This window comes from Nomascus leucogenys, chromosome 21 (genome assembly GCF_006542625.1).
Source record: "Nomascus leucogenys isolate Asia chromosome 21, Asia_NLE_v1, whole genome shotgun sequence".
Classification (NCBI taxonomy): domain Eukaryota; kingdom Metazoa; phylum Chordata; class Mammalia; order Primates; family Hylobatidae; genus Nomascus; species Nomascus leucogenys.
Genome location: NC_044401.1, coordinates 27,822,868 through 27,894,956, shown reverse-complemented (window position 1 = coordinate 27,894,956; position 72,089 = coordinate 27,822,868). Strand labels below are relative to the sequence as shown.

General features: G+C 38.0%; 1 pseudogene; it reads right to left on the bottom strand.

Moving 5' to 3' along the window:
* Nucleotides 1-19,466: 19,466 nt before the first annotated feature.
* On the bottom strand, nucleotides 19,467-59,557 carry LOC115832181 (annotated as a pseudogene).
* Between the last annotated feature and the right edge of the window lie 12,532 nt (nucleotides 59,558-72,089).

The window sequence follows — 72,089 nt, the reverse complement described above, 5'->3', positions numbered from 1 at the left end:
GAGAATACTATAAACACCTCTAGGCAAATAAACTAGAAAATCTAGAAGAAATGGATAAATTCCTCAACAAATACACCCTCCCAAGACTAAACCAAGAAGAAGTTGAATCTCTGAATAGACCAATAACAGGCTCTGAAATTGTGGCAATAATCAATAGCTTACCAACCAAAAAGAGTCCAGGACCTGATGGATTCACAGCCAAATTCTACCAGAGGTACAAAGAGGAATTGGTACCATTCCTTCTGAAACTATTCCAATCGATGGAAAAAGAGGGAATCCTCCCTAACACATTGTATGAGGCCAGGATCATCCTGATACCAAAGCCTGGCAGAGACACAACCAAAAAAGAGAATTTCAGACTAATATCCATGATGAACATTGATGCAAAAGTCCTCAATAAAATACAGGCAAACCGAATCCAGCAGCAGATCAAAAAGCTTATCCACCATGATCAAGTGGGCTTCATCCCTGGGATGCAAGGCTGGTTCAACATATGTAAATAAATCAATGTAATCCGACATATAAACAGAACCAAAGACAAAAACCACATGATTATCTCAATGGATGCAGAAAAGGCCTTTGACAAAATTCAACAACCCTTCATGCTAAAAACTCTCAATAAAGTAGGTATTGATGGGATGTATCTCAAAATAATAAGAGCTATCTATGACAAACCCACAGCCCAAACTGGAAGCATTCCCTTTGAAAACTGGCACAAGACAGGGATGCCCTCTCTCACCACTCCTATTCAACATAGTGTTGGAAGTTCTGGCCAGGGCAATCAGGCAGGAGAAGGAAATAAAGGGTATTCAATTAGGAAAAGAGGAAGTCAAATTGTCCCTGTTTGCTGATGACATGATTGTATATCTAGAAAACCCCATTGTCTCAGCCGAAAATCTCCTTAAGCTGATAAGCAACTTCAGCAAAGTCTCAGGATACAAAATCAGTGTACAAAAATCACAAGTATTTTTGTACACCAATCACAGACAAACAGAGAGCCAAATCATGAGTGAACTCCCGTTCGCAATTGCTTCAAAGAGAATAAAATACCTAGGAATCCAACTTACAAGGGACGTGAAGGACCTCTTCAAGGAGAACTACAGACCACTGCTCAATGAAATAAAAGAGGATACAAACAAATGGAAGAACATTCCATGCTCATGGGTTGGAAGAATCAATATTGTGAAAATGGCCATACTGCCCAAGGTAATTTATAGATTCAATGTCATCCCCATCAAGCTACCAACGACTTTCTTCACAGAATTGGAAAAAACTACTTTAAAGTTCATATGGAACCAAAATGAGCTCGCATCACCAAGTCAATCCTAAGCCAAAAGAACAAAGCTGGAGGCATCACGCTACCTGACTTCAAACTATACTACAAGGCTACAGTAACCAAAACAGCATGGTACTGGTACCACAATAGAGACATAGATCAATGGATCAGAACGGAGCCCTCAGAAATAATGCCACATATCTCCAACTATCTTATCTTTGACAAACCTGACAAAAACAAGCAGTGGGATAAGGATTCCCTATTTAATAAATGGTGCTGGGAAAACTGGCTAGCCATGTGTAGAAAGCTGAAACTGGATCCCTTCCTTGTACCTTATACAAAAATTAATTCAAGATGGATTAAAGACTTACATGTTAGACCTAAAGCCATAAAAATCCTAGAAGAAAACCTAGGCAATACCATTCAGGACATAGGCATGGGCAAGGACTTCATGTCTAAAACACCAAAAGCAATGGCAACAAAAGCCAAAATTGACAAATGAGATCTAATTAAACTAAAGAGCTTCTGCACAGCTGAAGAAACTACCATCAGAGTGAACAGGCAACCTACAAAATGTGAGAAAATTTTTGCAACCTACTCATCTGACAAAGGGCTAATATCCAGAATCTACAATGAATTCAAACAAATTTACAAGTAAAAAACAAACAACCCCATCAAAAAGTGGGTAAAGGACATGAACAGACACTTCTCAAAAGAAGACATTTATGCAGCCAAAAGACACATGCAAAAATGCTCATCATCACTGGCCATCAGAGAAATGCAAATCAAAACCACAATGAGATACCATCTCACACCAGTTAGAATGGCGATCATTAAAAAGTCAGGAAACAGCAGGTGCTGGAGAGGATGTGGAGAAATAGGAACACTTTTACACTGTTGGTGGGACTGTAAACTAGTTCAACCATTGTGGAAGTCAGTGTGGCGATTCCTCAGGGATCTAGAACTAGAAATACCATTTGACCCAGCCATCCCATTACTGGATATATACCCAAAGGACTATAAATCATGCTGCTATCAAGACACATGAACATGTATGTTTATTGTGGCAGTATTCACAATAGCAAAGACCTGGAACCAACCCAAATGTCCAACAATGATAGACTGGATTAAGAAAATGTGGCACATATACACCATGGAATACTATGCAGCCATAAAAAATGATGAATTCATGTCCTTTGTAGGGACATGGATGAAGCTGGAAACCATCATTCTCAGTAAACTATCGCAAGGACAAAAACCAAACACTGCATGTTCTCACTCATAGGTGGGAACTGAACAATGAGAACACATGGACACAGGAAGGGGAATATCACACGCCGGGGACTGTTGTGGGGTGGGGGGAGGGGCGAGAGACAGCATTAGGAAATATACCTAATGCTAAATGAGTTAATGGGTGCAGCACGCCAACATGGCACATGGATACTTATGTAACAAACCTGCACATTGTGCACATGTACCCTAAAACTTAAAGTATAATAATAATAATTATTATTATTATTAAGTTTCTAGGAAGAGGTTAAGGAAGTGGTTCTTATTGTTCATTGTAGATGCAGAAAATCTTCAGGAAGCAAAGATACAGAGGCAAATGGAAAATGATCACATGATGTGAAAACAGAGAAATTTTATAAACAGAAATGGCTAATATAAATTTGTACTTACTTTATTAGGTCCACTCAATTGACAGCAAACCTTTAGTCAGTTTGCTATGCCTACAAATTCATCGTGTCAGCTATGTTTGGGAAAACGGAAGAATCCATCTTCCACATCTAGAATGATAATATCCTGACAAGAATGGATGGTACTAAAAGACAGCAAAATAATATATAAAGTGAACTGTGTTAGAAGCAGGAACTGAAAATACGAGGTGAATAAGGGAAAGTTAAACTATACCCCTTCCATGTACACAACAAATCCCCAATTCCTGGAGCGACAGGGTGAGACCCACAGCATACGGGATGAGATTTAAGAAAAGAAAATCCCGAAGACAAACTACCTCAACTGATATCTTAGTTACACAGTAACACGTTCTTTTTAAAATTAAACAATGGTGGGTATAATATCAATTAGAATTTAAAATCTACCTGATTTAAGATAAAACTCAAGACCTCAAAGTAATTTTGTGCTGGGAGTGAAAAATATCAGGTTATGGTTCCAAATATTCATACCCAAAAGATACAAGTTCACTTCCCAATGCTTTCAATGGTGCTTTTTTAGTTTGCAAAGCAACTAAAACAGAAGATAAGAGATGCAATGAAAGATTATGAAACTAGCCATGGAAGTATATAAAGTAAACAGAAAGTCAAAGTTGAAGTCTGGAAAAACTCACATGTAAAGGATGATTTTCCCAGAGTTGTTCCACCCCGAACCCCAACCCCCCAAAATCCCAGAGGCTGGAAAGGAATCCTCAGAGAGGCAGGGCACAACAACCAAAGACTAAGGGTATTTCAGATCAGATAGGAGGCTTTGGTCAACATGTGTCAAATTTGGTTAAAAGGTCAATGAGAATTATAACTGAGGCCTTCAATTTAGCAAATGGGAAGTGAATGGTGACTTTTACAAGAGCAATTTTAATGGAAGAGCTGAATTGGGAGAAGGGTTAAGTAATAAATAAAATATTTTTTAAATGAGGCAGAGAATATGAATTACTCTTGAGAAGTTTAGCAGTGATGAAGGGAAGGAGAAAAATAGGTATCCGGAAAGAAATAAGAAGAATTGACCAAAGACTGTTTTCAGAATGGAGAAATCTTGGATAAATTTGTAGACCAGGCAAAATAGGCAGAAGAAAAAACTCATTAGGAATGAAAGGAAGGTGCCAAGAAAATTAAGAAAATGAGGTGGGAGAAGAAAGGAAAGGTTGTTCTGGACAGGAGAAAAACCTCTTCAATAAAGAAGGGGCTGAGAATGGTAGCCCACACCTGTAATCCCAGAACTTTGGGAGGCAGAGACGGACAGATCAACTGAGGTCAGGAGTTTGAGGCCAGCCTGGCCAACAGGTTGAAAGCCTACCTCTGCTAAAAATACAAAAATTAGCTGGGTGTGGTGGCACACACCTGTAATCCTAGCTACTCAGGAGGCTGAGGCACAAGAATTGCTTGAGCCTGGAGAGTGGAGGCTGGAGTGAGCCAAGATCACACCACTGTACTTGAGCCTTGGCGACAGAGCAAGACCCTGTCTCAAAAAAAAAAAAAAAAAAAAAAAAAGAGAGAGAGAAAGGAGAAGAGGTGAAAGAGAGTGAAAAGCTAGGTTGACAGGGAGACACGGAGAGATTGTGAGGCCTCAGTTTCTCTCAGGGAATTTTGACATCAGTTTATCTGCTGAGTTCTGAAGACACAGGGTTGAGCTCAGGCATAAAAAGACAATAAAAGTTTGTTACATTCACAGGAAAAGAAGTGTGATTAGCTTTCTGTGTCAATTTGACTGGACTAAGGGATGCCCAGATAGCTGGTAAAACATGATTCCTGCAAGTGTCTGAGGGAAAATGTTTCCAGAAAAGATAAACATTTGAATCAGCAGACTGAATAAACACGACGTGCCCTCACCAATGTGGGTTGGCCTCATCCAGTCCATTGTGGACCTGAATAGAACAAAAAAGCAGAGGAAGATCTGACTCTCTCCTGGAGCTGAGAAATCCTTCCTCTCCTGCCCTTGGACATCAGAACTTCAGGCACTCTGGGCTTCAAACTTCAGGACTTACACCAGTGCCCCTGCGTTCTCAGAGTGGGAGTTACATCATGGGCTGCCCTGATTCTCAGGCCTTCAGACATGAATGAAGTACACCACAGGCTTCCTTTGTTTTCCACTTTGCAGACAGCATATCATGAGAATTCTCAGCCTCCACGATCCTGTGAACCAGTTTTCAAAATAAATTCCTTTTTATGTATCTCTCTAAATATCCTATTGGCTCTGCTTCTCTGGAGAACACTAATATAAGGAATCAACCAGAGAGAAGTGAAAGAATTGGTGAGCACATTGTAAACACACTAAATGCTACTAGATGACTTCAAAATGACTACAATTATATATTATATAAATTTCACCTCAATTAAAAAAGGTAATGAGCAAAAACTAAAAAGCATGCAATCAAGGTTTGTGCAAGGAAATAGGAAAGAAGAAAATATTCACAATAAATTCACTATTCACAATAAAAAAGACATAGAATCAACCTAGATGCCCATCAATAGTGAGCTGAATAAAGAAAATGTGGTACAATACACCATGGAATACTATGCATCCATTAAAAATAATGAAATCATGTCCTTTGCAGCAACATGGATGCAGCTGGAAACCATTATCCTAAGTTAACTAATACAGGAACAGGAAACCAAATACCATATGTTCTCCCTTATAAGTGGGAGCTAAACATTGGGTACACATGGACACAGAGATAGGAACAATCGACACTGGGGCCCACTACAGCAGGGAAAGGAGAGGGGCTGTGGGCTGAAAAACTACCTAGTGGGTGCTATGCTCACTACCTCGGTAACAAGATCGTTTGTATCCCCAACCTCAGCATCATGCAATATGCCCATGTAACAAGCCTGCACATGTGCCCCCGAATCTAAAATAAACTGAAAACCTAAAATTATTTTTTAAAGATATTAGGCTTCTCAGTCTAGAGGAAGAAAACAGGTCTGTTAAATGTAAATAATTGTGTTTTTTCCTTTGCGATGAATAGAATTCATTTGAGTTATTCCGAAGGATGTCAAAGTAATGATGAAGCACTTCCTTTGTAAGAGTATTTGAAAAATAATGACATGTCCAGATAGACGTAAAAGTTGAAGATTTCCTTTGGGGCAGTTCTGGCATGATTTGTGGGTGTGGGATGTTCTACAGTAATAGGAGTCATCTGTTTTGCCTGGGACATGAAATTCCAACAATGAGAAGAAAAATAGGATGTATCTTTGCATGTTAATACATTCCATACGGGGTAATATCTCTTTAGGGTACAATATCTTTTACCCTTAATCATTCTGTTACGGTCTTGAGTAGGGGCAGTTCATTCCGGTTTCTTTATAGATGAAACACAAATACAGAAGCCTTTTATATTTCCTTTTATCTTCTGTTAATGCTCTGCTATAAACACTCAGTTCTGAAAAATTTCATTGTTGAAATATTCTACCTTCTAGAGGACATGATAGTGAAGCATATTATAGCTAATCTCAGCATGCTAAAAAAGTGCTTACTGAAACTCACATGATTCATCCTTTTTTACTTTATTCCTCGTTCTCCCGTTGGCCATCACTGATACCTCATGATTTTAATAAACCATGACTTTTTCAGTATCCGTGAAGTCATTGGTATTTCATGAGGCAGTGATATTGTCCAGAAGCAGCTATACTTAAATGTTCACAGCCTAGTTAGTAAGGAAGTCAAGCAAGTACTTATAGACAATAGAAATTATGTATTTATTCAACAGATATATTATCGCTTACTAAGTGCCAGGCACTGGGGTCCAGACAATGCCCATCCTTTCATAAAAATTATAATCTATGGAGGGAGACATATTATGAATAAACAGTATCCATGAAATTATATAGAAATATGCTAAAAGGAGAATGGATGGATCGATTAGGAAAAAGTCTGAATGGAAGTTGGGGAAGTCTGTATTAGTTGAATAAAAACCATAATAAGCAAAAGCTAAATGATGAAGACAAATGGATTAGATGGTACCTGTGAAGAACCACAAAGTAATGACCTGATAAAGTAGATGGCTGAGGACAGTAGGTAGGAAAAAGATCACGAAGGAACTTGGAAACCCCCCAGAGAGCTTGAATATAAAGCAAAGCAACTAGTGGCTAAAAAAGTAGCCTGCTTTTAAAATGGGCTTTACCACACGACTAGCTCCTTTTGTCGATAATGAGGATTTATTCTTAGTCTTTTAACTGAAGAGTTTTGCAGATGAGGAAAAATGTTGGAGTGAGGGAAAACAGAGGAAATGTAGCAACATCTCACATTTGTCTCTAATTATGGGTTCCATTGATGTACTAAACGAAAGGCATACATGGAGAGAAGGTGGATTCTAAATGCTACTTTAAAAATCTAAGTTGCTGTATTAGGGTTCTCTAGGGAGATAGAGCCAAAGGGGATATATATATATATATATATATATACACACACACATATGTAATATATTTATTTATATGTAAATATATAAAGGATATTTTATTTATATATATTATATATATATGGAGAGAGAGAGAGAGAGAGATGAGAGGGGATTTATTAGCGGAATTGACTCATGCAATTATAGAGGCTGGGAAGTCAGTCTCACAATGGACCATCTGCAAGCTGGAGAACCTGGAAAGCCACTAGCATGGCTCAGTCCAACTCTGGAGGCTCAGAACCAGGGAAAGCAATGGTGGAACTGTCAGTACAAGGCTGAAGGCCTGAGCACCTTGGGACCTGCTGGTGCCTGTCCCGGAGTCCAAAGGCTGGAGAGCCTGGAGTTCTGATGTTCAAGAGCAGGAAAGGAAGGTTTCCTCAGGTCCAGAAGTGAGAAGGAATTCGCCTTTCCTCTACCTTTATGTTTCATCCCAGACCTCAGCCCATTGGATGGTGCCTGCTCACACTGGGTGAGGATGGATCTTGCTTATTCAGGTCATTGATTCAAATGCCAGTCTCTTTTAGAAACACTCTCACAGATAGACCTCGAAATAGTCCTTTACCAGCTATCTGGGTATCCCTTAATCCAGTTAATTTGGGCACCTAAAATTAACCAATGCAGTTGTTAAACAAAAATAAAAAGTATCTTTTCAAATTAGTAAACTTGTACAACTCATAGGAAGTATTTTAAGCTTCTTTCCTCAGTCTAAAACATACTTTGCATATTCTATTATACAATTAGTACAGCTAAATAATTTAGTCCCTGGATACAGAATAATATACATCCCCAGAATAATTTTGAATGACACTTTTCCATGGTCATGGACTACTTTCTCAGGTCTAATAGCCTGACACCTTCTAGTTTCTAGTCAGTCAAACTAAATGTAAGTAATAGCAAAGGTGATAAAAGCTACTTTCAGAAACACAGCCTTATTAATTAAAACTATTTTTTCTTATTTAAAATTCGATTTATTTAATATCTCCCATTCTGCCCACTCCAAAGAAGCCTTATATTTGTTTTTAATGAAAGGGATTTAAAAAAAATTTAAAGCATTATATAACTACCATTAAATGAATAGATCATAAAATTAAATTTTTATTTGTATGAATCTACAGTCTACAAATCAAGGCCAAATTGAATAAGAGATTCTAGTATTTTTTTAACTTTCTAAACCACACAATCAGCTCTCTGAAAATCATATAAGAGAACCACAATATATCAGTGCTTTAAAGTAATTCTTTCAGGAAGCAACAATGACATTTTAATGCCTTCAGAGGAAATACATCTGAATGAATTATGCTAATTAATTATTTCCTAGGTTCCTCATCTTCCTCCTCACATAATTTACAAGCAACTCAGAATCTATTTCTTTTGTTAAACGACCATTAACATGAGTGCTTAGTGGATTAGCATTTCTGTTCATACACCATACTGATCTGAACATATGTTCTAATGGTGCCGATGAAAATTGTGATGCTGAAACGTACAGCATAAAAACACATTTTAAGGTTTTAAAATATTACTCTTTTTTTAAATCTGGCACTGTTAAACAAAGGGACAGATTTGAGCCATTTTGGATCAAATGGAAAGTACAGTCTCTCTTCTTCAGCACAAAATTGAAATGAGGCAAATAAAGCAGCCTGTTACCATTTTCAAGTCTGGCTTAAGACAAGACAGATTTGTTACGTGGATATATTTCATAATGCTGAGATTTGGACTCCTAATGATCCCATTGCACAAGTAGTAAGCATACAACTCAATAGGTAGTTTTTCAGCACTTGGCCCCTTCCTCTCTCCTCACTTAGAATATCCAGTGTTTATTGTTCCCATCTTTGTGTCTATGTGTACCCAATGTTTAGCTCCCGTTTATAAGTGAGAACATTTGGTGTTCGGTTTCTGTTTCTGCATTAATTCTCTTAGGATAATGGCCTCCAGCTGCATCCGTGTTGCTGCAAAGAACATGATTTCATTATGTTTTACAGCTATGTAGTATTCCATGATATACATGTACCACATTTTTAATGTTAATTTTATTTTTAAATTTATTCTTGGAGCCTATAAATTGGTAAATTACAATAGTAATAGTACAAATAGTAGCAATAGAGTATTTAGCAATATTGTAATATTTCTTTTTACTCAACAGTCCACCTTTGTGCTTCACTTTCCATAAACAAATACACTGGATTAAAGCAATAATACTTCTCTCGGAATTCTGGAACTGGGACTGAAACCTAGAAATGATTATTACTCTGCCATGTCTGAACTATATCTAACATGAACATATAAATGCAGAAGTGGTTGGCAGCCATGCCCCACAATGTAAACTGAAGAGTTGAGGAAACCAGCATGTATTGAGAGAGCAATGTGTAGTTTCTTGAAGAGAAACAGCAATGAGAAACAAAGTGAAGGAACTTCTTTATTTCACTACAGCAAATCCAAGCCCCAGGAATATTCTTTCAACCCTGGAATTCCATAAGTTAACTAAATACCTTTTCTAAAATTCTCCTTTTGCTTAAGCTAATTCAAATTGAGTTTCTACTACTTGCAACCAAGGGAGCTGTAAGCTCATTTACATTGACTCTCAGTAACAGAGGAGTATTTAGTGTTGAATATGAAGAGTCTGCTTTTGGTTTCATGAAAAGCATTGCTTTCTAATAGTCAGAGCTGACTGTAGCAGACATGAACGGGGTTCTGCCCAGACCACCTCCAAGAGAACCTTCTGCAAAATAGAGCTGACTGACAGACCACTTGTTATTCCTCTGGACCTACCCGGGCTGCTTCCCAACTAATGACTGAGCACAGTGAGGGTACTTATGCCAGGCCCTTCCTGCTTGATGCAGGACCCTTCTGATGGGCAACTTTTTTCAAGAACTCCTCATCAACATAGCTGAAACCTTCTTAGAACTGCACTCAGATCTGAGACTTCCTATCATCCTACCTCCTTCTCTCCTTCACAGGTGTCCAATTTACATGGCTACCTGAAGATTCTTCCCACCCATTCCTGTACCCTCCTTTTTCCTTCACAGATGTTTCTCCCAATAAATGTGTTGCCTGTTGTATTTGTTTGCTAGGGCTGCCATAATGAAATACTACAGATTAGGGGTCAATTGGATTTTTTGCAGTTCTCGAGCCTGAAAGTCTAAGACCAAGGCATGAGCAGGTTTGGTTTCTCTTGACGTCTCTCTCCTTCATTACAAATGGTCATGTTCTTACTGTGTCCTCACATGGCCTTTCCTCTGTGTCTGAGCATGCCTGGTGTCTCTCTCTTTTTAGAAAATGACACCAGTCACATTGAATTCTGGACCCACCCATATGACTCATTTAACCTTAATTACTTCCTTAAAGGCCCTATCTCCAAATATAGTCACTTTGGAGTTTAGGATTTCAATATTTCAACATATGAATTTTGGGAAGACACAATTCAGTCCTTAACACCTGTCTAATCTCTGTTGGAATCTGCTTTTTGAAAGTCCCAAACTGATGCAGTGAACAAAGGGAAAATGAGCTGCCTTTGGTTAATAGTGAGCTCTGCATCAGTGAAGATGGTCACACAGAGCCTGAGAGATGATTGTCCAGTGACATCAAATGGCCCACTTGATTAGATTTCTATCTAAATTCCACACTCACAGTTATTTATTTTTTATTGAACATTAACAGTTAAAAGTTACCTGGAGTCTGTCAGCTTGATACTAAGATAAAAGACTAAATTAGCATCTTTGAAAACATGATACAAGAAGAATCATAGAAGACATATTTGCTTTCTAGGTTAGTCATCTTTATGACCATATTTGTACAAAGGCACATAGATAGTTGTGTCTTGTTCATTCATCTATCCCAAATGCCCAGACAGCGTAGTGTTTGGCACATTTTTTGTGTTCCACAAATAGTTGTTGGATTAATGGATTGATTATTGCCTTCCCAACACCCCCACAGTTACCATACCAATAGGTTCTCAGGTTCTATGTGTTAGAAATAACTGGAGGACTGTGATGATTATGATGCAAATGAGAGATTTAAGATGAATGATTTTACTGATTTTTCTTTCTTTCTTGGGTATTTTGGAAAGTTCCACATGAGAGGTAGAAGAAAATGAGAAGTCTTCTCACAAGTCCTCATGTTTAGTTTTATGGCCCCCAAAGGCACCCAGGCAGTTCTTCTCTGGGTTGAAAAATATGACCCCCAAGAAGCCTACATTATTATACCAGAAGCTTTCTAGTAATTAGGTTCATTAAGGCTTAGTTTTTCTTCCTAGAAATAAAGACTGACAGGAAGGAAGGAAGACTTAGGATTGGATGCCATGCTTCATGGTATCTATGAAGCTGAAATGAGCTGATGAGAGAAAAACCAGTGAGTGCTTAAAAGCTACAGATACTTAGGTTTCTAAGACATTCCTGGAGAACATCTATTTGAAACATCAGAGGGGAGAGTATAGATACCAGGAATAGGAGAGTTTCACTCAAATTGGCTTGGCACAGATAAAAATTTCTTTGAAAGCTACTCTTTTTAGTTGGGTATACATTTGTGAAAGGTTTCCAAGAGCACCAAGTTCTGAGCTCTAAGCAGGTTCTTTAAAAATCAGCAAACTAACACAGGAACAGAAAACCAAGCACCTCATGTTCTCACTCATAATTGGGAGTTGAACAATGAGAACACATGGACACAGGGAGGGGAACATCACATACCAGGGCCTGTTGGGTGGTGGGAGGCAAGGGGAGGGACAGCATTAGGACAAATACCTAATGCATGCAGGACTTAAAACCTAGATGACAGGTTGATAGGTTCAGCAAACCACCATGGCACATGTATACCTATGTAACAAACCAGCACGTTCTGCACATGTATCCCAAATCTTAAAGAAAAAAAAAAATTGGTACTTGCAGAGAAAAAGAAAAAAATATTTAAATTTTTAGAATAATTATTCTACATATTTCTTGAGCTATATCAAAGTCAGAAGAATGTTTGAAATTGATTAAAAAAAAAAAAACTCCTCCAAGGAGGTATTGAGCATGTATCAAGGGTAGCTACAGCATTATGTCAATGATTGATTCTACCACCGAGTGCAGTCCAAGCAAGCTTCTTCCTTCACGTGACAGGATGAATATACCACTTTCTTTAACTCAGTAGTCTTCATAAGCTAGTAAATTGACATCCTATTGGATTTTGCTCTCATGCCATCCCAGGTGTTGCCCATTGTATTTCTAGCTCACCATTAGTGCGCCAGTCACAGCTGATAATGCTTGGGCTTATTGTATGGCAGTAAGTTTAAACATTTTCGTAGTTCCATTTTCAGCATGAAACTCGTCACATGTTCAGAAGAGCCCTTTTTACTCTGCACTTCCCCAAATGCAATCACTGACAGCTCCATTTGTTGTAAATTGGCTGAACCCCAAAGAGGTCAGGAATAAGGCAGAGAGAGATTAGTGGTTGCAAGCTCCCCACAATCCCCACTCCTGGCAGAATGTCACAAGGTCATCATTCCTGTACCATCCTACAGAGGACTTCTTGATGACCAAGAAGGTCAGAGATGATTTGGGGTTTATGCTGTCTAGCAGCTACTTGGCCAACAGCTCCCCCTCCAGGGCACTGGAACATCATTTCCACAGCAAGTCAAGGTTGCATCCTCACCTTGGATAAACTAGCTGAGGACCGTCTTCCTCCTGCCTCACTTTCCATTTCTTTATCTCTTCCTTTGTGATTTATCCTCTGTCTCTTTGCTCATCATCTCTTTCTTTCTCTGGCTTTTTTCATTTTCTAAAATCATTTTCTACTAGTTCCTATTTCCTCTTTCCAGATACATTCTTCTCTCTCTCTCATAATCTCTGAATTATGTTTTTTATAATCTCTGCCTCTTTCTTGTCTTTAGTCTGGAAATCTTTCCCTCTTTCTTTCCATTTATGTTTGTTCTTTATGTCTGTCTCCCTTTTTTATGTTTGGGGTTTTTATTGTTTGTTTTTTGAGATAGGGTCTCACTCTCTTGTCCAGGCTGGAGTGCAGTGGTGTGACCATAGCTCAATGCACGCTGGTACTCTTCGGCTCAAATCATCCTCTCACCTCAGCCTCCCAAGTAACTGGGACTACAGGCACAAATGCCACTATTCCCAGCTAACATTTTTTTTATTTTTCATTTTTATTTTTGTAGATATGGGGACTTCCTTTGTTACCCAGGCTGATCTTGAACTCCTGGCCTCAAGCAATCCTCCCACATTGGCCTCCCAAGATTTGGGGACTACAGATGTGAGCCACTGCACCTAGCCCCTTTAATATGTTTGGTTAAACCTCCTCTCTCCTACCAAATTTTCTCTCCTCTTTCTTTTCTTTTTCTTCCTTCCTTCCTTCCTTCCTTCCTTTCGTTTTTTTTTAGACAGGGTCTCAGTCTGTCACCCAGGCTGGAGTGCAGTGGCACAATCATGGTTCACCACATCCTCAACCTCATCTGGCTCAAGTGATCCTCCCACCTCAGCCTCCTGAGTAGCTGGGACTACAGGCACTGGTGACCATGTCTGGATAGTTGTTTTTTTTTTGTTTTTTTTTGTTTTTTTTTTTCCATAGAGATAGGGTTTTGCCACATTGCCCAGGCTGATCTCTGACTCCTGGGCTCAAGCCATTCACTGGCCTCGGCCTCCCACAGTGGGATTACAGGTGTGAGCCACTGCACCTGGTCCCTCTCCTCTTTCTTATATGCTAACCTGGTGTGGCATCAATTTGTCACTATCTACTGCTATTTGTTTACAAAAAAAAGTAGATATTTATTTTTCTATTGTTTCTCCATCTCCTCTTCACCCTCCTCATCAAGTATCTTTCTATATTCTTTACTTTTCTTTCCCTCATTTTCAATTTTGTATCTTACCAAATCTTTCACTGAATTCGTTTTCTACCTTTCTTGTTTTCTTTTATGTCTTCTCTTTGTTGTCTTTTTCTCTCCTCCTGGTTTTGTACACACACACACCTGTTCTTCCTCCCTACTTCCCTATCCTTCTTTCTCCTATCTTGTTTTTTTTTTTTGATTGTTTGTTGTTTTTTTTTTTTCTTTTTGAGATGGAGTCTCACTCTGTCGCCCAGGCTGCAGTGCAGTGGTGCGATCTTGGCTCACTGCAAGCTCCCCCTCCCGGATTCATGCCATTCTCCTGCCTCAGCCTCCCCAGTAGCTGGGACTACAGGCGCCCGCCACCACGCCCAGCTAATTTTTTTGTATTTTTAGTAGAGACGGGGTTTCACCGTGTTAGCCAGCATGGTCTCAATCTCCTGACCTCATGATCCGCCCACCTCGCCCACCCAAAGTGCTGGGATTACAGGCATGAGCCAAAGCGCCCAGCCTCCTGCCCTGTTTTTTAATTCATTCTTTGGCTTTATGTCTGTTCTTGTCTGTGTATGTGTGTGTGTGCCTCGTGTATGCACACCCCTCACATGTGCACAGAAGACAGGAGAGGCAAGAAGAGGAGTGCATGAGGTTAGAGAGCTACCCACAGAGACTGAATCGGTGGTTTGTAACCCTGGTTTCCCATGAGAATCTTCTGATTTAGTTGTTTGCAAAGAGGTCATGAATCTAATAAGCCTGGGTTTAGATCTACTGGTTTAATGATGAAACCCCTTGAAAGCCAAGATTAATTATTTTCACCTCATGCAATAATCAATGGGAAAAGAAAGGAGATTTTTGAGGACTTCAGTGAAATAAGATATTTGTGTGTGAGAGAGAATCTGAAAGCATTGTGGGGGATGGTCACAAAGACAGGACTTGGATGCAGGGAAATGAACAGAAATTCATATCTGTCTTTTTGGGCCACATTAAATAGCACCTCACGGAGCTTTCATTTAGAATCCATTTCTCCTTCCCAGGACACCCTGCAAATGTTTATTTCTGCATTTCAGTCTTTACCAAACTCAGGCTCACTTTTTAATTACTTGTCCACGTGTCTGCTCTCCCCTGGACTGAGTACATCGACGGCAGTACCAAGATATTTGCTCCATTGTTTTCTTGGGATTCTTTCTAGCCCACGCTTCTAATTATCTAAGTGTTCAGAGTCAGTGCAGGATTTGCTTAATTCAATTAAGTAATATCATACTTAATCTTCAAAATGCTAAAGTGATTAATATTAACAACTGAGACTTAATGACACAAACAGTTATATGTAGAACTGGAGATAGAATTAGTTCTATCCAACCAATTGTTAGATTTGTCGGAATTGTTCATTCCAACCATGTACCATTGACTAAGTGCTGAGATAACTAGTAAGAATATGGGAACAGTGTAGTTTCAAATTTGGGCATGGACTCTTGACCCAGACATCCTGGCTTTTTGCAACTTGCCTTGCAATCCCAGCTTTGCAACTTGGCTAACGACATGTACAAGGCAGACTAGGACTGTGCCTATTTTTCAGAACAGCCAGTTGTTAGTCCCCTGTGGCCATCTATACATGCTGAGTTGGCTCAGGAAGATGCTCATCTTCAGAAGCTCCAGTGTCAGCCCGAGTGTTCAATTTGGCTTTATTTAAATTATTTTTTTTATATTTATTGTTTGGGACCTCCAGATAATAATGCCAGATTCTTCCTATGTCAGTTAAATATTGGCCCGCTCTCCCTTCTCTTCAAATCAACTTGAGGAAGGATTTGATGTGTCAAGTGGGGACACTCCAGTTACAGAATGAGATTCCAGATTTCTCAGTTTCAAACGTTAGCAGGAAAGAGAATCAATCACTAGCAAATTGCAGGTATTACTTTACAATTTCTTTCCCATTAAAATAGGATTCTCTTTGAGGAGGGCTTATTATGGCAAGTAGATTAGCAGAAACGAGTCTGTAAATTCACCAAATGCTATTCTTATCTGCAGGTAAGACAACTGCTACACCATGGCATGTCCAAAGAACTACAGAGTAATGGACTGTGGACCAGGAAATACCCTCCAACCTCACTGGTTTTCCACTTGTTCCAAACCTCCCCATACTCAGTTCTCCTCTATTTCTGACACTCTTAGCTTCACAACTTGAAGCTAAGATCTTTTTCCATTGTCAGTTTGACCTCGTAATCTGGCCTTGCACTGTTTATATTATTAGTATGTAACCAAAACCCATGTATGCTGACCCAGGTAACTGCCCCCACCTTCGCATTCTGCAAACACAAATAAATACAAGATAGCCAGAGGTTATCTTGTACAGCACTAGATGAACGCCTAAGCAATGTCTCTGCCATAGAAGATTCAGTTTTCAAATATAAGTTCTCTGAAAGCTCAAAGCTTGCTGTAGCAAGAAACCCGTGTGCAAGACCACCATCAAAACAATCTTCTTCATAAGGAGCAAACTATTGACCAAAAGGTTTTTTTGTTGTTTATTTGTTTTTTTGAGGCAGAGTCTCACCCTGTTGCCCAGGCTGGAGTGCAATGGCATAATATTGGCTCACTGCAACCTCCACCTCCCGGGTTCGAGCTATTCTCCTGCCTCAGCCTCCCGACTAGCTGGAATTACAGGCACCCGCCACCATGCCCAGATAATTTTTGTATTTTTAGTAAAGACGGGATTTCACTATGTTGGCCATGGTCTCAAACTCCTGATCTCAGATGATCTGCCTGCCTGGGCCTCCCAAAGTGTTGGGATTATAGGCGTGGGCCACCTCACCCGGCCGACCAAAAGTTTTATCACTTCAATTTCTTAGGATGACCAGAAAAGAGCTGCTTTGTAGCTCCAAGCAACAGGAACCTGAGGACTACCAAGGGCCAACTTGAGTGTTGTGACTTCCTATTCCATTGGGTTTAGCCCTCAGACATACTGCTTCTGACTCCACATGCACAGAGTAGAGTAGGTGCTTGATAAATATTTGTTGCTGAATGAATTAGAAATTGATCATACTTGTCCTTTGAGTCTCTAGTGACCATGTCATCTCCCAAATCAATATTAATTCCAACATGATGAAATCTAAAAATTATTTCAAATATTCATCTTCTTTATTATTTCAGTTCCCACTGATGATAGCAACTAAGGGTCCAGGGGAATGCAAAAATAAATAGGCAATTATTTTGTGAAAAAATAAATTTTCACATGAAAAAGTCCTCTTTCCAGTAATCCCACCAGTCCCTTCATACTAGAATGAAAAGAAAATTGGAAATACTTTATTGTACTGGCATATAGGGACTGAGACTAGAATTATGCTTTCAAACAGGAGAAATGAGATGAATAGTCCCGTTCTTACAGATTAACCATTGCTTTTACTGATCCATCACTGACTGCTGCAAATGGTTAAGTTCTATTACCATCTCACATAACATGTTCAAAAAGTAAAAAGAAAAAAGAAAGCTTTTTCAAAAGGTGAATTCTAAGGGACTCTGTAATGGCTCTGTTATTTGGAGTTTTTTCACTTATATACAAAGCTGAAATGGCACCAAATATCCACTTTGCCTTGTTCTCTACGAACTCGTTAAAAGTAGGAATCTATATTTCTTGGCAAAGTTCAAAATTAAACATCAATCAAAGATTCTTAGCCATAGGTCTAGACCCTCTCTCCAGCCACGTATGAGCACATCTCAAAGGTAGATGAAATTTATAAATGCGTCTCTGGAGCCTCTGTGAGCATCATTGCATGCGGGAAGGTTTCTGCTCCTGATGTGAAAGGTAGAATTGATCCCCATATCTGACCTGTATGTGGCATAATCAAATGAGAAGCAGGGAACTCCTCCCCTTTCTTTCACTCTTTTTTTTTCCCTCTCTCATGTTTTCTCCGTGTTTCTTTTTCCTTGCTTTTTTACATGAATGTAATTATCAATAGTCACTTGCTGATATTCATCCCCCATAGTACCTGGTGGCAATTGGGAAAAAAATTATATTTAGCAAGACAATTTCTGGGATGTGTCGAAAGATATATGTTACTTTTGCCTCTCGTCACCTTCTGAGCTCCAGTCTACCACCCAACCATAAATATTATTCAAATATTGGAGCTTTATCTGTCTTTTAACTGAAGAACTACTTCGTTGTATGAAGAGTTAAATGTCTATTATGTAATTTTATGTTTTATTCAAACAGTTGATATAATAAAGATATTCACATGCATTTTAAAATTATACACTGATTTATTATAAGTGATATAAAATACAGTGAAAAGAATTTATTTTTAAAAACTGTCAGTGAAACATCTGATACACATCTGGCTATGAATGGTAGATTCAAACGTGATAAAACTGCCACTTGAAATGCATCACAGTACTAGCAGGCAGGTGGCATTCTTACCTCCTTACTTCTTTGATTACAAAGATACAGTATTCATTATATCCCTCTATGGTTATCCTTTTGTTAAAATTTGTTCTGGTTTTCATAGTTCCTTTTGTACTTCAACAATCACATTTTGGCAACTTACTTTGGCAATTAAAAGTTGGATTCAAGGAAAACTATGAACTCCCACATTTGTGCATTCTCCTTTCCATCCCTGAATTCTGTCTTTTGTAATGTAGACCTTGTGTGACCCACAAAGCCAAATTTAAGAAATGTACCCACTTCAAATTTCCCCACCTATCCAACCTAATCTGATGTCTCATCCTGACAGATTGCAGCTGCCAAGAAGTAAGATTCCTGTGCTGCTCTCAGGAAAATTTGTCCCACTTGTTTTCTAATTCAATAAAGATACTGGTTTAAATGTGAAGCCACGCAAGAGAAAGATGAAACCAAAGCTGGTCCCCCTGAGGAATTGTTTTGAAATAAGACATTAGGACCCTCCATTCAATTCATATTTAATAGACCACCATCTCTTCTGCCTTCATCAGGAAAAAGACAAAAACAAAAACAAAATAGTATCTGCTTATGATTAATAGTATTTAATTACATGCACTTTTGTTTGAGTTTACTTCCTTGCTTTCTGAAAAAAAGATAGGTATTTAGATGCTAGTTCATGATGATAAAATTAAAATTTAGTTTTACAAACAAAAATTGAAACTGTCATTTGTAGGAAAAAAATTCAAATTTAAAATTGTTATTTTTCACAATACTTAGATAGCAAGAGAAGTAAGAATTTCTTTACTGTGATTTATATCACAACAGAATTTTTTCCTTGACAAAGGACCTTTGAAAAATCCCAGGAAAGGACCACAAAATAATCAAAGACTGCACATTGTAAATAAAACCCTTCAGGTGTTATTGAAACATAAGTATAATTACACACAAGGAAAAGGTATTATCAGCAGAGAAAAGATGGCTTAAGAATTCTTTGTCTTTTTCCAAACTGATGGACATGAGTGAGCTCTAATATCATTATGTTTAGAAATGGCTTCATCCAGATCCAACTGTACACCATTAATATTCACTTCCATGCAGCCATTATAAAAGGCATTCACTGGTGTGGCACTGAATGGAACATCTGTAAAAGTAAAATATTAGAATATTAGTCCAAGACTTTTAGCATCTTGTTTGTTTACAGTGAGAGAAGTCATTCAGACTTCCTATTTCCAACCAAATTCTAATCCTAAAGGAAAAGTTAATAATGAAATTCTATTCCATAAATATACATTAAGTGACTCCGATATACATGTTATTGTACTTCATTGAATTCAGCATGTCATGAGTTCCTCGGATTTCATAAACACAATTAGTTCCATTTAAACTTAGACATATTTGAGGGAGAGTAGAAACAAGCATATTCTTGTGATATTCTATTTTTATTATACAAATAACATACTATTTTCTCTTTAAACTTAAGCAACAGTTTAAGCTTTGTTAAATCATTTTCCTAACTCCAAATTATAGCTACTTGGAAATCTCTTTTAAATGTCATGATCAATATATCTCTTTTATTATTGTTGTAATAAAAGCAGATTTCTGTATTTTTCCAAAGAAATAATTTTTTGTTGAGCATACAATAGGTCATGATAGAGGATTCACTTTCATGTACTATTTAGAGTTCCTAAAAATAAGAATTTTCCTTCCTTTTTTTGGCCTCTCCTCTCCATTAATCTTAACTCACAATGGATATTCTTTAGCCCTTATTCTTCATCTTCAGTACCTTATGCCAAAAAAAAAAACCTTTACATTTTCAACTTCTAACTTGCCAACACAGTGAATAAAGTTCCTACTTTACTACGACTATGAGATCATAGCATTTGTTAAGAATCCCTTTCAAGTTGGGCTAAACATCATAGATTATGCCACTTTTCCTTTTTTGAGAAAAGAAATTACTCAAATTCATTCATTTTTTTCAGGAAAGAAATTACTCAAAATCATCCATTTCTCTTGGGTTTTAATACTTCACATGGAATTTAACATGCCTACTTTGCATGCAATTAATAATTTACCTATTCCACAGTTTATACTCTTAATATCTCAATATTTAGCTCCTCTCAAATTTTCCCCACTCTTTCTCTCAAGACATTTTGCCTGAAGTTAGTCCTCAGTGCTGTTGCCAAAATCCCGAAACCACTGAAATTTTGATAATTCTACTTCTTTTAAACTCTTTTTTGGTTTGATTTCCTAAAATTGCATTCAACTAACTTGTGGATAAGGTAGTAGGTAGATTTCAATATAGAATTTATTCATTTAAACTATAATTTTACTCCGTAATAATTAGGCATGCTCGCTACTTACCTCTATTGATCTGTCTATGTATCTATGTATCTATGTATCTATCTATCTATCATCTATCTATCTATCTATGTATCTATCTATCTATCTATCTATCTATCTATCTATCTATCTATCTATGTATCTATCTATCTATCTATCTAATCTATAGCTTTTAAAGCCTATTTACTTCTATTTCGCAAAACCCCAGATACAATTTCCATATATGGGAAATCGAGACCATGAGCAGTTTAAGCAAAATATTAAAGGTTATCAGAGGTCCAGACATCAAACTCAGAATTCTCCTCATGAGAAGAAATTGCAAATGTCATCTGAAAATGCTTCTAAATAACTTTCTGCCTCTTTTTTTCCATTTAAAGTGAAATATTGGTGCCAATTTCATATTTTCCAATATTCATTTAAAGATGAATCTGCTTTTCCTCCAGTTTTCGCCATCTTGGTAAATGGAATCTCCATCTACGCAACTGCTCATGCCAGATACCTAAAAGTCATCCTTATACCTGTTTTTCAGTCATTAAATCCTATTAATTTTGTTTCTAACACATATCTCCAATCTATTCACTGTCCCTTATCTTCATTGTTATCACCCTGGTCCTGCAGCTTCCTCAGCTTCCTCATCTGTAAAATGGGGATAATAATAGCACTTACCTCATTGGACTATTTTGAAAATTAAACAAGTGGATATATTTGAAACACTTTGAACAGTGCCCAGACTGTTTGTTTTGCAACAGTTGATGGTAGTTTAGATACTACAACTATTGTCACTGCTTTTTCATCTGGGCTACTGAATAGCCTCTCAGATCATCTCAATTAAACCCACTTTTGTCTCCCACCTATCCATCTCCATCCAGCATGCAGAGTGAATTTTTAAAATTGTAATATCGCTATACTTCTTCCTTGTCTAAAACTTTTAATAGTTTCATGTCTCTCATTATAAGACTTACAATCCTGAACTAGGTCTACAAACAATCCATCCAACCACTCAGTTCACAGCCTCATTCTACACTACCGTCTCCCTTGCCCAGTATGCTTTAACCACACTGATATCCTACAGATTCCTCCAGCATGTCATCTCCTTCCACTTTGCCCACACATGGAACATTTTACTTGCATAATAACTCCAATCCCCATTCCCACACCTGGTTAAATTTATTTAACCTGCTCAGTATCAGATTTATAGTTTAGTCTATTATTCAGACCAGTTGTTTCTGGCCCCCATGACCAGGCGAGAAGTCATATTTTCAGGTTCTAAAAGCAACCCATACTTTTCCCTCATAAAAGTGATCACAATTTTAATTATTTTGGTATTTTCCTAATTAGTTGTTTAATTCTACCTCTGCCACTAGATTATTACAATGTTGGGGGCACCTGGGACATAAAGTCTTTTTTTTTTTTTTTTTTTGAGACACAGTTTCCCTCTGTCGCCCAGGCTGGAGTGCAGTGGCGCGATCTTGGCTCACTGCAAGCTCCGCCTCCTGGGTTCACACCATTCTGCTGCCTCAGCCTCCCGAGTAGCTGGGACGACAGGCGCCCGCCACCACGCCCGGCTAATTTTTTTGTGTTTTTAGTAGAGAGGGGGTTTCACCGTGTTAGCCAGGATGGTCTCGATCTCCTGACCTCATGATCTGCCCGTCTCGGCCTCCCAAAGTGCTGGGATTACAGGCGTGAGCCACCGCGCCTGGCCTGGACATATGGTATCAATAAAAGTTGGATAAATGGGGCTGGGCACAGTGGCTCACGCCTGTAATCCCAGCACTTTGGGAGGCCGAGGCGGGCAGATCACGAGGTCAGGAGATCGAGACCATCCTGGCTAACACGGTGAAACCCCCTCTCTACTAAAAATACAAAAAAATCAGCCGGGCGTGGTGGTGGGCGCCTGTAGTCTCAGCTACTCGGGAGGCTGAGCCAGGAGAATGGCGTGAACCCAGGAGGCAGAGCTTGCAGTGAGCCGAGATCGTGCCACACTGCCCTCCAGCCTGGGTGGCAGAGGCAGACTCCTTCTCAAAAAAAAAAAAAAAAAAAAAAAAAGCTGGATAAATGATAAGATGAACTGAATAATAGATGAATAAATATTGAGTAAATAAGAACAAATATTGAACTTATAAGACTATTGTGATGACGAAATAAAATAACATATCCTTTCTGGCTGGGGTAGCCAAATGCAGCAAAACTTGATCAGCCTTAGTTCAACATTTTTAAACTAAACAAAACAAAAATATGCCAATAAAATGTCAGTACTAGCCCCTAGAAAAAGAATAATGAATACTGGATTTTATGTTCCCTTCTGATGCTTTTTTACTATAATTATATATTTAAAATATTAACAATTGGATTAAAATATACTTTTTAAAGCTGAAGAAAAAGTAAGCAGATACCTGGAAGGCCACCCAGGTATGTGGCCACTTTTGCTTTCATTGTTTTGTCCAAGAAGGCAAGTTGTCTTTGAAGTCTTCATAGGAGATGGTTTCTATTTTAGGTGGTGTCGACAACTCCAGATTCTTTCTGTTAACTCTAAATTCCAGATGAGATTGTTGATCAGAACATAGACTTAGGGCCTGTATCCGATATATTACAGTATTTTCAACAGATAACAGAATATCCTGAAGAGCAGATCAAAGATTCAGTATAAGCAAGGAGTAAGACTAATGCTGCTTAAGGGTGACTTTTGCGTTTTTGAAAGTCAAAAACTAAATTTCAATAAGGAAAGAAAATGTATGATAGAGCCTCTAAATTTAAGGGAAAATTACTAATTATTTTAAGAGTAATTTATAATAATTGTAACTAAAATTTAAAATATACATTGGTTTTACAAACTCAAAGTTTAGCTAAAATATAAATGTATACTGGTTTCTGAAAATTCATTAAAACAACCGGAACCTATAGGAGTGCCTTATATCTTTCTGTTTATGAGCCTTCCTAATTTCCAAGTTTACATATGAAAAGGGAAGGAGTTGAATCACTCTTTGTTGAGAAAAGACTTGGGAAATTTAAAATGCTTTAGTAAGCATATGCCAGCAAGACTAACAGGTTTCTTTGTGCCACACAAGCAATCCTATAGACTTGGGATAAAATAAATGAAGAGGCCCTGAGAAAGAAAAACCAGGAATTGCCATCAGTTCGTTATAGAACATTTACCAGAAGATTCTACAGAAAGAAAATGTGTTCATTCTGCTGAACCTTTCAAACTGCCGTTATGCCTAAATTACTCAATGTGTTGAGTATGATCTCTTCCTATAGCTTACGTGGCATAGAGGAAAGTGATAAAAACATAGTCAGAAATGTTTGTTTAGGAATCCAAGATACCTATTTTAAGTGAAAAGACTAACTTTGCAAATATAGGTTACTTGAGGAAATCTGTTATTGTGTTGTACATGTCCGTATCCTTAAACTCATTAAAAGAGATTGTCTATAAAGAAAATGCTCCAAAATGATCAATGGTATCTGGAATAATGTTATGAAATATCGCATAGACTTTGAGAAGGAAATCTGACATGCAAAGAAAGAACCATGGAGGCAAACACTCAAAGGATAAAATAAATATCAGACATGGCATGCGTTAACCTCCTCCACTACATGAATGTAGTGTTGAAGATAGGAATTCCATTTTGTTTAAAGAGAAAAACAAACTAGCAAACAAAAAACCCCTGAAATTCAAATGTAGAAAGCCCCTTAAAGACAGGAGATGAAAACAAAAACAAAAACAAAAACAAACTCATCAGGATATTTTTAGGTTACTTATGGTTAACCACCAGAAACTTCCCATCTTCCTCCCTGAATCATACTTTAAGTTCAAACAGCATAACTTGTTTTACTACAATAGACATTATTCAACCATAGGTCTCTTTCTAAAATCTGCTGAAAGCATCCAAGTCAGCTTTGGCATAAACGTCAGCTTCTTGCTGTAACTGGTTGGAATGCACTGTGGATGACACATAAACAGAAAGACTATGCTCTAATAGAAGTCTGAATAATACAGATTTTCTGATAACCCTCATATTTCCTTTCATCTAAGGCTTTTTTGTGTTCTTCCTCCTAATTTCAAATAAGAGTTGCCAGTAAGAAACCAAGTGGACCAGTTTTAACTTTCTCTCTTTTTTCCTAACTTACTCTTGGGAGAAAAGATTAAGAGTGTAAGAAAGAACAAAACATTATAATTAAGCACTGAATGTCTGACAGTGCACTGTAATTAGACTCACTTCTATGTTGACAGTACAGACTAATTCCCACGATGCTTAAAGGATTCTCAATAAGGGTGGATCTCTATGTACTCTATGGCTCCAAGCAGCCTGTGTGAGAGTCGGCCTAATCTTAGGTATAGATGCAGTAGGTTTTTCATTCCTCCCACCCCTTACTTCTTCGTTCAGACCTTGGAAAAAAGCCAGAAAAAAAGTAACAATAATAGACATTTTTTGAGTCCTTAATGATGTGCTTGAGATTGTGCCAAATACTTTACATAAGTTACTTTATTTAATCTTCAAAATAGTCCTTTGAGGTAAATACTGCTATGTATCCAATTTAAAAAATGAAAAGAAAAACAAGGCTCATATAGGTTTAGAGTTAAGTTACCTGCGATTTTTCAGAGGTGGAGTCCACCAAGGATACAGCAAAGGGCACTGTGTTGTTACCAGAAACCAAGGCAAGCATAACGCCAGTGCCCGTGGATGGATGAATATTCAAGGTCACATTTATATGCCAACCCTCAGCACTGGATACATTATCTATTTAAAATAATGAAACAGAAGCATGATCAATGCACTCCTGAAGTGCACCAGAAGGAATTATTATTAATACAGTCCAGGTAATATTCAAAACTATCTTGTGTAATAGTATTTTTGTTCCCTTTCTCAGTATCTATATAACCTAGGCAAAACAAAACAAACATTTCTTTAATGCAGGCAAGAAACATGCAAATGGAGTACCATCTTCCCGTTCTTCCTAGAAGAGAATTCTGGATTGTGGTGTTAAGGATTATCATGGATTTTCCCAGTTTGCTCTTTAACAGCGCTTCCTTCTCCCTTGCACATTCACCAGTGCTCAAATCTCAGAGCGGTCATATTTCCAAGTATACGTTTGAAAGTTCAACAAATTTACAGTAATAATTTAGAGAAAATCTGGGTACAGTTGCCATCATCACTCCAAAGGATAAATATGATCTATATACATAGGAGAGTTGGATAGTTCGATACTAGAGAAATACACTGACATCAGCAGTTAGTTTTGAAATCAGAATGGGAACCCTTGTTTTGTGAATCTCTTGTCATAATCCTTCACATTCTCTTTCTTATTAGGTTAATTGTCTATCCCACTAACATGCAAGCTCTAGGAGGTATATATCTCCATCATTGCTTTGTTTTCCCCAGCAGTCACTCAGTAGATATTTGTTGAATTAATATGTTTCCAGAGTAGTTGGATTACTAAAAATAATAGTTCATAATCTGAATGAAGTCTTCCTCATTTAATATGATGTAATGTATAGCAAAGCCCAAATACCACACGGAGCCCTTGAAAAGGTAAATGTGAATAAGGAAAATCATTTTCCTTTGACAAGATGTTCTTCCACTTAGCCACATATAATGTCACTAAGTTTTTCATTATAATCCTGTAATTCCCATCCAGAAGAAAAAAATATATAGACTGGGTGCAGTGGCACATGCCTGTAATCCTAGCACTTTGGAATTGCCTGAGCTCGGGAGTTCGAGACCAGCTTGGGCAACATGGTGAAACATCTTTACTGAAAAAAAAATACAAAAAATTAGCCGAGCATTGTGGTGTATACCTGTAGCCCCAGCTACTACTCAGGAGGCTTGATTCAGGAGAATCGCCTGAACTCAGGAGGCAGAGGTTGCTGTGGGCTGAGATCACACCACTGCACTCCAGCCTGGGAAAAAGAGTGAGACTTTGTCACCCCCAAAAAAGAATGTTTATACGTAATCATTGTGAAATAAGTAATTTTAATTGATACATCATAATTGTACATATTTTGGGGTACATATGTCATTTGATAAATGCATACAATGTGTAATGCTCAAATCAGGGTAACTGGAATTTCTATCACCTAAAATTTATCTTGAATAAGTAAATTTAATACAGAATATTCAATTCAAACTAAAATGAACACGCAAATGTATAAAAGTTAAAAATAACATTAAATATTAATTACAAAGTAGATCACTTACAAATTATCCATGAAATGATTGATTACTTATTAAAGTAATTTTTTTAGATACACTGTAACTTATTTTCATTATCTTTTCAGGATTTTCTTCCTTTGGCCAAATCATCATGGATTTAGTTTTATCCTAATTTAATCCTCACCCCATTTATAACTTTAAAACAATCTTTCGTAGGCAGAACAGAACTAGGCATTGTATTAATTTATGTTAGAAAAAGGGAAATCATTTTCGTAAAATTTTTCCTTAAAAATGTAGTAAAAAAGGCTGGGCACAGTGACTCATGCCTGTAATACCAGCACTGGGAGGCTGAGGCAGGAGGATCGCTTGAGTTAAGGAGTTTGAAAACTGACCTGGGCAACATAGGAAGACCCTGTCTCTGCAAAACATAAAAATTAGCAAGGCATGGTGGCATGTGGCTGTAGTCCTAGCTACTTGGGAGGCTGAGGCGAGAAGATTGCTTGAGCTCAGAAGGTCTAGGTTACAGTGAGCCATGACTGTACCACTGCACTCCAGCCTGGATGACAGAGAGAGACGCTGTCTCAAAAACAAACAAACAAATGTAGTAAATACAGACCATGAAAGATGGGAGAGTGGGAGGAGGGTAGGGGTTGAAAAATTACCAATTGGGTATCATGTTCACAGTTTGGGTGATGTATACACCAAAAGCCCAGATTTCACCACTACACAATATATCACAATATATGCATGTAAGAAATCTGCACTTGTACGTCCTAATTACATAAAAATTTAAAAATTTGTTTTAATGTAGTAAACACTTCTTTTTTTTTTTTTTTTTTTTTGTGAGACATGCTCTCACTCTGTCATCCAGGCTGGAGTGCAGTGGTAAGATCCTGGCTCTCTGCTGCATCGACCTATTGGGCTCAAGCCATCCTCACACCTCAGCCTCCTGAGTAGCTGGGACTACAGGCGCATACCATCAGGCTTGGCTAATTTTTGTATTTTTTTTGTGAAGATAGGGTTTCACCATGTTGCCAAGGCTGGCCTTGAACTCTTGGGCTCTAGCTCTTTGGGATCTGTCTGTCTCAGCCTCCAAAAGCTCTGAGATTGTAAGTGTGAGCCACTTTACCTCGCCCTTTTTAGGTTACAAATAAACACAATTAAAATGTAATTTTTTTCTTAAAGCAGAGATATCACTTAATGCTAACTATTTATAATGCAAAGTGTTAGTAGCACAAATAATGAACTACTAAAAAAGAAAAAGACAAAGAATTCAATAAAATAATTAGACTATATAAATAGCTAATAAACATATGGGAGGATATTCAAGTTCAGTAGAAATTAGGGAAATAATATTAATATTCAAACCTACAAAATTTAATTTTTGAACTATCAGATTGGAAAAAAACTAAAGCATACACTTTCTCATTCTGTTAGTAGAAATATTAATTGATAAAAGATTTTTGGAAAAGAATGTAATTGAACCTCTAATAATTATATATTTGCATAACCTTTGATAGAGATAACCTAATTCTAAAATTTTCTTCCATAGAATTAATCACATAAAGGTAGAAGGATGTATGTTTTAGGATGTTCACAGAAGTATTATTTATAAGGTTAAAACCCTAGGGTCAGTGTGGCAAAACTCCCTGCTCCACTTAGGCTGTAGAAAATTGGAAAGAGCACCACTCCCACCCTTACAACAACAAAAGCCAAATTATCTGCATAATCATGACTTTTCTTGGAACTATCAAAGAGCTGAGGTCACAGAGCAACAAACTAACCAGAAACCTAAAGAAAGACAGGTGTTTCCAGGGAGAGCCAGAATGAGAACATTTTCTAACCCAGGGCAGACAGGAGATGCCATGCAATTTGGTAAAAATAATTTACGTAAAGATTTAAACAAATTGGTGAACTCCATGTGGGGGCTGATGTAAGAGTTTAGAAGCCCTAGAAACTACAGACACAAAGACAATTCATGCTCATTCACAGGCTCTTCTCCACAGACCTTACCGTGCACTCAAGAGAAAACAGAGTGCAGGGAAGGAGACCTGAGAAAGCCTCTCTCAATATGGTCCTGAAAGCAGCACCAGCTACAGGGAAGCCACAGAGCCCCACCTAGATCCTTCTCAGTCTCCTCTACACAACACAAGTTTTGAACCCAGGAGAAAGGCAGCAAACTTTGTCATTAGGACACATATGAAGACTCATTGCAACTACAGATTAGGAAGAACAAACAAAGCTATCTATCATGGAGAAGGAGCAAGAAAACATCTTGAGTCCTGATCATTAGACATCTCTCCTACTGATGAAAGTCAGGGAAGAGGAACAGTGAAAATAATAATAAAATAAAATAAAATCGGTAAAAATATGTCACTAAGTGTATTTGGTTTGAGGCATATTGCAGGGAATTATTTAGATCATACAAGTTTAAGTTACAGTGCATTGGTTTTATGACTCCACGCTGACATCTAATGTTTGATTGAAAGGTTTTATTCTTTCAGCTGGGCACAGTGGCTCATGTCGGTACTCCCAGCATTTTGGAAGGCCAAGGCAGGCAGATCACTTGAGCTCAGGCGTTCAAGACCAGCCTGGTCAACATGGCAAAACCCCGTCTTTACCGAAAAATACAAAATTAGACAGGCATGGTGGCGTGCGTCTGTAGTCCCAGCTACTCGGGAGGCAGAAGCAGGAGAATCACTTGAACCCGGGAAACAGAGGTTGTAGTGAGCCGAGCTCACACTACATTCAGCCTGGGCATCATAGCGAGACTCTCTCTCAAAAAAAAAAAAAAAAGAAGAAGAAGAAGAAAGAAAAAAGAAGAAAGAAGAAAAAGGAGAAAAGTTAAGTTTTAAGTTTTATTCTTTCATCTTTAAACAGTTACTGGCAACAGGATCCCAACCATTTCTACGTCTTGGCAAAGGTCCCATTATAATAGTTTTTTTTTTAGACAGAGTCTCCCTCTGTTGTCTGGGCTAGAGCGCAGTGGCGCGATCTCGGCTCACCGGAAGCTCCGCCTCCCAGGTTCACGCCATTCTCCTGCCTCAGCCTCCGGAGTAGCTGGGACTGCAGGCGCCCGCCACCGCGCCTGGCTAATTTTTTGTATTTTTAGTAGAGACCGGGTTTCACCGTGTTAGCCAGGATGATCTCGATCTCCTGACCTCGTGATCCACCCGCCTCAGCCTCTGGAAGTGCTGGGATTACAGGCGTGAGCCACCGCGCCTGGCTGTAATAGATTTTTATATATTCTTCTATCTGTTTTCTACGCTATTACGTACATATCATGGGTAAACAATGCAAATGAATATAAGAACAGATGTGGTCATCAGGAACATTCCTATTAATAAGAGCACTTTTGTAATCATTTACACATATATATGTGCGTTAACTGAGTGGATAAGAATTAAATACTTTTTAGTTTTTAAAAAGACACAAATTTGGCCAGGTGTGGTGGCTCATGCCTGTAATCCCACGACCCTGTGAGGTTGAATTGGATGGATGGCTTCAACCCAAGAATTTGAGACCAGCCTGGACAATGTGACAAAACTCCATCTGTATCTGTACAAAAGCTACAAACATTAGCCAGGCACGGTGGTGCACACCTGTAGTCCCAGCTACTTGGGAGGCTGAGGTGGGAGGACCTCCCAGGAGGTTGAGGCTGTAGTGAGTTGAGATCGTTCCACTGCACTCCAGCCTAGGCGACAGAGCAAAACCTTATCTTAAAAAAACAATAAAAACACAAATTCTTTAGAAAGAGACTATTAAAGTATTTAAGTGTAGAAGTATGAATGGGTACTATTTGTTCACAAAATGCAGATGGTATCCAGCATTGTGGTGGTTTTTCTATAACTCATGTTCCAATGACAGTCTTATTCTAAGCAGTCTCAAAATCCAAACTCAGACCTTCAAATAGGCAGATAAGAAAGATACATGGTCACAAATTGGATAACTGTTTAGAAGAATTTGTTGTTAACGTAGTTCACTTTAGAGTAGTTTAACTGCAGTTTAAATAATATTATAGTACATTTTATCATACTAAACACTGCTGTTTAGTAAGAGATAGACGATTTGAACATGAATCCAATTTAGGGCTTTACCAAAACATGTATAAAATAAAGAGTTGAACAAGAAATTCACATTTTAACTTACTTTTTTTTTAACATTTTAGCAAAACAAATAAAAAAGTAGTGGAGGAGAGAACTTGGATATTAATTGTATCCAGTTTCTAAAGGCAAATTTTAAGTCCAGGTGGGAAATTTCATTTTTAGTCATCCATACACCTGGTATGAATACTTGAAGATTTAGTCATAGCATTAACACAGCCAAACTGAAAGACAGTATACAGAGATAAAAAGTCAAAATTTAAGGATAGGAAAACAATGAAAAACAAAAGAAATGCACTAGTAAAATGACTTGTTAGAAGGCTGAACTAACAGGGAATATTTAAGTCTGAAGAAGAAAAAAGAGTTATGATCAATGATATGATCTTAAAGGTATAAAGAAAAAAAAAACTAGATCTTTTACTTTCCCAAAACCACAACAGGAAATGAGGTGCCAGATGAAGTGTTGATGATGGAAATCAGAAAAGTATTTCTGAAAAGGAAAAATAAAATACAATGGAAGAAGTTATTGCAGTGGATTTCTTTCTATGGCTATGTATCTTACTAGAAGAGAATAAAAAATATAATGTCTGACAACAAAGGATAAACAATGATTTTGCAAAGTTTGTAGCATGCAAAGACTTGCAATGAAACGTGGCTTTATAATGAAATTCCTTATTGAAACATGCACACAAGTGTGTACATGCACATATAATAAGAAAATTTTAAAAAATCATGTTATCAGTACTGTAAACTAAAATGCAGGCCAGGCACAAAGCTCCCACCTGTAAACCCAACACTTTGGGAGGCTGAGGCAGGAGGCTCACTTGAGTTCAAGATCAGTTTGGGCAACATGATGAAACCCCATCTCTATAAAAAATACAAAACAAAACTAGCTGGGCATGGTGGCATGCACTTGTAGTCCCAGCTACTTGGGAGGCTGAAGTCAGAGGATCAATTAAGCTCTGGAGGTCAAGGCTACAGTGAGCCATGATGGAGCCACTCCACTCCAGCCTGGGAGACAGAGTGAGACCCTATCTCTCAAAAACAAACAAGAACTAAAAAGCAGTTCCACAATATCACAAGGCTTCAATGTCAATAAAAATGTGTTAGTATAAGCACTTACAGTCATTTTTCAAAAAATTTGCTAGTAAAATTTCTCTAACTGGGATTATTCTCACACAGTAAATGTGTTTTAATTCTACCATCCTGCTCTTACCTTTACAGTCTTTCTTATTTGAAAGCATAACAAAACCACTTTTACAGGAACAGTGGTAACTTCCAGGTGTATTATTACAAATTTGACTGCAACCTCCATTTATATTTGAGAGATCTTTGCATTCATTTATGTCTAAAACAGGAAAAATATAAATTATTTTTAAAGTAATATAACCAGCAAAGAACTTTTCAGGAGACCAATCCTGATGAGCTGGGGGAGGGAGGGTTCCTATACATACCAAATTCACACTTTTCTCCTTGCTGACCTGGTTTACAAGTGCAAGTAAAAGAAGCTTTTCCAACTTTGCAACTCATATATCTATCTTCATTGCATGGCAGAGGACTACATTGGTCTGGAACGGCTGAAGGAAATAGACATCTATTTTTTTTTTTTTTTTTTACCTCATGTCATGGTAAAATAAAATTGTGTGCACTATAATAAAAATCCTGAAGTCTAGAACCAATGAAAAAAAAACACAACTCCTTCTTTTAAATAATACTTTTCTTAAATTAAAAAGTGAGCCCATTAGGCAAATATTTATAATTATTTTGTAAAAGTAAACTACAGATGGCAGCAGTGGCCCATCTAGAGTGGCCGCTGCCAAGATGCCAGCTGCAGCGGGGAGGTGGGCCAGGGCCTCCCACTCCATGGAGCAGGTAGGAGTCCCACACTCCCTGGATGCTGCTGCAGCTTCCCTGTCATGGCTCTGGACCTGGGTGTCTCTGTGCTCTTGGGGACCTGCTCCCACTGCCAGGCTTCTCCCTGCAGCAGGCATCCACTCTGATCTTAGAGGCATGGCCGGGGCTGCACATGCCACAGACCTGGTGAAAGCCAAGGACAAGGGGGAGCCCCACCCCTTCCAAACTGGTGGGACAAGAGTCCCCTGAGTGCAGCTGCAGCTGCCCAAGCCTGGCTGGAAACCTGGGCCTCTCTGTGCTCTTGAGGGCCTGGGAAGGCCCATTCTGCCCACCACAGGCTCAGAAGTGCCGGCTCTTGCTTCCTGGCCTCTCCTCACTCCTGGCACCCACTCTGGTCATGGAGCAAGATTGGAGCTGAAGCCGGCTGCTCTCGCAGCCTGGCCGGGTGAGCATAGGTTCAGGGCAGTGCTAACATGCCAGCCCCCTGCCACCTCTAGTCTTTGGGCTCCAACAAGCATGGGAAGGGAGCTGAGGGGGGTGCTGAGGGCAGCTCAGTGCTGGCCTGCAGGCACCCCCTTGGCACAAACAGCCTGGGTGCCATGAACAGTGGCAGGAGGTAGACAGCTTCCTAGATGGAAAAGGGTGGGTCCTCTGTGAAGTCCCACCTTCAGGCTGGGGAAGGCCTGAGGCCTGTGGGCTGGGCTGTCAGTCCTGCTGACTGAAGGGGAAACACTTCGTGCTTTTTCCTGGGCCCACCCATGGCAGCCCATGGACCAGTCAGCATGCACTTTCCTCCTCTGAAGACCATAAAAACCCCAGACTCAGCCAGAGCACAACAGATATCCAGACAACCAGCTGCAGAAAGGAGCTATCATCTCCAGGGCCTCCTCTGTACTGGGAGCTGCAGACATCGAATGACCTGTCTGCAGAGAAGAATCACCCTCTCCAGGCCCTCCTCTGCTGAGAGCTGCTGATGGGACAACCAGCTGCAGAGAGAAGCCACCCATTCTAGGCCTCCTCTCTACTGAGAGCTGCAGAGACAATGGGATGACCTGGCTTCAAGTCCTCATCTTTGCTGAGAGCTGAACACTTGATGGGACAACCTGCCTACAGAGATGAGCTACCCACTGAGGGTCTCCTCTGAGTTGTTCTAATGCTCAGTAAAGCTCCTGTTCATCTTGCTCACCCTCCACTTTTCTGCATACCTCATTCTTCATGGATGCAGGAGAAGAACTCAGGCAAAGGCACCACCAGCCACCAAAGTTTCCAGCCAGAAAAGCAACACCCCAAAAATCCCATAACACTACTTTTGCATTGCAAGTATATATAGTATTTCATAGTTGTAATTTAGATATTTTTCCAAATATATTACCTCATTTGAGCCTTAGAACAATTCCATGAGGTAGACAGAACAATACTATTCTCAACATTAAGAGAAAAAAAAGGCTAGGCATGATGGCTCACACCTGTAATCCCAGCACTTTGGGAGACCAAGGCAGGCAGATCACTTGAGGCCTGGACAACAAGGTGAAACCCTGTCGCTACTAAAAATACAAAACTTAGCTGGGCATAGTGGCACATGCCTGTAGTCCCAGCTACTCGGGAATCTAAAGTACAAGAATTGCTTGAACCTGGGAGGCAGAAGCTGCAGTAATCTGAGATCATGCCACTGCAATAGAGCAAGGCTCTCTCTCAAAAAAAAAAAAAAAAAAAAGAAAGAAAAAGAAAAAAGAAAACTCTCAATTTGGGCTAAGATGCTGTAACAAGGAACAGATTTATCTTCCTGCCTTAAATAAGTAGAGATTCAGTCTAACTATGCAAAATAATGGTTTTTCAAACATTGGAGAACAAGAAGGAGAACACCGTGATTCCTAAGGAAAAGAAAATGAACAAGCTGAGACCTACAATTGGACCACATTACTGCCTGGAGATAGCTTCTATGCAACAGTGCAAGAAACACAAACAGAGCCCAGTGGTCTCCCTGGGTTGAGAAAACAAATATTGGATTTTGGGAAGATCAAATTAGAATTTTGCTGGTCAGAGTACCATAAAGGCAGAGAGAAGGAAAAAATATGTGTGTATGGAAAGAGAAAGAGAAAGAGAGATAGAGGAAAAGAGAAAGAGTCTCCAGAGATCTGCAAAAAGATCCCCTAGGGTCTTTGGCTGAATGACGATTTACACGGGAAAATTTCCAGAGCTCACAGAGGGGTAGAGATAGTTTGTTTTAAACTACCCAGACCTAAAATATTTCACAGTACAAAGGGCATCAGGTAGAATCTTCACAAGAATTATTATTATTATTATTATTGAGGCTAAATTAGTTCTAAGCTAATGGCTACTCCAGATTGCCTTAACAGAACTTAAAATCAAACCTCAAAAGATTTGTTTTTAATGTATTTCACATAAGTTACCTAAATGCCACAACAAAATCAAACACTATTTGGAAGAAGACAAGAAAATCTAGGACCCAGCAACATAAGCTGTAAGTTTATTTTCTTTTCCTTGGGAGTCACAGTGTTCTGCTTCCTGTTCTCCAATGTCCAAAACCATTATTTTATATACTTAGACCAAAGTTCTACTTATTTAAGGCAGGAGGATAAACTTGGTCCCTATTACATCATCTTAGCACAAATTGAAAGTTCCAAGTTCTTTTTTCTATTCATACTGAGAATAGTATTGTTTGTTTGGTCCAGTAAACAATTAAAAATAAGTAGGGGTCAGATGCAGTGGTTCACTCTGCACTATGGGAGGCAGAGGAGGGAGGACACTTGAGGCCAGGAGTTAAGAGTAGCTTGGGCAACATAGCGAGATGTAATCTTTAAAATTAATTTAAAGAATAAATTCCCCAGCTGTGGTTGGAGGAACATGCTTCTTGTCCCAGCTATTTGAGAGGCTAAGGGAGGGGGATAGCTTGAGTCAAGGAGTTTGAAGTTACTGTGAGCTACAATCACACCACTGGACTCCAGCCTCGGTAACGGTGAGAATTCATATCCAAATAAAATAAAATATAATATTAAATTAAATTAAATTAAAAAATAAATAGGCATGTAAAGAAACAAGAAAAAACTAATTTATAACCAAGAGAAAAATCAATAGACAAAAATATATCCAAAATGAAAGAGATGACCAAAAATCAGAAAAATAAATAAATAAAATTATTTTAAATGCACTCCACATGTTCCAGTAGTAAATATAGGCATGATGAAAAAAATGAAATAGAAGATGTGGAACAGACCCAAATGGAACTTATTGAAATGAAAATAAACTATATAAAATGAAAAATACACTAAATGGGATTAAAAGTAAATTATACATGAGAGAAGAAAAGAAGAGTGAACTTGAAGACGTAAAAACTATCCAAAATCAAGGAAGGACAGATAAGTAGTATACAAACAATAAATACATAAATAAATTGATAAATAACTAGAGCATGGATGACTTGTTAAACAATATGAAATGGCCTAATACATGTTATTGACATTTTAAGAGAAGAGGAAAGATAGCAGGGAAAAAGAAAAAAGAAATGTGAATAAATAATAGTAAATCGTTTTCTAAATTTGATGAAAACTATGAACACACAAATCCAAGAAGCCCAGTAAACATCAATCAGGATAAACCTAAAAATACTATATCAAATTAGAGAAAACCAGGGAAAAACAGAAATCTAAAACACAGTGCATACATAGAGAAAAAAAAAGCTAAGAATAACAGCAGATTTCCCATCAGCATCTATTCAAGTGAAAGAACAATAGAGAGACATCTTTGACATACTGACAGAACACTATCAACATGGAAGTCTTTACCCACAAAAATATCTCCCCAAAATAAAGGCAATATACTATTTTTTAATTAAAAAATATGAGAAAGGCTGGGTGCAGTGGCTTATGCCTGTAATCCCAGCACTTTGGGAGGGCAAGGCGGTCAGATCACAAGTTCAGGAGATCGAGACCATCCTGGCTAACATGGTGAAACCCCATCTCTACTAAAAATACAAAAAATTAGCCAGGCATGGTGGCTGGCACCTGTAGTCTCAGCTACTCGGGGGGCTGAGGAAGGAGAATGGCGTGAACCCGGGAGATGGAGCTTGCAGTGAGCCAAGATTGTGCTACTGCACTGCAGCCTGGGTGACAGAGCAAGACTCTCTCAAAAAAAAAAAAAAAAAAGAGAAAATCCACCTTCATCAGATATTTAGTTTAAGAAATGTTAAAGGAATTTCTTCAGGCAGAAGAAACATGTTGTCAGATGGAAATGTGGATCTACAAAAAAGAATATGGAATGCCAGAAATGATAAACATATGAGAAAATACAGAACAATGTTTTCTGGGCCAGGTGCCAATGGCTCATGCCTGTAATCCTAGCACTTTGGAAGGCCAAGGTGGGTGGATCACTTGAGGCCAGGAATTTGAGACCAGCCTAGGCAACATGGCAAAACCCTGTCTCCACAAAAATACAAAAAATTAGCCAGGCCTAGAATCCCAGCTTCTTGGGAGGCTGAGGCACAAGAATGATTTGAATCCAGCAGGCAAAGGTTGCAATGAGCTGAGATTGTGCCACTGCACTCCAGCTTGGATGACAGCACAAGACTCTGTCTCAAAAATAAATGAATGAATGAATAAATAAATGAACAAATAAATAAAACAATATTTTCTCATTTGATAAGTTATTTATAAATTAACATATCATGGAGTTTATAATGTATAGTATTAAAATGTAAGGCAGAAACAGCACAAAAAAGTAGAGAAAATGAGGCCTGGCACAGTGGCTCATGCCTGTAATCCCAGCACTTTGGAAGGCCAAGGCAAAAAGATCACTTGAAGCCAGGATTTGTAGCTAGGCGACAAAGTGAGACCCTATCTCTACAAACAAATTTAAAAATTAGCTGGACATGGTGCTACATGCCTGTAGTCCTAGCTACAAAGGAGGCTGAGGCAGAAGGGAAGAAGGATTTCAGACCAGGAGTTCAAGGTTGCAGTCAGCTATGATCACCCCACCACACTCCAGCCTGGGCTAGAGGGTGAGATCCTGACTGAAAAATAAAAAAGAAAGAAAGAAAAGAAAAGAAATGAGTAAAAGAAGTTTGAGAAGCATAATTAACAACAGGAGATAAAATGGAATCAACCACCCCCCACAAAAAGAAACTCAATTAATCAATACAATTGCAGTAGGAAAAGAAAAAAATAAAACAAAGAACAGATGGGATTAACAGACTTTAACCATCATCAATGGTAACATTAAATGTAAATATCTATAGCCTAACACTCCAATTAAAAGACAGAGATTGTCAGATTGGAGAAAACAGCAAGACCCAAAAGAAACTCGCTTGAAATATAAACACACTGGTATGTTCAAAGTTAATGGATGGAAAAGTAAACCATAAAAACACTAATCAAAAGAAAGCCAGAGTGACAATATTAATATAAGATAGATTTTAGAATAAGGAATATTATCAGAGAAAAGAGCAATATTAAGAAGTACAAAGTAAGGCCTGGAATGGTGTTTCATGCCTGTAATCCTAGCACTTTGGGAGGCCCAGGTAAGAAGATTGCTTGAGTCCAGGAGTCTGAGACCAGCCTGGACAACACACCCAAGACCCCATCTCTATAAGAAGTAAATTAGCAAGGAGTAATGACATGTGCCTATAGTACCAGCTACTCAGGCAGCTGAGGCAGGAGGACTGCTTGAACCTAGGAGGTTGAGGCTGCAGTGAACCATGATTGCACCACTGCACTCCGGCCTGGGCAACAGAGCAAGAGCTTGTCTAAAAATAAATAAATAAATAAAGTACAAGTAAAGATCAATTATAGTGCCTTGTTTATTTTCTTCCTAAAATGTCAAAGCACTTTATCAATATAGCAAAAGACAGGCCATTTGTTTTTTATTTGTAATTTCTGTCCCCTCATTTGACACTGCAATAGTCCCATGGTTTCTGCACATTTCCACACCAGCTTCTCAACTTCCCAGTCAACTGTACATGTTCTTCCCATCCCTCCAATACTTCCAATACTCCCAATACTTCCAATATTTCTATGTCTTTGCATATGTTAGGCAAAGAAAATTTTTGTTGTTAAATAAGTAAATAACCAACCTAGCTAATGCCTAATTAATTCCACAATTTTTAAAAAAAGTCTTCATAAGATTAAATTTTTTTGAGATGTGGCAATACTTAGGTATTAGTTAAAAATCATAGAAAAGAAACTAATAGAAAAATTTTATCAAAATTATTATCCTTCTGTTCTTTGGTAAATTTTAAGAAAAGATAAAGCATGAATTAAATAATTAAATATACGTGTTCAGACAAACTATTCTATCTGTGTAATTACAAGCACTTTAGAGAAAAACACAGTTAAATGAATATCTAGAGAATGTCAATCCTGGATGCAAAATATTCTCTGAACAAACATCACAATTTATATCTTGCAGTTGCACCATTTGCTTTTACTAATTTACCAATTTCCCAACAAAGAGTCAAAAATAATCTACCAGAATTATCAATAGGCCCTTTGTGAACTTCAGAGCAAGAAAGCTAATTTGATTGATGTAACATTTCCATGTTTATATTATCAGTGCCAAAAAGTTAGAAGAATAAACATAGCTCTACTTTGAGCTATTAATCTACTGTAACGTTTAGTCACACTACATGATTATGCAACAACAGTGAAAATAAAGCTGTTGGGAATAAAAATTCCGAAGCTGATGACCTAAAGCTTACTAAACACAGAACACTGTTTAGTTTAAACATTAGGCAAAAAAATTCATTTTGAGTAATACAGCAGCATTTACAACTATAAACAAGTATTTCAAATGTAGTCTGAAAATATTTCCTTTCTGGGCATACAACCCATCAAAGGATCATTTCTCAATTTTTAAACATTAGTTTATATTAGCGTGGGTGTACTTTACCTACAGAGTTTTTGTTTTGTTTTTTCAGTTGATGGTAGAAGTGCTTACCATTGACACAGCTTCTTAGGTCAGGATAAGCATTAGTTGATTGATGTGCAGCAGTGAATAACCCAGTTTGAAAAGAGCGAAGACAAACTGAAAATAAAAACGAACACAATCTTCTTAGAGTAGACACACGTACTTGATCTGAATTCATGGTAGGAACTGTCCCAAGAGGTAGGATATTTATGCTCCTGTGGATTCACAAGATTCAGTCTTCAAAATGCAACACTAAATGTTTCCATCTACCTTTCTGAAAAATTAAAAATCTACAAGCAAGACGGCAACAGATATGGAATCATAAAAAATAGGTCTGTGACAGCTTCTTCTCTCTGGAGAAGAACCTTAAAGTCAGAAGTGAAAAAAACCTGGGTTTAGCACAGAAATTTATTGTCATATAAGTCTATGTTTCTAATTCCATAGCAGAAACAAGATGTTACCCTCAAATCTATTGACCAGAGTCTGATTTATAAAGTATATATAATTAAGTCAATAGAATCAGTTTGTGTTTCTACTTGCTATAGGCTACTTCCAATTCTTCTAATGTTACCCTGAGATTAATACAATAATATTTGTGTAATGCTTCTATATTACAAAACAGGTTTACTTCATTCCCTTCATCTTCACTACAACCCTGTGAAATCAGATATATAGCAACGTACTAGCAATATCTACTAGGAAACTAAGAAATAACAGCTGGAATTGTAAAGATGAAATACTTTGCAACTTTAACGTAACTAGGAGTTACTTAGTGTCAAAAATATATTTTTTTTTTTTTTTTTTTTTTTGAGACGGGGTCTCGCTCTTTCGCCCAGCCTGGAGTGCAGTGGTGCAATCTCGGCTCACTGCAAGCTCCGCCTCCCGGGTTCACGCTGTTCTCCTGCCTCAGCCCCCGAGTAGCTGGGACTACAGGCGCCCGCCACTGCACCTGGCTAATTTTTTGTATTTTTAGTAGAGACGGGGTTTCACCGTGTTAACCAGGATGGTCTCGATCTCCTGACCTCGTGATTTCTTAACAGGCACTAAAGACACTATATGTATTACTTCATTGTTCAGACAGTCACCGGCTTACTATAGAAAAAAAAAAGGTGTTTTACTTAGCTTTTGCCGAGTAACAAACCATCCCCAAAATTAGTAGCTTAAATAATCGTTGTATTTTTCTCATGATTTGTGGGTCAAATATTTGCAGAGTTTGGGTGGGTCGTTTGTCTGTGCTGCCAGTGGAGTCAACCAGGATGGCTGGGGCACGGGACTGTGTCCAAGATGGAGCTAATGTTCTTTGGCATCTCTCTTTCCATATGATAGACCATGCTTCAAAGTTCTCCATGTGGGTGTTTCTCTTAGCATGCTGGTCTTAAAGTGGCACTTCTTTCATGACAGCTAGCTTCTAAGAGAGAGAAAGCAAGCCTCCATGGTAGTTATGGGACATTGTATCACTTCTATCATATTCTATTGATCAAAGAGGTCCCAGGGTCCACCCAGATTCAAAGGGCAGGGTGTGGGTGGGGGATTTATTCTACCTCTTGATGAGGACATGGCAAAATGACACTGCAGAAGGGTATGTGGAATGGGAGACATATTTGAACCATCTTTGGAAAAATACAATGTATCACAGACAGATTAAAAGATTCATTTGAAGTCAGTATGTGTTTAAGCTACCTATGGCTGCTATGACAAATTACCACAAATTCAGTAGCTTTAAATAATAAAAAATTATTGTTTTACCGCTGAGAGTCTAAAACCAAAGGGCTAGCAGGGATCCATTCCTTCTGGAGACTTCGAGGAAGAATCCCTTTCCTTGCCTTTTCCAGCTTCTAGAGGCTATCTGCATTCCTGGACTCCTGGCCTCATCCTTGTATGTCTACCAATTCTTGCTTTGTCATTCCATATCCTACTACTGACTCTAGTCTCCTGCCATTCTGTTATAAGGACTCTTATGGTTTAATCAGGTCTTCTCAGATATCCCAGGATAATGTCTCCATGGAAAGATCTTTCGTCACATCTGCAAAGTCTCTGTTTGCCATATAAGGTAACAGTCACAACTTCTGAGGATTAGGACATAGATGTGCTTGTGGCAGGGAGGGGCAGGCAGGGTGGAGGAAGGAGGTCATTATTCAGCCTATCATGATGAGTTAGAATATTTTCACAAGTAAGTCTTGGCTTACACATCATGGGGCTGTTTCTGGAGCCCCTATCTTAGTCCACTTTGTGTTGCTATAACAAAATACCACAGACCAGCCAATGTATAAAAGAAAGAAATTTACTTCTCCCAGTTCTGGAGACTGGGAAGTCTGATATCAAGGTACCTCAGCATCTCATGAAGGCCCTCTTGCTACACCATCCCACAGCAGACGGCAAAAGAGTTAGGGCGAAAAAGCAAGAGGCTGAACTTGCAGCCTCAAGCCCTTTTATAATTGGTGTTAGGCCATTCATGATGGTGGAGCCCTAATGACCAAAACACCTCCCATTAGGCTCCACTTCCCAACACTGTTCCATTGGGAATTACGTTTCCAGCACATATTTTTTGAGGGTCACATTCAAAGCCTAGCATTTGCTCCAGCCCCTAAAATTCATGTCCTTCTCATGTGCAGAATACATTCATTCCATCTCAATAGTCCTGATATGGTTTGGCTGTGTCCCCACCCAAAATCTCATCTTGAATTCTAATCCCCACAATCCCCATGTGTCAAGGGACAGACCAGGTGGCGGTAATTGAATCAGGGGGGCGATTTTCCCCATGCTGTTCTCATGATAGTGAGTGAGTTCTCATGAGATCTGATGATTTTGTAAGTGTTTGGTAGTTCCTCCTGCATTCATTCTCCTTCCTGCTGCCTTGTGAAGAAGGTGCCTTGCTTCCTGATACGGTTTGGCTGTGCCCCCACCCAAATTTCACTTTGAATTGTAATAATCCCCATGTGTCAAGGGCAGGGCCAGGTGGGGATAATTGAATCATGGGGGCAATTTCCCCCATACTGTTGTCATGGTAGTGAGTAAGTCCCACAAGATCTGATGTTTTTATAAATGGGAGGTCCCCTGCACAAGCTCTCTTGCCTTCCACCAGGTAAGAAGTAACTTTGCTCCCCATTCACCTTCTGCCTTGACTATGAGGCCTTTCCAGCCATGTGGAACTGTGAGTCAATTAAACCTCTTTTACATTATAAATTACCTAGTCTCAAGTATGTCTTTATTGGCAACATGAAAATGAACTAATACACTTTCCCTTTGCCATCTGCCACGATTCTAAGTTTCCCAAGGCCTCCCCAGTCATGCTGAACTATAAGTCAATTAAACATCTTTTCTTTATAAATTATCCAGTCTTGGGTATGTCTTTATAATAGTGTGAAAACAGACTAATACAAGCCCCAATGTCTTAACTCATACTAGAACCAACTCAAAAGTCCAAAGTCCAAAGTCTCATCTAAATCAGATATGGGTGAGACTCAAGGCATGATTCACCCTAAGGAAAATTCCCACCAGCTATGAGTTTCCAAAACGCAATGAGATAAGCATGATAGACATTTCCATCACAAAAAGGAAAAACAGGTAAGAACAGTAACTGGTCCTAAGGAAGTCCAAAACCCATTAAGAAAAACAACATAAAATGTTAACACTCTAATATAGTTTTCCTTGACTCTATGTCCTGACTTCTGAGCACACAGGGGTAGGGGTTGAGCCCTCAAGGCCTTGGCCAGCCTATCCCTGTGGCTTTCCTGGGTGTAGGCCATGTTGCAGCTCTCAAAGGTTGGAGTCTTGTGACTGCAGCTGTCCTGGACAGAAGTTGCATACTGGTAGCCCTGTAGTTCTGGGCTCTCGGGGCTTCCCAACTCCCATGGCTCCACTAGGCATTGCCCTGGTGGGGGCTCCCTACAGTGGCTCTGCTGCTGTAACAAGTCTCTGCCTGGGCACTCCCAGGCTGTCCATAATAACCTTTGAAATCCAGGTGGAGGCCACCATGACCCCACAGCTCTTGCATTCTGTGCACCTGCAAAATTAACACCACATGAATGCCACCAAGGCTTATGAGGTATGTACATTCCAGAGTGTTGGGTTGAGATGCACCTAGGCCCACTTGAACCATGGTTGGGATGGCCAAGGGGCACTGTGCTGAAATTCAAGCAGCAGAGTCCCTAGGTCATACAGAGCACTGGTGGTCCTGCAGGTGTCCCTCTGGAAACTGCATCAAGGTCTTGCTCTGGGCCAGTGATGGGAGAGGCAGCCTCAAAAATCTCTCAAATATCTTTGAGGTGTTTCACCCATTGTTTTGAAAAACAGCACCTGGCTCCTTTTATTTATCTATTTATTTATTTATTTATTTATTTTAATTTCAACAGGTTTTGGGTGGAATAGGTGGTGTTTGGTTACATGTATAAGTAAGTTCTTTAATAGTGATTCCTGAGATTTTGGTTCATCCATTACCCAAGCAGTGTACACTGTACCCAATATGTAGTCTTTTATCTTTCACCCCACTTCCACCAGTTCTCCCAAGTCCCCAAAGTCCATTATATCATTCTTATGCCTTTGCATCCTCATAGCTTAGCTCCCACTTATGACTATGAACATACAATGTTTGGTTTTCCATTCCTCAGTTACTTCACTTAGGCTAATGAGCCCCTGGCTCCTTTCTATTCATGGTAGTCTCTTTGGCAAATGGTAACTTGGGACACACCCTTGGTTTGCTCTCCTAAAGACCTTTTCACTCTTTATATGACCAGGCTGCAAATTTCCCAAATATTTTTGCCCTAATTCCCTTTTAATTATAAATCCCATCTTTAAATCATTTCTCTTTTTCTCATATATTACTGTATGCAGTTAAAAGTAGCTACAAAGGCTGGGCACAGCAGCTCATACCTGTAATCCCAGTTCTTTGGGAGGCTGAGGCACACGGATCACTTAAGGTAAGGAGTTTGAGGCCTCCTGGCAAACATGGCAAAACGCTGTCTCTACTAAAAATACAAAAATTAGCCAGGTGTGGTGGCACACGCCTGTAATCCTAGCTACTCGGGAGGCTGAAGTACAAGAACTGCTTGAACCTGGGAGGCAGAGGCTGCAGTGAGCCAAGATCACACCGCTGCACTCCAGCCTGGGTGACAAAGCAAGACTCTGTCTCTAAATAAATAAATAGAAAAATAAATAAATGTAGCCACACAGTTCCTTCAATATTTTCTTAGAAATCTCTGCTATCCTAGTACTTATCTCTTAAATTCAGCCTTCCCTAAAGCCCTCAGGCATGGAGATAATTCAGCCATTTTCTTTGCCACCTTGTAACAATGTTGGTCTTTACTCTAGTTTCCAGTGCTTTGTTTCTCATTTCCATCTAGGATCTCATCAGAGTGGCCTTTAGCATTCATATTTCTACCAACAATCTAATCATGACACTTAAGTAATCTCTAAGAAGTTACTTTCTTTTCCTGCATGTCTTCTCTTTTTCTGACCCCCTCACCAGAATCATCCTCAATCTTCCATTCACAGCAATCTAGGCTTTTCCTAGCCTGCTCCTCCAGATTCTTCCAGCCTTTAGCCATTACCCGCTTCCAAAACTGCTTCCATATTTTCAGATATTTCTTATAGCAGCAACCCAATGTCTGGCACCAATGTTTTGTCTAGCCCTTTTTGTGTTGCTATAACAGAATACCACAGACTCAGTAATTTATAAAGAAAATATATTTTTTACAGTTCTGGAGGCTGGGAAGTCCAATATTAAGGTGCTAATCATCTGGTAAGGGCCTTCTTACTGCATCATCCCGTGACAGAAGGTAGTAAGGCAAAAGGGTACAAGAGATAGAGGGGGAAGGGAGCCAAACTCAGCCCCAGTAAAACCTAAGTAGTTTTAGGTTTCGAATAGTCTTATCTTTGGTTCATGTGTCCTTCCTCTTGAATCATTCTACTCTCAGACTTCATTTATTCTTGTGTGAAGACTTCATTAGAATAGTTTTTGAGAAGCTTCATTTTGCATCTCTGGCAAATTTTACAGTGAATACCAGCCAAAATTTGAAAGCTCTGAGGCTGGAGACCCAACTGAAGTGTTTCATATGGGTTTAACACCCCAGGCCAGACTACATTAGCTTAAACACATAAGGCACGTTATATAGAAGCCTACATTAATATTCATGATAATACTTTCATGGAAAAGTGCATTCAGAATTACAGTGTGAAGAGCCATTTGCTTTGCTACTCCAAAGCAGTGCAATACAGAACCCTCATATTCCCACTTCTCTTTCTTACCACACAACAGGAATAGTAAAAATTGAGGAGGGTAAACAGGAAGGTGAAAGGTGGAGGGAGATTGTCTCTGCTTCTGTAAACTGATGCAGAAGCTTCCACAAGAAAAGGGATTAAAAACAGAAATTAGGAGCATATGAAAGAAAGGCTAAGAAACAGACCCTTTCAAGAGAGTTTCTGGTGGTCAGGCATAGCCTCTTAGGAAAAGATCTTGCTTACATGTACCTTTGCTTGTATTTTTCACCATTAGTTTTATTAACAATTGAACTGGTTTTCATTTGCCACTTTCTGTAGGCACCATTATCCTAGCTATCTTGATTTGTCAATTCTAAAAAATAATTAAAACAGCCACTGACTCCTAGACAAAGGTTGTATTGGAATTATAATGGATCAAGAGTCAGGTAAATATTTTATTTCTCCAAGAAACTACTTTGTACTCCTCTGTCTTTAAGTCACAGAAGAGGCATCACATAAAAGGCTGAATGTTTGCTTGTTTTGACTGGAGGAGCACAAGGCTGAGTTATTCATACCCCACCCCTTTGACAGTATATTATGATCGCTGGTCTTTGAAAGGCCCATCACTTTCTTTCAAAAAATACATACATATTCCTTTCTATCTCTATTTCCTCCATTTCCACTTTCATTCACCCTTTAGGCAGTCATTCTAATGGGTTCTGTGGTTTTTTTTGTTTGTTTGTTTGTTTGTTTCTTTGCTTTGTTTTGTTTTTTGTTTCTTTGTTTTTTTCTCCAAGACAGAGTCTCTGTTGCCCAGGCTGGAGTGCAGTGGCACGATCTTGGCTCACTGCAAACTCCACCTCCTGGGTTCAAGTGATTCTCATCCCTCAGCCTCCCCAGTAGCTGGGATTACAGGCCTCGCCACCACTCCTTCCTTCCTGGCTAATCTTTATATTTTTACTAGAGACGGGGTTTCACCATGCTCTTCAGGCTGGTCTCGAACTCCTAACCTGAAGTGATCCATCCTCCTCAGCCTTCCAAAGTGTTGGAATTACAGGCATGAGACATCATGCCCAGTGGTTTTGTGTATTTTGAAAATTTGTAAGTGTTCTTGAAAATATATATTTACAATTTCATGTCCATTTTTTTCATGTGTGTAAACGGTTTTGTGTTATATATCACACCCTCCAATATTTTTTTCTCAGAACTTGATTTTTATGATCAATCCATGCTGCTACATATAATTCCTTGCTACTAACCACTAAGCGTTACACCACAGTATGCAACCACCACTTTATAATTCTCTCTACCCATGATAAGATGCTCAAATTACCTCCAACTTTCTACCTCTACAAGAAGGTGGAAAGTACATCCTCATGTATGTCTTCTTAGTACCTGCATAACAATTTCTTTGCAATAGATATCCAGCGGTGGAATTGTGTGATCATTAAATAGGAATGTACTTAATGGCTCTGCAGAGGTGCATTCTCACCAGTGGAGTATAAGGATTTCTACATCCTTGCTTTCTAATTTTTGGCAGACTAATAGGCAATAAAGTAATATCTCATTGTTTTTCTGATTTCTAAGGAGATGGAGCATATTTTCATGTCATTTTCCAAATCTGAAAGTTTTCTTCTTTGAAAATTTTCCCTATTTTTTTTACCATTTTTCTATTGATCCTTATTTGCTTTTCCTGCAGATTTGAAAAAAATTAAACATTTATAAATATCATCTCTTGATATTTATATTTTGATATTTATTTGACAGAGACAGACAAATCTGTCGTTTGTCTCTTAATCTTACTATTCATGTCTCTCTTGTAAGATAAATTCTTAATTTTGTTATAATCCAATTTATTATTTCACCTTACAGTTTGTGAATTTAAAATTTTCCCCCATGCCATCAGTCACAAAGATATTCTCCCATATTGTTTCTATAATTTCATAGTTTTATTTTAACATTTTTGTCTTTATTCCATCTAGAATTCACCTTTACACTTGGTGGTAATTAAAAACCCACATTTATTGCCATTGCTTTTGGTGTTTTAGACATGAAGTCCTTGCCCACGCCTATGTCCTGAATGGTATTGCCTAGGTTTTCTTGTAGGATTTTAATGGTTTTAGGTCTAACATTTAAGTCTTTAGAGTTGGAACCAACCCAAATGTCCAACAACGATAGACTGGATTAAGAAAATGTGGCACATATATACCATGGAATACTATGCAGCCATAAAAAATGATGAGTTCATGTCCCTTGTAGGGACATGGATGAAACTGGAAAACATCGTTCTCAGTAAACTATTGCAAGGACAAAAAACCAAACACCGCATGTTCTCACTCATAGGTGGGAATTGAACAATGAGAACTCATGGACACAGGAAGGGGAACATCACACTCCGGGGACTGTTGTGGGGTGGGGGGAGGCGGGAGGTACAGCATTAGGAGATATACCTAATGCTAAATGACGAGTTAATGGGTGCAGCAAATCAACATGGCACATGGATACATATGTAAGAAACCTGCACATTGTGCACATGTACCCTAAAACCTAAAGTATAATAATAAAAAATAAAAGAAGAAAAAAAAAAAGAAAAAAATAAAAAAAAACCCCACATTTATTTGTCTGCTAATAGCTGGCCACTCTTCGCAATACCATCTTTAAATAATCCACAGTGACTTACAGTATCATCTTTATCAAATATTAGGTTGTCATAGATATATGAGTCTTTTCTCTGAACTTTCTGTTCAGTTTCATGTTCTGAAAATACCATGTAGTTTTATTTCTATAGCTTTGTATTATTAGTATTTGATAAGGTATTTCTCTCTTTTGTATTTTAGACATGTGTGGATTTTTAGTCCCTCACTTAAATTTTAAAATGAGTTTACTGAGTTTCTCAAAAATATTTTTTTAAACAAGATTGCTCTGAACATATAAGTTTGAGGATAGCCACACACAGTAGCTCACATCTATAATCCCAGCACTTTGGGAAGCCTGGCAGGAGGATTGCTTGAGCCCAGAAGTTTGAGACCAGCGTGGGCAACATAGTGAGACCCCATCTCTAAAAATATAAAATATAATAAGATAAAATAAAATCAATTTAATCACTTTATAGCATCACTCAATTCAACATCATGAAATATCTTTCCATGGTTTTAATTCATTTTCTATGTCTTCAATATGAGTATTAACATATTCTCCACAGGGTTTTTATGTGTTCTTAAGATATTTCTAGATATTTTATGGGATTTGCTGCTATTGCGAATGGCATCATCTTCTTAATTTCTACTAGACTGTTGCTTGCATAAAGAACTACTATGGATTTTTATAGGAGAGCCATAGAATTATGTGAATCTTCTATGTATTCTTATATTTTGTCTATGGATTCTATTTTTTCCAGTATTATATCAATTAAAAGTAATGACAGGAATATATTACAGCTTATGATCTATGAAATCACTATTTTTCTTTCCTTATTGCATTGAATGTAACCTCCAGTACTTTTCTTTTTGCTCTCAATCATAAATAAACTATATCTAAATTTTATCCATTAGGTATAATGTTTACTGCAGATTTTGCTCACTTTCTTTTTCTTTTTTCTTTTCTCTCTCTTTCTCTTTCCATCCCTCCACCTCTCTCCCTCACTCCCTCCTTTCTCATGCCAATTTGTTCAAAACAACCCTATCTTATTCTTGTTATAGCTGACATTACCTTGTGCATTATTAATCCTGAACTGAAGTGTGAAAATTTGGAAGATTAATTATATGGTTATTCTATATTTAACCTTTATCAACCTCAGAACCCTTTCTTACATTCTTAGTTTGACAAAAGCTTTTATCATAACTAAGTAGTGATCTCTATCAATTGCTTTTTCTGTATGAACTGAGGTAATAATATACTTTCAGGGGTGGGGTCTTACTATGTTACCCAGGCTGGTGTCAAACTCCTGGCCTCAAGTGATCCTCCCACTTCAGCCTCTTGAGTGGCTGGGATTACAGGCATAAGCCACTGCACCCAGCTGATTTCCTGATGTTAAATCATCTTTAAATTTTTGGAATAATTCTACTTGATCATGATATTATTTTTAACACACTTAAGATTGGACTGAATATCATTTTATTTAGAATTAATTCAGAAATCAAAAGGAATGCTATTTTTCTTTTCTTTTATTCCCTCACTTAAATTTTAAAATGAGTTTACTAAATGTTCTCTTTATTTGATTTTGGAGTCAAGATTACACAAGCCTCTTAGACTAAGCTCATTTTTTAAGGACAATATCTTAATATGGGAAACATTAACAATTTCTTAAAATTTGGAAGAGTTCATTTGTAAAACCATCTAGATCTGGGTTTCGGGAGAAATAGGAAGAAGAGGGGCTTCGGCTGTGGTTTTAACTTGTTTAATACTTGTTTGTATAACTAAGTTCTCTATCGCTTCCTGTGAAATTACAGATATTTTATGTTTTTCTAGGAACACATCCATTTTATTTAGGTTTCCAAAAGTATTTGATTCAGCTGTTTGTAATATTTTGTGATAGTATTTTTAATCTGTGTTGAGTTTAGAATATTTTCCCTTTCTTTCTTGTACTCTATGTATTGGCATTTCCTCTTTCTCCTTTTTGTTTTTCCTTGATTGTTCTTGCCAGATGTCAGTCTCACTTACTAACCTTTTCGAAGAATGAGAATGCGCTTTTGTTAATGCTCACTTTTGTTTTTCTATTTCACTTATTTCTATGTCTGTTTTTGGTATTTTAAAACTTCTTGTTACCCGGGGTTTGCTCTATTGTATTTTTTTGTGTTTGTTTTCTCAATTGGAAAGTTCAGGTCATTTTTTAAATTGTCCAATCTGTTCTATCACTACTGCCTTGTCAGTTAGACCCCAATCCCCCACCACACATACCAGCAGGTCAGGCCAGCTTTTTGCCTACCCAGGCATTTCTTAAACTTCTTCTCGTTGTCATTTTATTTTGTTATTATTAGTGCTTGGAATCTTACTGTTTCTTTAGAGAAGATTTGAAGGGAGGGAGTCAGCATTCTGAGGTAATTCAACAACTTATTTTAGAAACTAAATATAATTTCTTTATTTTTTATTTTTCAGGTTTTTTCCTTATTTTATTTTTTGCCAGCTCACATCAAAAAATGATTTCTAATGTTTGTATTTAGGCTCAGAGTTCACCATTCTTCCCAGAAATTTTCTCTCTCTTTAATAGAAACACCCACTCTATTAGGTGATACTAGGCCTATGGAAATGGTAGTTACTTATTCTACTTCTTACAAAAGAGAAGAACACAATTTAAAAACTATAATGAACCCCAGAGTACTTATTTCCAAATCACATGTTTTCAAGATAGTACATGGAATATGTAGGCCAATTGAAGTGCTTTATTAGCCCCTGAAAACAAAGTCTAAATATTGCCCCAAATATATGGGTTACAATTCTTTAATTTCTTTGGTGACCTTTTCTCACTACAGGGACCTTCCTGTATGAGCTGTTGTAGTTAGTAAAACCACTGTTAGATTTACCAGGGAAAGGATAGTTTTGTTTTGCTTTTCAAATTAGAGCTCTTGGCCTATAGAATATACACATCAAATAACAAAAAAAGTGTAACTTAGGCAGGACATTTTTAAAAATTGTTTTTAACAGTGGAATTCACCACACATGCCTATATACAAATAATTTCCAAAATATGAAATTTAAATTAAAAAAAATCCTAATAAAAAGTATATTTTTTGTTTCGCATGATGAGTTGATTAAACAGGAACACATTTGAAGAAGATTTTGACACAGTAAGTTATTTATGTACGTTGACTTATTTGGTGACTTAAAAGCTCTGAAGTTAGAAAATATAGTTACAGTGCACACTTAAAACTACAGAACCTGGAAAGCTAAACAACTTGTTTAACCTGACACAGCTAAAAATTTTTAGGTCTGAGGCTGGAGCCCACATCTTGTGTTTCTGTTTTAGTTTGTTTTATTTTATACTTTGGTTTTTTTTACTATGTTGCCAAATGAGATAGGCAAAGAGAAGAAAGAGTTGGGTGGGGCCAGAAAAGCAGAAGTTAAGAGAGATACGAGGATAGAAGAAAAATACTTTATCTAAGGAACTTCCCCAGAACACATAATGCTGTATTAACATGGTATTTATCTTTATCCAAAGGTACTCTGATCAAAGGAATGTATCCTCTACAGTAGTGTGCATGCAAAAATGCAGCCTAATTACATGGCCATAAGAAGCAAGAGTTAACACTGTATTTTTTAATGCACACATAACATTTAACAGCCAAATATTGTCTATTTTTATTATAAAATATTTACATTTTTATCCAAAATTAGAAAGCTGAAATAGTCTTGATATACTATCTTTTCTACACTTTAATAGTACAAATTCTTGGGTTTTGTTTTGAAAAGTGAGGAGTAACATGTAACTTTACAAAAGTAAACATCTTTTTCATGGATGTAGATCCATATCCCACTGCCCTTTTAAAATACACCAGCTAAGGCTGAGCAGGGTGGGTCATGCCTGTAATCCTAGCATTTTGGGAGGCTGAGGAGGGTGGACACTTGAGGCCAGGAGTTCAAGACTACCCTGGCCAATATGGCGAAACCCCCTCTCTACTAAAAATACAAAAATTAGCTGGGTGTGGTGGCACATGCCTGTAATCCCAGCTACTCGGGAGGCTGAGGCACGAGAATCACTTGAACCCAGGGAAGCGGAAGTTGCAGTGAGCCAAAAGCAGGCCACCGCACTCCAGCCTGGCTGACACAGCAGGGTCCTGTCTCAAAAAAGAAAAGAAGTTAACCCATGAAAACACATATGCTCATAGACTATGTCTAGCACCTCAGTATAACTGAGCATCAGCCCAAGAGCTTCATGAGAAAGACATGAGAAAGAAAATCACTAAAATTTAAAATGCCACATGGTAATTAAAGAACCGTTCCAAATCTCTCAACATGTCTTAAATATAAAGACAGCAAAATTGCATATAAAATGAAACCTCACTCCCAAGGATAATGAAATTACACTGGATGGAATAGATAGGTGGAGAGTTAGACAGGAACATATCTAAGTTGCCTTCCGTTTCTAAGATTATATAATTGGGATGTTTTGAGCTTACCTAAGTATTTTGGATAAAAATAATCCTAGAAAGAAGAAAAAGAAAACATAAATCTTAGAAAACCTAAATTTCATTGTAGAGTTAAAACTTAATTTTATAATGTTTTTATATTAAAGATGCGAATAAATTACATATAACCATCATTTTCACATTATAATTTTTATATAGTAAAATATACCGAGAAAACAATAAAATCAAACCAATGAGATACTTAGGCTTAAAGAAATATTGATCAATTAATCATGTTTCAAAAGTTTCTAATCTGAAAACAAGCTCTATTTAAGATGGTAAATATAATCATACATGCCCTTTTTTGTACATCCTTTAATTTTTCCATAATGATTAGATAACCATTTGACACATTTTATGTCGTAATGGTCACCCACACCAGATTCAATGTTGAATCACAGTAACATACTCTATTTTTTTTTTTTTTTGAGATGAGGTTTCTTTGTGTCAACCATGCTAGAGTGCAGTGGCATGACCATGACTCACTGCAGCCTCAACCTCCTGGGCTCAAGTAATCCTCTCATCTCAGCCCCCCCAAGTAGCTGGAACTACAGGTACAGGCCACCATGCACAGCTGATTTTTTGTTGTTGTTAATAATTTTTTTGTAGAGATGGGGTCTCACTATGTTGCCTAGGCCTCAAACTCCTGGGCTCAAGTGATCCTACTGCCTTGGCCTCCTAAAGTGCTAGGATTATAGGTGTGAGCCAAGGTGCCCAGCTAACAGTGACATACTTTGAAGTGAATTAAAGTAGACATTTCTCTTGTACATCTTATGTACATGTAATACATTACTTATAAATTGGTTGTGTACCAAAAGTTTGTCTGTAGATCAGTCATTTGGAGTAAAGAATGTGCTTTCTTAAAGGGAGAAAAATGTTAAACATTTCTGATAGTAAAGTTCTCAGGCTGGTCTATGAAAGCATTCTTGAGCCATAATATATTTAATGTGTACCATTAACAGCACAAGAATACCCCATGAGAAACCAGAATTTCTGCACAAAGACATATTCAATGTTACCATTTACTAAGTACAGAACATAAGCTCATCCAGAACTGAGTCAAAGGCCTCATTCTTACCTCCTCTCACATATAAACCTACACAAGAAATGGGATTCAAAGTGATGTTGTGACCATCAAAGGAATGTATTAGAGATGTGGATGCATAAGTGGTACTGTGGGGACTGGAAATGTGGACTGCGGTATTAGGGATGTGGACAGGGAGTGATTGGCTAGGGTTGAAAATGATCACACCTGTGATCATGATACTCGTAACAAATGTTTGGTGTGGGTGGGGCAGGGGGGTCACTGTGGTCACACGTGTAATCCTAGCACTTTGGGATACTAAGGTGGGCAGATTGCTTGAGCCGAGCCTGGGCAACATGGCAAAACCCCCTCTCTACAAAAAATACCAAAATTAGCCAGGTGTGGGGCTGCACACCTGTAGTCTCAGAGACATAGGAGGCTGAGATGGGAGGATTGCCTGAGCTGGGGGGTCAGGGCTGCAGTGAACCATGATCATGCCACTGCACTCTAGCCTGGGCGACAGAGCAAGACCCTGTCTAAAAAAAAAAAAACAACAAAACTAACTTTGTTTTTTCATATCTCCTCTTTGTGTCTTGCTCTTTCTGTCACTTTTTTCTATTCTGTCAATGAGACCAATGTTAGAATTAGTGGAATGGAGGAAGTGCACAAATGAGTTTTCCTTCCTCATTATCTCTCCTTCTCTGCATCTAGGTCTTCTCCCACACTGGGCTTTTGCTGCTTAGAGGCTAAGCTGATAGAATATATCTACTATGCTAGAAATACATTCTCAATATTAATAAGTGATGTACTAATATGGTATCTTGGGCAGACAGGCATGCCTTACAATATTCCAGAATACCAAAACAAAAATTAAAATGGGTGGGGTAAAAAATAGGTAAAACAAGAATGGCAGAGTGTTGACCATTACTAAAGGGGTGGGGGAGTTTGTATACTGAAATTTATTACACTGTTCTCTCTACTTTGAGGTCTATTTATAATTTATTTTAAATTTCAATATTAGATGATACCTACAATTGTGACTTAAAATCTTTCATTTAAAGTAACAGTAGGCCGGGTGTAGTGGCTCATGCCTGTAATCTCAGCACTTTGGGAGGCCGAGGCAGGTGGATTGCTTAAGCCCAGGAGTTTGAGACTTGCCTGGCCAACATGGCAAAACCCCGTCTCTACTAAAAATACAAAAATTAGCCAGGAATAGTGGCTCTAATTCCACCTGCTCAGGTGACTGAGGCATGAGAATCTCTTGAACCCAGGAGGGGGAGGCTGCAGTGAGCAGAGATTGCACCACTGAACTCTATCCTGGGCAACAGAAAGAGACTTTGTTTCAAAAAATAAAAATTAAAAAGAATGCCAATGGAGAAATTTAATGAAGCATTGTGATAACAATCCAAACTGGCATGCACACACACACACACACACACACGTTAATACTTCAGACATCCTCTCCCCTCCCTCTAATGCTATCAAATTCTAGTAAGAAGAAAATATTTGCAAACCATGAGGTCAATACTATCTATTTGCTGATAACGAAATATAACTGAACTATAGTTTAGTCAGAACAAGCTGTTATTGGTGATCATGTCTGCCTAACAAGCCCATTTTCCTTTAAGGTACTTCCTCCCCCCTACCCCTAACACTATTAAATTCTGGTTAGAAGAAAATATTTACCAACCATGAGGTCAATACTATTTGCTGATAATGAGGTGTAACTGAACTATAGTTTAGTCAGGACAAGCTGTTACTGGTGATCGTGCCTGTCTAACAAGCCCACTTTCCTTTGAAGGTAGTTCCTCCTGAAATGGAAGTGGTTACGTGTGGAAGGTGATACACAAAATTATTGACTTTAAGATGGAACAGAAGGGAGTATGGGCTGGAAATGTTCAGTATGTAGTTGTATGTCTAGATGTGTGAACTTGATAGTTTCCATAAATGCTTACCGTTTCAGGGTCATTTTCAAAGACCTCCCTGGGTGCTTCTTTATTGCACAGTTCTTCAATGCATTTCTCTTTCAAAATTACCCTGTTTGGTTTCTTCAAGTAAAGAATTTGCATGACGCTTCCTAACCGGGACTTGTGAAGCCTGTTGCTTTGACAAAACTGAAGGAAAAAATAAGTTTATATGAATTAATCATTTTTCCATCTAAAATATATTGTTTTATTAAACAATAAGAGTTAAAATCATTTTCTGTCTATGAATTGTTTGACATTTAAAATCAGTATGATCAAACTAAAAAAAAAATGCAGATATAGAAGCTTGTTGGTTAACAATTCAGAGAGCAGGTTTGGTGTGCAGCTGTAGCCCTTGTATGATGGTCTACACAAATTATTCAGGTTTATACTTGAGGTTAAACACACCAACTAATATTCGATATTTCCTTCATTATGACTACATTGGAGAAAACATACTGAGGCCAGGTGTGTTGGCTCACCTTAGTAATCCCAGTACTTTGGGAGGCTGAAGCCTGAGGTCCACCTGAACCCAGGAGTTCAAACCCGGCCTGGGCAAAATAGTGAGATCCCATTTCTACAAAAAAAAACAACAAACACATACATATATATATATATATATATATATATATATATATATATATAGTTTTTTTTTTTTTTTTTTTGAGAAGGAGTCTTGCTGTCGCCCAGGCTGGAGTGCAGTGGCACGATCTCAGCTCAGTGCAACCTCCGTCTACCAGATTTAAGCGATTCTCCTGCATCAGCCTCCTGAATAGCTGGGATTACCGGAGTGCACCACCACATAAAAAATATTAATTGGGCATTGTGGTATGCACTTGTTAATTGGGCAAGGTGGTATGCACATTGCTACCTGGGAGGCTAAGGTGGGAGTGCCACTTGAGTGCAGGAGTTCAGGGTTACAGTAAGCTATGATCATACCACTTCACTTCAGCCAGTAAGACCCTCACTCTAAAAAAAAAAATCTGAAAAAAAAGAGAAAAAAACATGATGAAATGCGTATGCTAAAAGCCGCAGTCTTAGCCAGGCCTGGTGGAACATGCCTGTAATCCCAGCCATTTGGGAAACTGAGACATGAGAATCGTTTGAACCAGGGAGCCAGAGGTTGCAGTGAGCTGAGATCGCACCACTGCACTCCAGCCTGGGCAATAGAGCAAGACTCTGTCTCAAAAAAAAAAAAAAATCCATACCATCTTTAAAGCAAGAGTAATAAACTTTCTCAATTTTAATGAAAAACCTTTAAGATCTCTGTGGAGATTGCTGTTGAACAGCAACAACAAAAATAACATTAAAAAGTTCAATATCAAGCAACAGACTGGAGAAAAATACTTACAGCATATAGAATAGAAAAAATAGCATCAGGATAAGCCGACGAATACAGAAATGCATGTATGGTTGTATATAAAATCATTTCTAAAATATAAACAAAACTATAAATTAAACAATATAAACAATCCTGTAAACCATCACTACAGAGAATAAATGGGCAATAAACATTATAAAGTGTTGAAATCAAACTATTTTAAAAAATATATTTTTGCATATTAGACTGGCAAAACTTTAAAAGAATGATAATATCAATTATTGGTGAGAGTAAGGGAAAACATGTATTCTTCTTGTACACTGGTAGTGGAGCGTAAACTGGCAGGTTTTATTTGAAGGTATTTTGGTAAAATTTCAAGCACACATACTCTTCCTCTCAACAACTCTGCTTCTAAGTATGTCGTACATATATGCCCATGTGCTGGAAAAAATGGAATTATTTATTGAAAGACTGTTTTGTGAGATCAAAAAATTAAAAATGACTTAAATATCTATTAAGAGGAGCACAGGATCAGGCATGGTAGCTCATGCCTGTAATCCCAGCACTTTGGGAGGCCAAGGCAGGAGGATCACTCGAGCCAAGGAGTTCAAGACCAGCCTGGATGACAAAGAGAGACCCCACATTTCCAAAAAATTTTAACAATTGTTCAGATGTAGTGGTGCATGCCTGTAGTCCCAGATAGTCAGGAGGCTGAGGCAGGAGGATCACTTGAGCCTGTGGGGGGTCAAGGCTACAGTCAGCTGTGATCACACCATTGCACTCCAGGGTGGGTGACAGAGCAAGACCCTGACTTAAAAAAAAAAAAAAGAGGGGAATGGAAATAAAAGCTATAAAAACTTGTACTGTGGAATAATATGCAGTTGCCAAAATGAAGATACTCTTGTACTGAAGATCTCAAAGATACAGTAAGTTAAAATGCAAGTTGTAAAGTGCCACATGCATAGCATAATTCTCTATAAATCAGCTAAAGTAGTAGATGTGTAAATATCATGTGGAAAAACACATAGAAAAGAATTTGGAAGACAAACTGCTAATACAACGATTATATATGGAGAAAATTATGGAGAGTGTCGAGTTTTGGTTTATTATTTTAGTATGTTAATATAACTTTTTAATGAAAAATGTAAAAAACCTAAATAAAATCTACAAATAACTTTTTTCCTGATTTTAGCCACAAATGGTTCTTTCACTAAGAAGATAAACAAGTAATATAAATGTCTGAATTTCTTTCCCTTTTCTTGTCTCTTATTACCTGGTAAACAATAAGCATTAAATACTCAAAAGTTGACTAATAGAAGAAAAAAGAAGCAAAAAGACTAATCAACAGTCACTCAACTTATTTATTAGTTAAGTAAAAAACCTTTCAAGAGTGAAGTAATATTACTTTATTTCTCTGACTTGTCAAAGCAGAAGTTTAAATGTAATGGATAAATAAATAAATTGTTTGGGTTAGATTTATAACCCTATCTCTTGCCATGTTTATCATGCTCATTAAAATAGAGATTAAGTCAAGGCAGTGTGTATATAAAAGACAGTACTCTGTGATCATGGTATCTGCCAAGTGTGTTATTGACTTACCAATGACAGTCCTGTCAACAATGAAAGAGCCTGACATGGGCAATTATCTCATTTATTTGAAGTAGTTTTACTCATGCTAGTTTGTAATAAATACAGCAAAAAATTTGGACTTTTTGAACTTCACAGCAACTATGTGATTCTTTCTGGGGAAAACAATAACACTTTCATTGAAGGGTGAATACACTGATTCAATTTTAAAAATCAAGGTTAAATGCACTTAGGAAATAAAGCTCCATATATATTCACTTCCTGGCATTTTTTCCTTACACAATATTAACTTTTGGAATTAGGAGTTTGATAGTGATTTTTAAGAACATCTCTTTCCCCATATGGGCCCCCATTAAAGGGTACAAACCAGGTGTAATAACACATACTGTATTCATGCTTGTGAAAGCAAAGGTCTAAATCACCCAGAATAGCCAAAGTTTTTGAGTTCTTGGGAATGTCCACTTAAGTTTATAAAAGTAAACATAACCACCTCTATTTTTTAAGAGACGATGAAACTCAGGTAAAAAGCATGCAACATATTTTTCCATAATTGCAAAGTGAATAAACAACAAAACTACAGCTAGATCATAGGCATCCCAACTCTCAGACCTGCAATCCATTGTTTATTATCTGCTGCTTTTCAAAAATCAGGAAGTTTTATTGTCTCTATTGTTGAGAGGAATATTAAAAAACAATAACTGTTATGCTTCTGTCCTACAGGAAAATTAAGCTAACAACAACAAAAAATTTTGTCTAAATATATTTGCACCAAATTTTGATTTCATCTAGTTCAGCCCAACAATACTTTAAATTGATATGATATATAACAATGTTCAAAGCATGAATTAATTATTTCATTTGATTTTCACATAATGAAATAAACTATAAGACAGAATTATTATCCCTATTTTTCTATTGAAGAAATTGAAGCTGAGAGAGGTGACATGATTTACTAAAAGTTGTGCTAATGGCATTCAAATATACCCATCCCCTTAGCCCAGTGCTCTCTTCTTCAGTGTATTCTGCTACTCAAATGTCTACGATGTACCTGATTTAATTTTTTTATTTACATATTTTTATTTGCAAATGTGTTTATCAGTACAGTGAAACTAAATTATAGAGACCCTGATGTCATTAATTTAGACAAAATTACTTTATAATAAAAGACATTGTAATTAATATATTATGTAAGATTTTAGAACTTCAGTGGAATGGGCAGCTTCATGTTGATGCCATTTCAACAGTGAATTATTTCAGTCTACCTACTTTCTAAGAATGTCACTATCTGTAAATAAAAAAAAATCATTGTGGTCTAGAATTACTTTTGTGCCTCCAAATTCTGAGAGAAGTACTTTATCTCCAGCTTTCACACTGACTACTTGAATCCCTTTCCTTTAGGGCCCAATCCAAGAGTGTTGCTTGCAATACTTTTCCTGAGAAGTTTCTAGAAGCAAAATGCCTTCTTTGGTTATGGTTTTGGCTGCACTACTTTCAGCCAAACAACACTTGGTCAAAGAGCAGAAGAAACTTTCTACATGTTTGGTCTCCCATGACTCTCGCTGCCACAGTTCATACTCTGTTCCTGCACAACTGCCCCGAACTGATTTTAATTTTTGTAAAAGAAACTATGTGGTTGTGCAGTGGATAAGGTCACTATCTTAAGTAATTAGCTGTCCTTTATAAAATAAACCCATCCATCTAAGAGAATGGCTTTTGAAGCAGTCTACTGTTTCTTGCCAGAAAGATACAGGTATGACATCATGAACCCAAATTAAAACTACAGGACTGTGGGATGAGACAAGCACGGGGTGTGAAGTGCTTTCACCAATTGCCTCAAAGTCCTTCTGCCCAAAAATATTCACCCTGCTGACATGCAGCAATATCTAAAAAGTTCCATTGTTTACCATAATTACCATGACATATGACCACATAAATGCTGTTTTACATTATGTCCTTTAATCTGAATCATAACTGTTATAAGTAGAATAAAGTTTTCCGTTTCATATATGAATAAGCTAAAATTTAGAGTTGAGTTAATTTTAGCAAGTTCCCACAGCTGAGAACACAGACAACCAGCATCCAAAACCTGTCCTCTTTTTTGTATTAGCACACTGTCCCTTACTCATTTTTTTCACTTCTTTGTATTAAGAAGCATCTCAAAAAAGTCCTTGTTAAAACCCAACTATGTTGCTTGAAAAGTGTTACATTCAGATTCAAAATTTTAGGTTATAATGTGGAGTTTATGAGTCTTTGAAGATAAGAAGTATAACTGAGTCAACTTGATTTTTTTAACTTCTCTGAGTCACTCCTTCTTCAAAATAATGACCAAAGCAAGTTGAACAATTATGACAATAATAAAACCATTGTGCAAACATGAACTGGTATTCTCTTTGAAATTGTATTCACAGACTGCATATGTTCTCTTCATGTGAGGGGTAAATCTTTGTTTTTTGAGTGTAAATTTGATTGACTTACCTACAAAAAAGTAATTTATTAGGATTAGTTTCATAGTAGCCCCTGTAATCATAGTGATGCTAGCACTGTCTCTGCTAATGCCATCCTCTGTTCAAGGAGGGCAAAACCAAAGATCTGTAGGTTGTCCAAAACTGATCAGTCAGGTAAGGATGAGGTGGAAGATGGAGGAGGGTCCAGGCAAGAAAGCTACTTTCTAGTTTTTATGTGAGGCTATTTCCTTTTGCACAAGGAATCAAAGTGCTCCAAAATATCCCTTTGCAGATTCTAGAAAAACAGTGGTTCCAAACTGCTCAATCCAAAGAATGGTTCAGCTCTGTTAGAAGAATGCACACATCACAAAGCAGTTTCTCAGAAATCTTGTCTCTAGTTTTTATGTGAAGATAATTCCTTTTTCACCATAGGCATCAAAGCACTCCCAAATATCCCACTGCAGATTCTACAAAAGTAATGGTTCCAAACTGCTCAATCAAAAGAATGGTTCGACTCTCTGAGACGAATGCACACACCATGAAGCAGTTTCTCGGAAAGCATCTGTCCAGTTTCTCTCAGAAGGTATTTCCTTTTCACCACAGGAATCCTTGGGAATCAAAATAGCCCTTTGCAGATTCTACAAACACTGTATTTCCAAACTGCTCAATCAAAAGAATGCTTCAACTCTGTGAGATGAATGCACACATCACAAAGCAATTTCTCAGAAAATTTCTTTCTAGTTTGTATGGGAAGATATTTCCTTTTTCACCATAGGCCTCAACGTGCTCCCAAGTATCCCTTTGCAGATTCTAGAAGAAAAGAGTTTCCTAACTGCTTAAGGAAAAGAAATGTTTAACTCTGTGAGATGAATGCACACATCACAAAGCACTTTCTCAGGAAGCTTCTGTCTAGTTTGTATCAGAAGATATTTCCTTTCTCACCATAGGCCAAAGGTAAATCCAAATATCCCTTCACAGATTCTAAAAACACTGTGTTTCCAAACTGCTCAATCAAAATAATGCTTTAACTCTTTGAGACAAATGCACAGATCACAAAGCAGTTTTTTTCTTTTTATTATTATTATTATACTTTAGGTTTTAGGGTACATGTGCACAATGTGCAGGTTTCTTACATATGTATCCATGTGCCATGTTGTTTTGCTGCACCCATTAACTCATCATTTAGCATTAGATATATCTCCTAATGCTGTCCCTCCCCCATCCCCGCACCCCACAACAGTCCCCAGAGTGTGATGTTCCCCTTCCTGTGTCCATGAGTTCTCATTGTTCAATTCCCACCTATGAGTGAGAACATGTGGTATTTGGTTTTTTGTCCTTGCGATAGTTTACTGAGAATGATAGTTTCCAGCTTCATCCATGTCCCTACAAAGGACATGAACTCATCATTTTTTATGGCTGCATAGTATTCCATGGTGTATATGTGCCACATTTTCTTAATCCAGTCTATCGTTGTTGGACATTTGGGTTGGTTCCAACTCTTTGCTATTGTGAATAGTGCCGCAATAAACATACATGTGCATGTGTCTTTATATCAGCATGATTTATAGTCCTTTGGGTATATACCCAGTAATGGGATGGCTGGGTCAAATGGTATTTCTAGTTCTAGATCCCTGAGGAATCCCACACTGACTTCCACAATGGTTGAACTAGTTTACAGTCCCACCAACAGTGTAAAAGTGTTCCTATTTCTCCACATCCTCTCCAGCACCTGTTGTTTCCTGACTTTTTAATGATGGCCATTCTAAACTGGTGTGAGATGGTATCTCGCCGTGGTTTTGATTTGCATTTCTCTGATGACCAGTGATGATGAGCATTTTTTCATGTGTTTTTTGGCTGCATAAATGTCTTCTTTTGAGAAGTGTCTGTTCATGTCCTTCACCCACTTTTTGATGGGGTTGTTTTTTTTTTCTTGTAAATTTGTTTGAGTTCATTGTAGATTCTGGATATTAGCCATTTGTCAGATGAGTAGGTTGCAAAAATTTTCTCCCATTCTGTAGGTTGCCTGTTCACTCTGATGGTAGTTTCCTTTGCTGTGCAGAAGCTCTTTAGTTTAATTAAATCCCATTTATCAATTTTGGCTTTTGTGTCCCTGTTTGCAGATGACAGGATTGTATATGTAGAAAACCCCATCATCTCAGCCCAAAATCTCCTTAAGCTGATTAGCAACTTCAGCAAAGTTTCAGGATACAAAATCAATGTACAAAAATCACAAGCATTCTTGTACACCAATCACAGACAGAGAGCCAAATCATGAGTGAACTCCCATTCACAATTGCTTCAAAGAGAATAAAATACCTAAGAATCCAACTTACAAGGGTTGTGAAGGACCTCTTCAAGGAGATCACAAAGCAGTTTCTAAGAAATCTCCTTTCTAGTTTTTATGTGAGGATATTTCTTCTTTAACCACAGGCCTCAAAGCACTCACAAATATACCTTTGCAGATTCTAGAAAAATAGTGGTTCCAAACTGCTCAATCAAAAGTATAGTTCCACAAAGCAGTTTCTCAGAAAGCTTCTGTCCTGTTTGTATTGGAAGATATTTCCTTTTTCACCATAAGCCTCAAAGCACTCCCAACTATCCCTTTGCAGATTCTACAAAAACAGTGGTTCCAAACTGCACAATTAAAAGAATTGTTCAACTCTGTGAGATGAACGCACATGTCACAAAGCAGTTTCTCAGAAAGCTTCTGTCCAGTTTGTATCGGAAGATATATCTTTTTTCACCACAGTCCTCCATGCAAATCAAAATATTCCTTTGCATATGCTACAAACACTGTGTTTCCAAACTGCTCAATCAAAAGAATGGTTCAACTCTGTGAGATGAATGCGCACATCACAAAGCAATTTCTCAGAAACTTTCTTTCTAGTTTGTATCAGAAGACATTTCCTTTGTCACCATAGGCCTTAAGGTGACTCCAAATATCCCTTCACAGATTCTACAAACACTATGTTTCCAAACTGCTCAATCAAAAGTATGGTTTAACTCTGTGAGATGAATGCACAGTTCACAAAACAGTATCTAAGAAAGCTCCTTTCTAGTTTTTATGTGAGGATATTTCCTTTTTCACCATAGGCCTCAAAGGACTCACAAATACAGCTTTTCAGATTCTAGAAGAATAGTGGTTCCAATCTGCTCATACAAAAGAATGTTTCAACCCTGTTAGAGGAATGCACACATCACAAAGCAGTTTCTCAGAAAGCTTCCTTCTAGTTTTTATGTGAAGATATTTCCTTTTTCACCATAAGCCTCAAAGTGCTCTGTCCAGTTTGTATTGGAAGATATTACCTTTTTCACCACAGGCCTCCATGTGAATCCAAATATCCCTTCACAGATTCTACAAACATTGTGTTTCCAAAATGCTGAATCAAATAATTTGTTCAAATTTGTGAGATGAATGCACACATCACAAAGAAGTTTCTCAGAAACTTTCTTTCTAGTTTGTATCGGAAGATATTTACTTTATCACAATAGGCCTCAATGCACTCCCAAATATCCCTTTGCAAATTCTAGAAGAACAGAGTTTCCAAACTGCTCAATGAAAAGAAACATAGACCTCTGTGAGATTAATGTGCACATCACAAAGCAGTTTCCCATAAAGCTTTCATCCAGTTTGTACTGGAAGATATTTCCTTTGTCACCATAGGCCTCAAGGGAAATCCAAATATCCCTTCACAGATTCTGCAAACACTGTTTTTCCAGTCTGCTCAAACAAAAGAATGATTCAACTCTGTGAGATGAATGCACACATCACAAAGCAATTTCTCAGAAACTTTATAGTTTGAATTGGAAGATATTTTCTTTATCACCACAGGCCTTCATTCATATCCAAATATCTCTTTGCAGATTCCATAAACACTTTGTTTCCTAACTGCTCAATCAAAAAAATGGTTCAACTCTGTGAGATGAAAGCACAGATAACAAAGAAATTTCTCAGAATGACTCTATTTTTTATGTGAAGATATGTCCTTTTTCACCATAAGCCTCAATGCACTCCCAAAAATCCCTTTGCAGATTCTAGAAGAACAGAGTATCCAAACTGCTCAATGAAAAGAATTTCATATCCAGCCAAACTAAGCTTCATAAGTGAAGGAGAAATAAAATACTTTACAGACAAGCAAATGCTGAGAGATTTTGTCACCACCAGGCCTGCCCTAAAAGAGCTCCTGAAGGAAGCACTAAACATGGAAAGGAACAACTGGTACCAGCCATGGCAAAGTCATGCCAAATTTTAAAGATCATCAAGGCTAGGAAGAAACTGCATCAACTAACAAGCAAAATAACCAGCTAACATCATAATGACAGGATCAAATTCTCACATAACAATATTAACTTTAAATGTAAATGGACTAAATGCTCCAATTAAAATACACAGACTGGCAAATTGGATAAAGAGTCAAGACCCATCAATGTGCTGTATTCCTGAAACCCATCTCACATGCAGAGACACACATAGACTTAAATAAAAGGATGTAGGAAGATCTACCAAGCAAATGGAAAACAAAAAAAGACAGAGGTTGCAATCCTAGTCTCTGATAAAACAGACTTTAAACCAACAAATATCAAAAGAGACAAAGAAGGCCATTACATAATGGTAAAGGGATCAATTCAACAAGAAGAGCTAACTATCCTAAATATATATGCACACAATACAGGAGCACCCAGATTCATAAAGCAAGTCCTGAGTGCCTACAAAGAGACTTAGACTCCCACACAATAATAATGGGGGACTTCAACACCCCACTGTCAACATTAGACAGATCAATGAGACAGAAAGTTAACAAAGATACCCAGGAATTGAACTCAGCTCTGCACAAAGTGGACCTAATCAGACACCTACAGAACTCTCCACCCCAAATCAACAGAATATACATTTTTTTCAGCACCACAACACACCTATTCCAAAATTGACCATATAGTGGGAAGTAAAGCTGTCCTCAGCAAATGTAAAAGAACCCAAATTATAACAAACTGTCTCTCAGACCACAGTGCAATCAAACTAGAACTGAGGCTTAAGAAACTCACTCAAAACCACTCAACTACATGGAAACTGAACAACCTGCTCCTGAATGACTACTGGGTACATAATAAAATGAAGGCAGAAATAAAGATGTTCTTTGAAACCAAAGAGAACAAAGACACAACATACCAGCATCTCTGGGACACATTCAAAGCAGTGTGTGGAGGGAAATTTATAGCACTAAATGCCCACAAGAGAAAGCAGGAAAGATCCAAACATGACACCCTAACGTCACAATGAAAAGAACTAGAAAAGCAAGAGCAAACACATTCAAAAGCTAGCAGAAGGCAAGAAATAACTAATATCAGAGCAGAACTGAAGGAAATAGAGACATAAAAAACCCTTCAAAAAATTAATGAATCCAGGAGCTGGTTTTTTGAAAAGATCAAGAAAATTGATAGACTGCTAGCAAGACTAATAAAGAAGAAAACAGAAGAATCAAATAGATGCAATAAAAAATGAAAGGGGATATCACCACTGATCCCACAGAAATACAAACTACCATCAGATAATACTACAAACACCTCTACACAAATACACTAGAAAATCTAGAAGAAATGGATAAATTCCTTGACACATACACCCTCCCAAGACTAAAGCAGGAAGAAGTTGAATCTCTGAATAGACCAATAACAGGCTCTGAAATTGTGGAAATAATCAATAGCTTACCAACCAAAAAGGGTCCAGGACCTGATGGATTCACAGCCGAATTCTACCAGAGGTACAAGGAGGAACTGGTACCATTCCTTCTGAAACTATTCCAATCAATAGAGAAAGAGAGAATCCTCCCTAACTCATTTTATGAGGACAGCATCATCCTGATACCAAAGCCAGGCAGAGACATAACCAAAAAAGAGAATGTTAGACCAATATCCTTCATGAACATTGGTGCAAAAATCCTCAGTAAAATACTGGCAAACAGAATCCAGCAGCACATCAAAAAGATTATCCACCATGATCAAGTGGGCTTCATCTCTGGCATTCAAGGCTGGTTCAACATACACAAATCAATAACTGCAATCCAGCATACAAACAGAACCAAAGACAAAACCCACAAGATTATCTCAATAGATGCAGAAATGGCCTTTGACAAAATTCAACAACCCTTCATGCTAAAAACTCTCAATAAATTAGGTATTGACAGGACGTATCTCAAAATAATAAGAGCTGTCTATGACAAACCCACAGCCAATATCATACTGAATGGGCAAAAACTGGAAGCATTCCCTTTAAAAACGGGCACAAAGCAGGGATGCCCTTTCTTACCACTCCTATTCAACATAGTGTCGGAAGTTCTGGCCAAGGCAATTTGGCAGCAGAAGGAAATAAAGGGTATTCAATTAGGAAAAGAGGAAGTCAAATTGTCCCTGTTTGCTGATGACATGATTGTATATCTAGAAAACACCATTGTCTCACCCCAAAATCTCCTTAAGCTGATAAGCAACTTCAGCAAAGTCTCAGGATACAAAATCAATATGCAAAAATCACAAGCATTCTTATACACCAATAACAGACAAACAGAGAGCCAAATCATGAGAGAACTCCCATTCACAATTGCTTCAAAGAGAATAAAATACCTAGGAATCCAACTTACAAGGGATGTGAAGGACCTCTTCAAGGAGAACTACAAACCACTGCTCAATGAAATAAAAGAGGATACAAACAAATGGAAGAACTTTCCATGCTCATGGGTAGGAAGAATCAACATCATAAAAATGGCCATACTGCCCAAGGTATGCCCTCAAATGGCTCGGAAATATCCCTTTTCAGATTGTACAAAAAGACTGTTTCCAAAGTGCTCAATCAAAAGGAATGTTCAACTCTGTGAGATGAATGTACACATCACAAAGTGTTTTCTCACAATGCTTCTTTCTAGTTTTAATGTGAAGATATTTCTTTTTCACCATTGGTGTCAAACGGCTCAGAAATATCACTTTGCAGATTGTACAAAAAGACTGTTTCCAAACTGCCCTATCAAAAGAAAGGATCAACTCTGTGAGATGAATGCAGGAAACACAAAGGAGTTTCTCAGAAAGCTTCTGTTTAGATTGTATTTGAAAATATTTCCTTTTTCACCATATTCCTCACAGCATTCAAAATATCCATTTGCGGCTTCTACAAAAAGAGTGATTCCAAACTGCTCAATGAAAAGAAAGGTTCAAATCGGTGAGATGAATATACACGTCACAAAGAAGTTTCTCAGAATGTTTCCGTCTAGTTTTTATGTGAAGATATTTCCTTTTTCACCATAGGCTTCAACGTGCTCCAAATATCCATTTGCAGATTCCACAAAAAGACTGTTTCCGAGCTGCTCAATCAAAAGAAAGTTTCAACTCTGTGAGATGAAAGCATACATCATAAAGAAGTTTCTCAGAAAGTTTCTGTCTAGTTTTTATGTGAAGATATTTCCTATTTCACCATAGGACATAAAGGGCTCAGAAATATCCCTGTACAAATTCTATGAAAAGACTGTTTCCAAAATGCTCAATTGAAAGAAAGGTTCAACATGGTCAGATGAATGTACACATCACAAAGAAGTTTCTTAGAATGCTTCTGTGAAGTTTTTATGTGAAGATATTTCCTTCTTCACCATAGGCCTCTAAGCACTCCAAATGTCCACATGCATATTCTTCAAACAGAGTGTTTCAAATCTGTTCACTCAATAGAAAGGTTCAACTCTGTGAGATGAATGCACAGATGACAAAGAAGTTGCTCAAAATGCTTCTGTCTATTTTTTATGTGAAGATAATTACTTTTCCCGCATTGGACGAAATGATCTCAAATATCCACTTGTAGATTCTACAAAAGGACTGTTGCAACTCTGCTCAACCAAAAGAAAGCTTCAGCTCTGTGACATGAATTCACACATCACAAAGAAATTTCGCAGAATGCTTCTGTGTAGTTTTTATGTGAAGATATTTCTCTTTTCTTTTTTTTGATAGTTTTTTTTATTTTCTTTTTTTATTATTATACTTTAGATTTTAGGGTACATGTGCACAATGTTCAGGTTTGTTACATATGTATCCGTGTGCCATGTTGTTTTGCTGCATCCGTTAACTCGTCATTTAGCATTAGGTATAACTCGTAATGCTGTCCCACCCACCTCCCCCCACCCCACAACAGTCCCCGAAGTGTGATGTTCCCCTTCCTGTCACCCTGAGTACTCATTGTTGAGTTCCCACCTATGAGTGAGAACATGCAGTGTTTGGTTTTTTGTCTTTGTGATAGTTTACTGAGAATGATGGTTTCCAGCTTCATCCATGTCCCTACAAAGGACATGAACTCATTTTTTGTGGTTGCATAGTATTCCATGATGTATATGTGCCACATTTTCTTTTCTTTTTTTTTTTTTTTTCGAGATGGAGTCTTGCTCTGTCATCCAAGCTGGAGTGCAGTGGCGCAGTCTCGGCTCACTGCCAGCTCCGCCTCCTGGGTTCACGTCATTCTCCTGCCTCAGCCTCTCCAAGTAGCTGGGACTAGAGGCGCCTGCCACCACGCCCAGCTAATTTTTTGTATTTTTTTAGTAGAGATGGGGTTTCACTGTGGTCTCGATCTCCTGACCTAGTGATCTGCCCGCCTCGGCCTCCCAAAGTGCTGAGACTACAAGCATGAGCCACTGCGCCCGGCTGCCACATTTTCTTAATCCAGTCTATCGTTGTTGGACATTTGGGCTGGTTCCAACTATTTGCTATTGTGAATAGTGCCACAATAAACATACGTGTGCATGTGTCTTTATAGCAGCATGATTTATAGTCCTTTGGGTATATACCCAGTAATGGGATGGCTGGGTCAAATGATATTTCTAGTTCTAGATCCCTGAGGAATCCCACACTGACTTCCACAATGGTTGAACTAGTTTATAGTCCCACCAACAGTGTAAAAGTGTTCCTATTTCTCCACATCCTCTCCAGCACCTGTTGTTTCCTGACTTTTTAATGATTGCCATTCTAACTGTTTTGAGTTGGTATCTCACTGTGGTTTTGATTTGCATTTCTCTGATGGCCAGTGATGATGAGCAGGTTTTCATATGTTTTTTTGGCTGCATAAATGTCTTCTTTTGAGAAGTGTCTGTTCATGTCCTTCACCCACTTTTTGATGGGATTGTTTGTTTTTTTCTTGTAAATTTGTTTGAGTTCATTGTAGATTCTGGATATTAGCCCTTTGTCAGATGAATAGGTTGCAAAAATTTTCTCCCGTTATGTAGGTTGTCTGTGCACTGTGATAGTAGTTTCTTTTGCTGTGCAGAAGCTCTTTAGTTTAATTAGATCCCATTTGTCTATTTTGGCTTTTGTTGCCATTGCTTTTGGTGTTTTAGAGTTGAAGTCTTTGCCCACACCTATGTCCTGAAAGGTATTGCCTAGGTTTTCTTGTAGGATTTTAATGGTTTTAGGTCTAGCATTTAAGTCTTTAATCCACCTTGAATTAATTTTTTATAAGGTGTAAGGAAGGGATCCAGTTTCAGCTTTCTACATATGGCTAGCCAGTTTTCCCAGCACCATTTATTAAATAGGGAATCCTTTCCCCATTTCTTGTTTTTGTCAGGTTTGTCAAAGATCAGATAGTTGTAGATATGTGACATTATTTCTGAGGGCTCTGTTCTGTTCCATTAACCTATGTCTCTGTTGTGGCATCAGTACCATGCTGTTTTGGTTACTGTAGCCTTGTAGTATAGTTTGAAGTCAGGTAGCGTGATGCCTCCAGCTTTATTCTTTTGGGTCAGGATTGACTTGGTGATGTGGGCTCTTTTTTGGTTCCATATGAACTTCAAAGTAGTTTTTCCAATTCTGTGAAGAAAGTCATTGGTAGCTTGATGGGGATGGCATTGAATCTATTAATTACCTTGGGAGGTATGGCCATTTTCATGATATTGATTCTTCCAACCCATGAGCATGGAATGTTCTTCCATTTGTTTGTATCCTCTTTTATTTCATTAAGCAGTGGTTTGTAGTTCTCCTTGAAGAGGTCCTTCATGTCCCTTGTTAGTTGGATTCCTAGGTATTTTATTCTCTTTGAAGCAATTGTGAATGGGAGTTCCCTCATGATTTGGCTCTGTGATTGTCTGTTATTGGTGTACAAGAACGCTTGTAATTTTTGTACATTGATTTTGTATCCTGAGACTTTGCTGAAGTTGCTAATCAGCTTAAGGAGATTTTGGGCTGAGACAGTGGGGTTTTCTAGATATATAATCATGTCATTTGCAAACAGGGACAATTTGACTTCCTCTTTTCCTAATTGAATACCCTTTATTTCCTTCTCCTGCCTGATTGCCCTGGCCAGAACTTCCAGCACTATGTTGAATAAGAGTGGTGAGAGAGGGTATCCCTGTCTTGTGCCAGTTTTCAAAGGGAATGCTTCCAGTTTTTGCCCATTCAGTATGATATTGGCTGTGGGCTTACCATAGATAGCTCTTATTATTTTGAGATATGTCCCATTAATACCTAATTT